The 72089-nt window shown below is 40.0% G+C and overlaps 1 pseudogene; it reads right to left on the bottom strand.

The window, feature by feature from the left end:
- Nucleotides 1–16080: 16080 nt before the first annotated feature.
- On the bottom strand, nt 16081–61577 carry LOC134361673 (target of EGR1 protein 1-like; annotated as a pseudogene).
- Nucleotides 61578–72089: the final 10512 nt, after the last annotated feature.

Below are 72089 nucleotides of genomic sequence, written 5' to 3'. Positions count from 1 at the left end.
TCAAGTTCCTTTTCTTCAAGGATATCTTAAGTATCCTCTGTTCTTTAATTTTATTATCTTTTTTTCTTCAAGGGTGTCTTAACAATTCACAGTTCTTTAATGTTAGCATTTTGGGGTTAATTTTAGAATCAGCTTATCAGGTTCTGGAAAATATTTGGCTGGTATTTTGATTGAGATTGCAATGAATTTACAGAGGCATTTAAAAAAACAGACATCTTTGATATATATCTTCCCAAATGGACCTATAGATCTATTGATCTGTGGTCAATTTCTGTAAATATTCCATGTGTGCTTGAAAAATAATATGCATTCTATTGTTGTTGGGTGCAGACCTCCATATATGAGCATTAAGTAGTTTTATTAGTTGTGTTGTTCAAGTGATCTATATTATTAATAATTTTTGTCTGCTGTGTCTATCAATCACTGAGAGAGATATTTTATCATATCCTGTTATGATTGAAAATTTGTTTATTCCTCTTTGTAGTTTTATCTATTTTTAATTTACATAATTTGAGCATGTTATTAAGAGCATATGAATTAAAAGTGTAGATAAGGAAAATTTTTTTTAATTTGGCAAAGAACTAGAGACTGTCAAATGTGACAATAGATTTGAAAATAAACTAGAAATTCTAGAATTGGGGAAAAAAAGCAAAAACAAAAGTTAAGAATTCAATGTATGGCTTTAATGCCAAATTAGACACAGCTGAAGAATTATGAACTGAAAATTAGGTTAAAACAATCTATCAAGATTAAGCATGAACAGGCAAAAGGATAGAAAATACAAAGAAGTAGGTAAGAGATACAGAATATGCAGAGAGAATATGTAACATGCAATTAATTGCTATTCCCAAAAGAGAAGCAAAAGCAATATGTGAGAATATAAGATTGAGAATTTTCCAGAACTGATTAATTTAAGAAGCCTAGGAGACTGAAGTCATCCAGACCATCTTAATCCAATTTTGAGGCCTGAGGTTTTGTGGTCTACCCAGAGGACAGGAAGCCAAACTGTGGTGCGTGCGAGAGCTGTTTTATTTCTGATTAACTCTTACTTCGCAGGAGAAAATCTTTGAAGCGTCCTGAATTCTTATTGTTTTTCTCTCTAGACCTAGAAAGCTGCCAAAGCACAGCTCAGAAACTCAGATGTTTTATCAGCTAGAGACCAATGAGAAAAAAGAAACCACCCTGCATACAAGGGTACGTCAGAAGTTCATGGAAGGATTCATATTGTCCTTTAATTCTATTTTTCCATGAACTTTTTGAAGTACTCTCATACTTCTAGCAGAGAGGGATTTATTCTATAATTAGAGAATTGATTGTAAAAATGCTGAAAGAACTGAAGAAACAGAAGAAAAACGGAATGTCACCCAGAGATCAGAAAGCCACTTCATCCCCTGGATTAGAGACCACCAACAGACACAAGCCACTGCTCCTGCCACTGCTGTTGAAACTGACCTACTGGTTCTAATAAGAAGCTCAGGCGTTAACCCCATTGACACTGCAGAAACCAACACCAAAGCCATTGGGGCCTACAACAAGTCCCTATCAGAAGTAGAAAAATGACTTTTTCCTCTTTTCACCTGATCAGCCTTAGACTACCAGGGGCAAATCTATATTTACACAAAGTCAGTTTACTGGCCAGTTGCATCAAGGGGAACACCAGAGGAACCATGGAGCATCTCACCAAACAATGGGAAAGACAGAGCTATTACAGCATTTGGGGGAAGGGTAGAATCTAGGTGAGATGTAAGTGAAGCAGTGTTTGGTTAGGCTGTAAGTGAAGCAAGGCTGAGTGTGAAGGGGTCGACATCATGTCTAGACTGCAAAGTGGATCCAGGGTCCTGTTTCCTTAGATACTAAAAAGTTAAGATAGATGCAGAACATTGCATCTGGAAACCACTTATCTGAAACTCTGCATATGGATTGGTTATCAAGGTTGCTTCCCTATATCAAAGTGGCTAAGATCCTTCCAGCAAAAGTAAGATGTTTCATTTTTACTGATATAATTTCAAACCACAAATTATTTTAGGGAAAAATATTTTCTACTGAGTAGTAAGAAAGCAATAGTCATTTAAAGAAGGCATTCTGACATTTCTCAACTGCAGCATGGCCTTAGAGGAATGTTGTTTCACATTAACTTTGCAGATGGCCATATATCTGTCGCTGTTATCCCAGCCTGACGAATGGCAGCACAGACTTTTGCTTTCTCAATCTGGATTAATTTTCATATTCTTATCCCTTTCTGCCACTTGCAGTCTTTCACTAGTGTTTCCCATTGCTCTCACCTAACTGGAAGTCAGCTGGCAAGGGAGTCTGGGAAAAGTGGTTTTCAGGCTTTGTGCACCTGAGATACAAAGCAAAGAGATTGAAATGGAGCTCAGAGCCAAAAGGAAAAACAACCCACCGAATATCTCTCTTCAAGTTCAGTGAATGCCCTCAAGAACAAAGTGGTCTTTGGATGTCAATCTCATCTCTCTAATCTCTCATCTCTACCAAGATCTTAGGTGATCGTTCTAATTACCTTTTTAGTTCTTAGGTACTTTAAATAAAATTATTTGTATATTTTCCAGCTATTTTAGTTGTTTGAATAGAATGGTTATTTCAGTAAAATTACCTAGTTCATCATTACCCACCCCCTCCACTTTCTAATGGATCTTGCACATTTCTCTCCAACTAATCCTCCTAAACTCAGTTCTGGTCATGTCACTTCCCTGGTCAAATATCCCCAATGGCTCTCTGTCTCCAAAGAAGTCCAGTTTCTTTACCTGACATTCAGGGATCTTTATATCCTACTTTTATGTAACTCCTCATTCTTATCTTCCTCTACTCACTTACAGGAATAGGATAAGTCACTTCTTCAAGAGACTGGGGTAAATCCACAACTACAAGATACTGAGGTCAAGTCACAAGAAATAGTTAAGTCTAGAAATCTTTATGCAGTTACTAAGATTGGCATAAAGTACCAAGCCTTCTGCATGTATACTGATATCTGAGGAGACCAAATGTATTATTCCAAATGCTACACTCTGTTACAGGTGACAAAAACCCAACATAAAATAGTTTAAGCCAAAACTGAGAAATACTAACAACAAAATCACAGACAGGAAACATATGAACAGAACTAGCCTAAAGGAAAATTAGGTCCAAGGAAAAGAACACTATTTCTCTCTCTCTCTCTCTCTTTCTCTCTCTCTCTCTCTCTCTCTCTCTCTCTCTCTCTCTCTCTCTCTCTCTCTCTCTCTCTCTCTCTCTCTCTCTCTCTCCTTCTCTTTGCATTTGACTTCCATTGAGCAAGTAGCATCTGTTGCCGATTATCAAGTGTAGAAATCCAAGCACTTCGGCACACTGCATCCTGATATAAGACTCCCCAAGGAAAACACTAGGCAAGCAAGCACTGGACGGAGCAACACTTTATCTACATTAAGAAACGACAGAGCAAGATCAGTTTCAGTAGTTGACATCAGCCTCCCATGGCCAGCAGGTCCCTCCCGACAGCCCATGCAGGACAACTGGCTTGCACACACACCTCTGTGCTGCAGCAGGACCCCATCCCCTCTCCTCAGGGAACAGATACAGCAGTGGAGTTGTCCAGGTGCCACATGACCCACATGCTTAAGCAGAACAAAGGAGTACACATTGAGTTTCAAACAGGGAATGATATCCCCACACAAGGTAAGTCCCGTGCAGGCTGTGAGGATACCATCTCTTTGTAAGGAAGTGCTTCAGGCCCAAGGCTCATGCTTATGCAACCTAGAGTGGGTGGAAAAGTCACGCATAAGACTTCTTTTCCAAACAACTTTATTCCCCAGACCACCTTCCTCAAAGTAGGACGCTTAGGCATGTACAATCCTGGACTCAGATCCTTACAGCAGGAAATGGGGACTGTGTCTCGAGCTCTTTCAAAAACTGCTGGAGAACTGGGATTGATCTTGCTTGGTACAAATGCCCATCCTTGAGTCCCTGTGTCTAGGATTAGGGACCCACCTATTGGCCTAATTTAAATTATATGCCCATCCCTGAGACCATGGAGGTGGGGTATACTATGAATGGCCTAGCCTGCGATATGTATCCTCCCTCTGAGACATAGGTGGTGAAGTGCAACACCTGCCTCCCAAGAACTGAGTGGGATGGGAGAGGGGGCTTAAACAGTCCCCTCCTTCCTGGTCTGAGCAGAAAGAAACAATGCACATCCACTATCAGGCTCTTCCCTGTGGCCCCTGGCTTTCTTTCAGGCTCAGATTTCTAGGAGTTCTGGCCAGTCCAGATGGTATGACAACAGACTCAAACCAGGTCTCTGCAGAGCTCAGCACACATGCATAACTGTCCTGGTTATAGCCAGAACTTTTCCTAAATCTTCCTCATCTACACAAAGTCTATTTAAAGTAGATATTTTTTGACATCCAGGATTTTAAAGCTGAAGCTTTTGGGGGGTGACCCATGATCAAACAGGACAACTTGGTGTTGCTTTCCAAGATCCTTCCCCACCCACCAATTCAAGAGCGGGGCATTTATTACAGACAAACCTACTCAGACTTGTGAGTTCTTCAGTTCTTCATTCATGGAATGCTGATGTCAATCATCTAGCTGAGGGTGTATTAAGTACTAAAGGCTGACATCAGGAATCAGCTACTGAAGTCCAAGGACAGGTACAATATCTAGATTCCATAAAGGCACCACAAAAACAACCACCAGCAAATAGTTGCATTAAGAAGACAATGAAAAAGGAAAGATGATAAAACCACAAATAAGTTCAAGAAATCATCCAGGAATAGTGGTTAGGAGGAAGAAGCTCATAAAAAGTAACAATAAGACAGACTAATAAATTGCATGCAGTATAGTTCTGATATCTATGTTCTAGTCTCAACACCCTGATCAGCTGCAGTGTGCCTCTGGGCAAGTCACTTTCCTTCCTGGCCTCATCCTCCTTGGATTAGTTTGCTAGGGCTATCATAACAAAACACCACAGACTGGGTGGCCTAACAACAAACATTTACTGTTTCACAGTTCTGGAGGCTGGAAGCCCAAGATCAAGGTGTCTGTAGGTTTGGCTTCTTCTGTGGTCTCTCTCCGTGGCTTGCACATGACCATCCTCTTGCTGCCTCTTCACATGGCCATTGCTCTATGCATGTGCACCCCTGGTATCTTTTTGTGTGTCCAATTTCCCTTTCTTATAAAAATACCAGTCAGATTGGCCTCATTATAACCTAATCTTGAAAGGTCTTGTATTAGTCCATTTCTGTTGCTTATAATAGAATACCTGAAACTGGGGAATTTATAAAGAGATGAAATTTATTTCTTATGGTTTGGAGGCTGGGAAGTCCAAAGGCCAGAAAACACATCTGGTGAGGAACTTCTTCCTGGTGGGGTGACTCTACAGCAATGCAGAGTGTCACGTGGTGAATGCACTGAGCAAGAGAGAACTTACCTACTTACTCACTTTCCTTATAAAGCCATCAGAACTATGTCCATGACCACCCATTAAACCATCAGTGGATTAATCCATTCATGAGGGCATAGTCCTCCCAATCTAATCACTTCGTAAAGGCCCCACCTTTCAATTACCATAATAGGATTTCTCACCCTCTTAACACTGTTATAATGGAGGTCAACTTTCCAGTACATGAAACTTTGGGGGACACATTTAACCATAGCAGGACTTTAACTTAATCTTTAAAGGCCTTTTCTCCATATATGAATATAGTCATATTCTGAAGTACTAGGAATTAGGGCTTCAACATATAAATTTGGGGGAGGACACAATTCAGCCCATAACACTTCTCATCTGCTAAATGAGAAGATGATGAAACGAATGGACCCATCAATAAAAACAGAGAACATTTTGCATATAAACTAACGAGGCCTGGATATTCCTTGAATTCCACCCTTGGTCTCCTCAAGTACTAAGTATGTACTTGTACTAAGCCCTCTCAGATTCTCCCTAGGTTCTAACAATGATCCTGTTATTCCAGAAACAGAGGAATCAACTGACAACTGTGATTGTGGGCAAATAAAGAATATAGAGGCCAGAAAAGTCAGTCACAGTGTGAGCCCTGGAATATATAACATGATTCTGAGGTGGTTGTTTTGGAAGCCAGAGACTTTACCTGGCTCAACAGGGGAACACAACACTCCCAGCATCAGGTTCTCATCTCCATTATAAATTTTATCTTTGCAGCAACAGCTTTCAAGAAGTGGGCCCCATGCGTGCTAGTGAGAAATGATACCACCCAGGTTGTGGGCAAGAACATTTTGCCTGTGGATGAACCCTGATGCTGAACTGAATAAGGGTATGTGAGCTCAGGACCAGGGACATTTTTTATTAGATCACACTGTTCAATGTCCTTACATTCAGTGCCACCCAAAATACATTTTTCCGAGCTACACATCATTTCAGTAAAATTGAATCCATATGGTTTTAATTCGTGGACAATTGACTAATGAACAAATTATATGGTGAGAACAAGTTAATGTCCTCAAGCTTTTCAAACCTTGTATTGAGGCTTGTTTCTTCGGTTACTTTTTTCTTAGAAACAGAAAGCTTATTATGCAAAAAAAAAAAAAAAAAAAAAAGAATTAAACATACTAACTCCAACTCCACATGGTCTCAATCTGCTGAGCCCTAGGGGAGTTCAGGGTGTGTGTGGTGAGGGGAATGGTTTGTGTTCTGAGATAGCACATGTTTCTGCCTTTATATGACTAGAATTTGCCATTGCCTTTGACTTGCAGTTCCTACCTCCAGATCCGTGACACCAAAGTTTTCATCCAATGCATTTTATGGTTTATGAAAGGCTTTCTCATCTATCACCTCACAAGATCCTCAGTAAAACCCATAGTGTCATCACTTCTAGCCAGCAATTTTATTCCCATTAAATTGAGGGTTCAGGGTGTGGTAGCCAGACTCTGAGATGACCCCTGATGATTCCTGCTTCCCACATTGTACCAAGACTGGGCTAGGTGGCCAATAGCAATCAGCAGCAGTAATGGTATGTCATCTCCAGGACTAGGTAATAAAAAGACTGTGGCTTCAGTCTTGGGAGTTCACACTCACTCTTCATCTCTCCACTCAATCCATAGGAAGCCAGGTGTCATATTATGAGGCCATTCAGGCAAGCTATGAGAGGCCCATGTGGTGAGGAACAGAAGTCTCCAACCAACAGCCAGCAAGGAACTGAGACCTGCTGAAAACTACGTAGGTGAGCCTGGAAGAAAATCCTTCAGCCCCAGTCAAGGCTTCTGATGACTGCAGCCCTGGCCAACACCTTAACTGCAATTTCATTAGCAACCCTGAGCCAGGACCACTCAGCTAAGCCATTCTTGGATTGCCCAGTCGTGATAACTGTGAAATAACACGTTTGTTGTTTTGAACTGCTAAGTTTCAAGGTAATTTGTTACATAACAATGGATAAATAATACACAGGGCTGCGTGTGTTGCACATGGCATGATACAATAGTGATACCATATGTACCTATCATGTCCAGAGTGGTGACTTATATATTCACTAAGAAATATAAGCAGCTTTTAAACCCAAGGCACACGAAATTTTTAGATGGTGTGAAAGCTTAGAGGAGAAATAAGTAAGTGTTCTGTTTGTAAATACAGAGCACACTGTCACCTTTATAGTGCACTTTCTCATTCTCAGAGCTTTTTGGCAATTATTACCTATTTGATCTCAACAAAATAGTCTCAAACTGGAACCAAACTAACTTTAAGTATCACTTTCTGGGCCATTAATATATCCACTAGCTAGCCCTCAATTACTACCGAGTCTTCTATTTGCCTTCAAGGCTTTCTCCTTCTGAGAAGTAGCATTACAGATACCTTTTCAGTGCCCATCTAAGAGCCTCTAAATCATCTAAGCACCTGTTCATAGACAGCCTTACCTGCTGGAGTTCATGGCCAGCTGTGTCTCTAACAGCACTTCTGAGCCAAGGCATGCTCAATAAACATCTTGGAATCTGAGTAAACGAGGAGCTGCTACACCTTTGGGCACTGCTTTTGTTACTCACTTGGCAAATCCTCTTCTCTGACCAAATGTTTCTATTCACTGCTCCACCAGTCCCAACATCTGGCCTCTGTACTTTTTTATATTCTTGAAATCTAAAAGTATTAATCACTCTTCCCAGTCCATATCCTACCAGAAATCTATCTTCTACTCAAAGTTCACTAGGAAACTGAGATTTTCCTGACCACCGTACCCAACCCCTAATGAATTCTCTTTTCTTTGAAATTCAATGACCCATCTCATGTTTCCTGTATTTTCAGTGGACAAATAGTTATTTTGTCTCCCCAAGACACTAAAACTCCTTGAGAGGAGAAGCCATCACTTATGGAGCAGTCCCCATGTGAGGCACTCTACATGTATGACCCAGTGCATGGATGTCATCCCTCTGCAAGGGAATTTAGAGGGTATTGCTAAGCTCCTGATGAATCAGGAGGCTTGTTGGCATCTGCCTAGGCCCAATTTTACCAATGGATTTTGATAAATGATACAAAGGTCTAGCTCAAGCCCTTAGCCCCTAGATTGGATTTTCCTTAACTGCTCCCATTCCCTTTTAGAAAAATTGCCCTGTCCACCACCCTTGATGGGAGTGGCTGTGAGTACCACATGACCCCTGGCCACCACTGTTTGGGCAAGAGATGGACATCTGACCCCAACTTGACCCTCTCTTCTTAAGGCTGTGGAAGAAAGGAGCCTTAAAAAACCTGAGGAGCTAAAAGGACATAAAGTTTAGTGAGCTTGACATTGTGCCAAGACCATTCAGAATCATGAGGGAGCAGAATATCAAAAATTAAATAGGAGAAACAAGACTGCAGAGAGAAGCAGGGGAATGGGGCAAATGCCCAAATGAAGCAGCACTGAGAACCCTTAAGGGCCTCTGAGACCAGAATGTGTCAGCTCAGTGCCGGACTTTCCCTACTTCACTGTGGCCTGGCAGACCTTCGTTTTCTATCCTGGGATGCCTTCCAGACCTCCAGTGTAGTCCTCCAATAGCCTCCCTTTATATCTAGACTACTCTCATGGGTTTCTGTTCTTTGCACTTAGAAAGGCCTAAGTAAAACTAAGCCCAATAGTTTTAAAGAGTTAAACAGGAGAAGGGTGAGCAATTCAGACTCATAATAACTCTGAAGTATTAAAGTCACCTTTAGGCCATATATAACACCTGTGCTATGATTCTTAGACAGCCTCTGGTAAAACCTCCTCATTTTATAGATAAGGAAAATGATACCCAGAAAGGAGAAGAGACTTACCCCAGGTCAAGCAGCAAATGATAGAACCAAGACTAGGACCCAGGTCTCCTCAGATTGCCCAGGGTTCATCTATTACTTTGCTAGCCTTGAGTCAGCTCTTACATGCTTTCCAATGACTCTATTCCCTGGGGCAGACAAAACAGGTCCATCTCAAGCCAAAATTAAAGAGAAGTCACAGAGATTATCAGTGTCACCTCATCTCCTCCCCCACCAATGGATTTGGGGTATTTTGCTTAGATCTCAGGAAAGCTAAAGGAAAAGATGAGAGAGATGCTGATGCTGCATTTTGTTAAAGAGCTGGGTCAGAGACACAGAAGAGAGAAATGAAATGAGGTTACTAGCTACCCACTTTAAAACACAATTCATATGCATCTTAAGAGAATACCAAGAAGGAATGTTTATCAATTTTCCCATAAAAATATGAGGTCAGTCTGTTAATAAGAGAAAAATATTGCAACTACTTGGAGCAATTATGCTGAGTGGGCTGAACTGCATACAGAATGCTCTTGTTATATATATATCCTCACTATAATATACACACTTAGTAATTTAGTGCTTGAGATCATCAAAATTATTTTGTGTTACAAGGTATTAGATTTGCAGTAATGGAAAAAGCATCTTCACTGGTCCATCTCCTCATGCACTGTAGTATCTTAAATATTATAACATCATTGCAATTAAGTGAAAATGTTCTCAAAGTATTTTTACTAAGATTTAAGTTATTTAAAAGTCTCAAACAAGTGAAGTAAAGGTGAGCAAAGTGTGCCATTAGAAAACAGTAGTTGGCCTAATAGATGGGCCAAAAGGATACTGGAGAAAGAAAAACAGTCCAAAATTAGCTCACAGTCAATGATAAATAGGCCTAAAGACCAACACAGAAGCCCTGGATCACTATTAAGAAAGGACACCCTCCTAATTTTAGCAATAACAACATTTATTGAGCATTTACTCTATGCTAACTGGTGTATTAAGCACTCTATTTGCACTATGTCACATAATCTTTGTAAGAACCCTATTAGGTAGGACATTTTATTTAATCTATAAAATGTCCCCATTTTATAGATTAAAAAATATGGAGCTTAGGGAAGTTAATTAACATTACCAAGGTCTACTGGCTAAGGAAGAGTAGATCTCAGAAATTTAATGCCCCCAAGCCTCTCTCTACCTCTCATTTCTGTTTCATTCTAAACATCAACTTTATTCTTCAGCCTCCTCCATATGTCAGGAAATGGGTGAAAGGGGTTCTGGAGTGACATTCATACAGTTTATGATCCAAGAGAAAAGTCTCTAGTTTGCATATGAAAAATCCCAGGGAAGACTTTGATAGGCCTGGCTTAGGCCACGTGCCTAACCCTGGGCCAATCATTATATTCAAGAAGATTCTATGATAGCCAATACCTAGGGTTACACACCCACACTGTGATCAATAAACAGATGCTATGACTGGCAGCATTACCAGAATTCCATTAATTTTAGTGGATCGGCATCCTATAGGAAGGGGAGGAAAGCTAGGCAGGCAAGAACAGATACCCACTACAGCAGCCTGATAGGACAGCGGAGTGGAGAGGTGTCCAGGCTATGGTCAATCCAGAGGTATTCCAGGAAGAAAATGAAACACGAAGAAAGTCATGAAGATGTCAAATAACACAACATGTAAGGAGATCCTCAAGTATTTTAGTTGCATCTGGAGAATAGGACATGTAGAGCAAATGAGATCAAGACCTGGGTTTGAAGATCACACAGAACTTTGTACCTGACCCTAAGGAGCTGGTGCGTTATTCTGAAAGCAATGGCAAGTCACTGAAGGATTTAAAGCAGGAAAATAATGTGATGAGTCCTGATTGTGAGAAAGATCAGTCTTAGGATAGATATAAAGGAAAGGTTCAGAGTAGAAAAACCAGTGAGGAAACTGACAAAAGCTCAGGCAAGAGAAAATGAGAAAATAAAAAAAAGCAGTGGCAGTGGGACTGGTGATCAAGACACGGAGACGGCCAATGTAAGGAGGCAGGATTTAGAAAGGAAAATCTGAATCTTCCTGGGAATTAGATTGTCCAAGCTGTCCACTGATGCTCAGCTACATTCATGGCTGCCCCAACAGGACTACCCATCACAGCATCAAACCAAAGTGCCCATCTAAACAGACCACAGACTCTGCTGGTATCCCAAAGTAGCAGAAGCGATCCCCACCACCTGCAAGCCTAAACTCTAAGCTGCGTGTTTCTCAATTTATAAAGGATGCTTTAGTCCCATAGCCTTGCAAATGGAATAATGAGTATAGAAACTTTTCCTGTAGGCATCTTTACCAGACAGAATTTAATTGCTAGAACTCTCTAACTGTTACTATGGGCAGCATGGGACATGCAAATAACTGGGCCATTAGGGCAGATAAATCTGGGTTTGCTTCCTGGCCCCGATGCTTCCTATAGTCCCTTGGACACGTTGCTTAGGCTCTCTGGGCTTCAGTTTTCTCAGGAGATATTTCCCTGGCAATAATGTCATTTATCTCTCTGGGATTTTATGAGGACTAAAAATAATGAACACATGACAACAAAGAAAACTTTTACAATGAGGTTAGAAACAAAGCCGTTTGAATTACTAATTTGCTTTGCTCAAGGGGACTAGAAAGAAAAGCCAAAATACTTACATTACTGCTGTCTACTAACAAGTGAATACAGTTAATAATGTCATAAATGGTGAGGTAATTATAACAATGTATCTATTAAAATTGAGATGAATTAATCCCATTTCTATAACATTTTCTAATAAATTACATCTTCTTCTTGAACTTATAATGAATAAATAAAATTTCTTACAAAAAAGGTAAACTTTTACAATAATCATAGCCTTGTGGTTAAGGGTTACATGGAGACAGCAATAAATATTTGTACTTAAATGGCAGACCATGACAGGGAAGTTTATTCTTTTCAGCAAAAAATGTAGTAAGAAATTGAATTTGATAATTCAAAATATGTGTAGATATAATTTTAAAAGGACATTTGTCCCACCTGGCTAAAGTTCTTTCTTGTTTGCTATTTTATGGTAACCAATTTGTTAATATTATTTAACCTCCTTTCCTATATTTAAGACAAAAGGTAATGAATTAGCCTGGTGCTTTGTATTCCTATATTCACTTGGGTTAACAGTTTTCTTTTTCCTCTCCTAGTTTCTTTAAATCTATGGCGATTTGTAGCAATAGTTCAGCCACAATTGTGACCTGGAAAAATTGTGAAGAGAAAAATATGGCAATCCCTTCATTATGTATATGTATACCAAAATATCATGTTATACACTATAAATATATACAATTTTTTTAAAAATAAAAACATGATTTTTAATTTTCCCACATATGTTTAATGCCTAGTACAGCAGCTGGCCTGAAAGGGGATCTCCAGTACAAGCAAAATAGTGCTTGTTTTGTGTCCCTCCCTCCCAAACCCTTCAATAGCCCTGGCAGAGGGAGTCCACCCACTGAAGTGCTTCCTAGTGATCTCTTGGCCATGTTTGCTATTCAACTCTTCCTAATTTATTTTATTTTATTTTATTTTTAATTGTACATATTTGTGGGGTACAGTGTGTTGTTTCAATACATGCAATATATTGTACAATAATTCACTTGGGGTAGATAGCATATTTGTCACCTAAATATTTATCTTTTCTTTGTGCTGACTACAGTAAAGATCCTCTTTTCCAACTGTTTAGAAATACACAATAAATTTTATTAGCTCTAGTCAGCCTAGAACAACAGAACTTATTCTTCCTATCTACCTATAATTTTGTACCCATTAATCTTAACCAGAAAATGGAGGCTTGTTTAGGGCCAATAAAGCCAGTAATCTTTCACGATAAACAATCATACTCATATATCATATATGTGAAATATCTACTTTCCAGCTAAAGGAAAAATAATTTATTACAGTGCCACTCAGCTGGCTTCTCTTTGCTCTAATAGGCTGGCTGAGATTCTTTATAATAGAAGTAAATGCACCTTGCAGAGAACTAGAAGGAAAAAACTTAGCAAAATTAGTACAATAAACCATCCCTATCTGCAAATATACTTTACATAATTCTAATACAGGTGACCTTGGCTTTAAACCAGCTGAACTTGTGATGTCCCCCACTTGTACACTATAGTAGAGACCATACCCCATATTGATAACCACTAATTTCTGCAAACAATGCTTCAGCATTTCGATTGGCAGCCGGATGTGCTTACCAGAATTGGCAATAATTCAGCTAACACCATCTACAGGTGCACTTAGAGTAAGTGAATCTCTTTGAAGCTGCTCTACATATTTTCTTAGAATATTTTCTCTAGTCTTTTAAATATCTTGCTTTTCACTTTATGTAGGGGGAAAAAATAGATGGAATACACGGAATGTCAGATCTACCAAAAAAAAAGTCAAGATAATTCATCTCATTGAAAAAGAAACATGAGAGTTTAACTTTAGAGTAAGAGAAATGAATGTGAATGAGCGAATTTCCAAGTTCACACTGTCACACTCAATGCACAAACACAACTTTGAAGTTCAAGGAAATATCTCTAGAGGCTATGAAGAGCACTGAGCCAATGCAATAAATGGTCCTTTAAAAAAATGAAATGAAGTGATTTATCAGATGAAATCCTTACATTGTATAATGTGTGTGCCAAACCCATACTCCACATCTTTGCCAGTTGGATAGAGCAAGTCACCTTTGAAAGAGCCTTTCTTAGTTAAGGAAGAATTTTAAGAGATCTCCTTTATCTAATAAGTGCTTATTGCTCTAGAAGTGGGTATAACAGATTTTTTATGTTCTATAAAGTCTGGCCCTTGGAGTGTAGAACTGACAGGAGAATAATTTTTCCCAATATCTGACCCCCAGAACTTAAGTTAAGAAAGACAATTGAAGTAGACCAGGGTTGCTGGACCCAAGTTCCAGAGAAGACCCCAAGGACTTTAAAAATAAACTCACCAATAGGATGGTGCTGGTGTCTGGTTCCAACAGAAGACTCTAAGGGTTCTTGCCCAGGCTGGAACTAGAAGCACCTATAGATTTGGCCACCTGGCACCACGCTTCCTGATTTGAAAAAGCAATGGCTGAGCATGCAAATGCAAACAACAACAACAAAAAGGCCCTGGCAATCAAGCATGTGGCACTACAAGCAGAATCTGGGTAAACAAAATCATTATTCCAGGTGCATAAGAACCTATTGAAACATGCAAGACCAGCCTTCAAATATGATATCACAAAGTAGCCACAAAAGCATCAGCTGGGCTGACCTGTTTCTCCAATTATAGCACCTGAATTTTAACTAATTAAAAAATTGGAAACAGAGAGAAGTCCATATAATGGAAACATTAACTGCCTGATAAAAGGACATGCCAAAAATTAAATATTTAATTCAAAATAAATTCAACTAATTGACCAATTAATTCAAAATAAATGTTTCTATACACTAGCAATAAGCAATCTGAAAATGAAATTTAGAATCAAGTACATTAATAATAGCATCAAAAATGACAAAATACTTAGGAATAGATTTAACAAAAGAAGTACAACACATATGCTTTGAAACCACAAAACATTGTTGAAAAAAATTTTTAAAGATCTAAATAAATGGAAAGACATCCCATGATCATCGATTGGAAAACTTAGTATTGTTAAAATGGCAATATTCCCCAAACTGGTCTACAGATTCAATAAAATCCTAATCAAAATCTTTTCTGCCTTTTGAAGAAACTGGCAAGCTAATCCTAAAATTCATATGGAAATGCATGGGACCCATTACAGCCAAAATGATATTGCAAAAGAACAAAGTTGGGAGATTCACTTTTCCTGATTTGAAAACTTACTAATTTTCAGTAGTCAAGATAGTAGTGTGGTATTAGTGTAATGATAGACACATAGATCAGAATAGAATTAAGAGTCCATAAAGGAACCAATACACTTATGGGCAATTGATTTTCAACAAAGATATCAACACCACTTAATGGAGAAAAAATAGTCTTTTCAACAAATGGTGCTAGAAAAACTAAATATCCACATGCAAACAATAAATTTGGAGCACTTCTTTATGCCATATACAAAAAACAACTGAAAATGGATCATAGGCTAAAATTGTAAAACTCATAGAAGAATACATAGGAGTAAATCTTCATGACATTGGATTGAACAGTAGTATCTTGGATATGACACCAAAAGCAAAAGAAACAAAAGTAAAAAAGAAAAATAGTGACAAATTCAATTTTACCAGAATTTAAAATTTTTGTTCTTTGAAGGATGCCATCAAAAAAATGAAAAGATAACCCATAGAATGGGAGAAAATATTTGCAAATCATATTTCTGATAAAGAATCTGGTATCCGGATACACATATGTATTGGTTTTGTAAGCTGTAGCCTTCTCTCTGTATTTGTCAACTTGTAATACACCCAGTTGGTTAAATGGTTTACACATGGACTGATTTTCTTCCCTTCCTGCTGTGGCTGGAGCTTCAGGAACAGTCTGTCCTTGCAGGCTCACAATAAGAAGTAACCTAAAATGAAGCTGGATAAATATTTTCATAACTTGTTTCTGTTGATTATTTTTTTGTAAAACTTTCCCAAGACACTTTCAAATTTAAAAATAAATAAAGTCAGTGTAACAGGTGTTGGACAGCTTTTTTACTTGTACCCTTGTATCTTAGCCTCTGGGGTAAAGGAAAAGGTCCAGGAGCAATGCAATAGGATCTCTGCCCATACCCGCCACCCAAACTCTGCAATAGTTGAGAATATGAGGGTAGAGGCTAGAGGGATGCAAACACTTCTATTCCCTCAGCTTCCCCTCCTGGGCTCTGAGTGCTAAGGAGAAGCTGGGTCAGCTGCTGCCCCAAGGCAGCTTCCTCTACTGGTTGTGGGCTTTGGAGGAGCGAGAGAAATGGCTCTTGGCCACTGTGAGGGGTAAACTTTGCCACTCAGGTGTACCTTGTTGTGATACTCAGGTAACCAGGGTCCACAGTTGCAGGGATGGGCTCCCTAGCTCACTCCCACATAGGCCGTCACATAACCTGTCAAAAAGGCATCAAAACCAGCCTGGAGCAACCCATCTCCAGGCATTTCGTTCAGACTGGCTTGACTTCCCGGCACTTCTGAAGTAGCCACATCAGCTGTTCCAGGCTTTGTTGCCTGAAGCCCTATCTCCAAGTGAGCAAGACATTGCTCAGAAGGAGGCTGGTTCCTCTGCTCAATTTCCTCAGCCTTAAGGCTATTCTCACGGACCAGCTTCTTGGGAGGTCCATCCTCAGCTTCCCCAGAGGTCTGTGTCCCAGCCAGGGCTCAACAAAGCCCTTCACCGTTTTTCCTTATGTCATTGCCGCTTGTCCTCCACCACAGCCTCATCATTGTCAATGATAAGGTCAATATCATGGGATTGAGGATACTATGGTCCTAGAGAGCACCAGCCATAGGCCGTGAAGTCATCACAGACGCTGGGGGGATGAGAGCAGTGGGCAGCAGGGGCATGTAGCTGCAGCAGTCAGTATGGGCTCTCATGCTAGAAGGATATAACCACAGAACTCCAAGGTAAGGTGTGGGCTGCCAACTGCCTGCTGCTTTTCATTCTCTAGCTCACACTTCCAGAAAGGCATATTCTAAGTAGGAAGCCATGAAGCCAGCATAAAATTCAGCAGCATATTTAGTGACATAAATGCCTGCTGGGAACAACTCACACAGGTCAAAGGTGCAGGCTCCCAGGCTCAGCAGGTGTGCATAGAAGTTCTGGTGCAGGAACACCAATTGTATAAGGCCACTGTGTAGCAGCAGCCCAGGAAGCTCAGATTAGCTCCAGGAACAGTGTCCGTGCTGACCAGCTCTGGCTCTCAACACCCTTGTCATGGTCCTTATGGAAGGGGATGCCCCAGGCATACTGCCAGTTGAAGTTGAAGCCATGCCGTACCAGGAACTGCACAGATTTTGGTTCTGTGACATACCCCTCCATGCACAGCAAGCTGAGATTGAACACTTGGGCCAGGTAGTAGTGCTTACCCTTGTCTGGCTGCTGTTTGAAGCAGGCAAGGCCCAGGGAGAGGAGAGAACGGGTCCTGGCAGTGTGACACGCAGCCTTATAACATTCCTCGATGCACCTTGGGCTTGGGTTCAGAGGTGACTATATCTGGGAGTTAGCCTCATGAAGGACCCAAACCACCCAGGACTGTGGCCCCCACTCCAGAGTTGAAGTCTGCCCCTCCTGCTGGGGCTGAGACTAAAGAGAACAGGGCTTATACTTACTAGCTCACCGAACACTTCCTGTCCTTAAGCCCACTCTGTTCTGTGTCCACAGAAAGCTAGCTGCTCTCTGGCCAGCAGGAGGGATGGTCACATCTCCTTGAAGGTGTCACTTTGTACATTGACCATGAGAACTTGGCCTACTAGCTCCTCCCCAGATTTTGTGCCTTTGCTGACACCACCAGGACTGGTAGTCTCCCTGTGGGTGGTTCAAGTGGAAGGAGCTAGTCCTCAGAAGCTTGGGGGTTTGTCTCTACAACTATGAGCCAGAGGCCTTCTCCATCCCCAGAGCACACAGGCTTTAAAGGCAGCCCCTGGGAAGCTGCTCACCATCAGAGGCCACTGGAGCTGAAGCTGCACCATTGTAAAGTCAACAATTAAAAGACAACTTGGTTTTTAAAGGGACAAAGGATCTTACTAGACATTTCTCCAAAGAAGTTACACAAATGGGCAATAAACATGTGAGAAGGTGCTCAACATCATTAGCCATTTATGGAAATGTAAATCAAAACCACAATGAGATACCATTTCACACCCACTAGGATGGCTATTTTAAAAAGATGGGTAATAACAAGTGTTGGAAAAAATGTAGAAAAATTGGAACTCTCATACATTGCTGGTGGAAATGTAAGATGGTGCAGACACCCTGGAAAACAGTCTGGCAATTCCTTAAAAGGTTAAACATAAAGTTACCATATGACACAGCAATTTCACTTTTAGGTATTTACCCAAAAGAATGAAAACATATGTTGACACAAATTTATAGATGTATTACTCACAGTAACAAAAAAGTGGAAATAACACAAATGTCCATCAACAGATGAATGGTTAAACAAAATGTGGCATATCCATACAATGGAATATATTATTCAGCCACAAAAATCATAAGGTACAACTACATGCTATGTGAGCTTTGAAAACATTATACTAAATGAAAGAACTCAGTATAATAGTCTATATGAGAGGACATTAAAATGTTCATGGAAAATGCAATTAAAAGATAAAAATAAACATAAAAACTTTATTTCTCAACATAAACTTCACCAAGTTCAATACACTTTTGTAAGTGATGCCAGTCATTTAGTCCATCCCTAAAGAACTGAGGATCCTGAGAATTTAACCATGTCAATGCAGTTTTTTTACATTGTTGACTGGAGAAAAGTGGGTGCCCTTTAAAGATATTTTAAGATTAGGAAACAAAAAGAAGTCAAAAGGAGCCAAATCAGAACTGCAAGGTGGATGGATACCTAATGATTTCCTATAGAAATTCTCAGAAAATTGCCCTTGTTTAATGAGAGGAATAAGCAGGAGCACTGTCATGGTAGAAAAGGACTCTCTGGTGAAGCTTTCCTGGACATTTTTCTGCTAAAGCCTTGGCTAACTTTCTGAAAACACTCGCATAACAAGCAGATGTTATCATTCTTTGGCCCTTCCAGAAAGTCAACAAGCAAAATGCCTTGAGCATCTCAAAAAACTGTGGCCATGACCTTTGCTCTTGACTGGCCCACTTTTGCTTTGACTGGACCATTTCCACCTCTTGGTAGCCATGGCTTTGATTATCCTTTGTACTCAGGATCATACTGGTAAAGCAATGTTTCATCTGTTACAATTCTTCAAAGAAATGTTGGAGTGAGCAGGACTGAAGCCATGTTGGGACCTAAAACTGTGTGTGCTTTAGAAAAAATAGGGAAGCAACACAGTTTTATTTTGTTTGTTTTGCTTTTCCTTAGCAGGCGTTTCTCGGAGTTCCCTCTTTTCCTGTGGTTATTTGATATTTTGAACCTTGGTTATGGGGCAAGATGACATTACTTACATAAATGTAAAGTTGTTTTCCAGTCAGCCTGGAGTTGCAAACTTGCCACAAGACATGTACTATTCAGACACTGAGAAATCAAGGTAGACATCTATAAACTATGCCAATTCTACCCTGAAGCAAATCAAAATCCTGCAGGACCCTAAGATAACATCAAGGACCAGAACAAAAGCCAAAGGGAACCTTGGAGAGAATTTGCACCTGGCCCCTTCCACATCCCCCTCCCTCCTGCTTTTCATTTCACATATTCCACTCCCTCAATCTCCTCTTTAAATACCCCTCAGTAAATCTGAGTCTTTGAGACAGATTAGTTTCCCGTCTCCTTCAGGTTACCCGTCCTGAATAAAACTGGTTTCCCTTATCATCAACGTTTGACTTTTGAGTCTTTTGTTTGCTTGGGCAGCAGACAGCTGGACTTGGGTTGGGTAACCAGATTTTGGTGAGCCTAAGCCAGGAGCTGAAAGCCCTTGGGTAACAAGATTTTGACAATCTTCAGCCAGGAGCTAAATGCCCTGGGTGCTGTAATACATTTTGGCAAGCCAAGCCAGGATTTTTGTATGGGGCAGGCAGCCGGACCAGGGGGTTCAGTAACAAAAATGCTTCAGGATCTTGACCCCCTTGTTTAAAATTTCCATAGAAGTTCTGCTCTTGTCTGCAGTTGATCAACAGTTTTGTTACCCATTGTGTGGAAAGTTTGCTCATCTTTAATTTTTCAGTTAGAATTGTGTAGGCTGAACCCATTGAGATGTCTATGGTGTTGGCTGTTGTTTCTGCTGCTAATCACCGGTCCTCTTCAATTAAGACACAAACAAGATTAATTTTTTCCTCAAAAACTGATGTGGGTGGTCTGCCAGTGAAGGTTTCATCTTCACCGTCATCTTGTCCCTTCTTAAACTAAGTTCTCTATTTGTAAACTGCTGATTTCTGTGGGGCATTGTCCTCATAAACTTTTCATAAAACATCAATGATTTCACCATTCTTCCACCAGGCTTCATCATCAATTTGTTTTTGCTTCAATTTTATCAGAATTCATGTTGCTCTAATAAGAGCTCTTTTCAAATTGACATCTTATTCTTCTTAATGCCTCAAACTAGATCCTGTACAGAGGTGTTATAACAAGTTTGTACAAGTTGATTTTGGTACAAAAAAGATATTGCAATTTATGCAGAGTTTTTTCATAATACCCACTTTCCATGAACTTTTTGAGGAACTTTATATATTGTATGATTCTACTTATGTGAAAAGTCTGGAAAAGGTAAATCCATAGAAACAGAAAGTATATTGGTGGTTGCCGAGGGCCGGGTGGGGTTGGGGGGTGGGGAATGGAGAGTGACTGCTAATGCCAAAGTGTATTTTGGCATGAAAAAGTTCTAGATATAGATTGTTGCGATAATTGCACAACTCTGTGAGTATACTATAAACTCCTAAATTGTATATTTTAAAGGAGTAAGTTTTATGGTATATAAATTATATCTCAGTAATGATGTTTACAGAAGAAATATACAAGTACATATCTTATTCTCACTAAAGAAATTGAGATATTTTTTTTCTGTATGGATGATATAAATTTTAAAGAATCCAATTACCTTATATATTTCTCATAAAAAGATTCACCATGCAAAGACAACATATTGTAATGGTTAAGAGCATGAGCTCTGGAGTCAGACACCCTAGAACCAAATATCAGCTGTGCTTTTTACAGATGTGTGAGTCTATATCTCAGTTTCCTTATCTGCAAAATGGAGGTAATAGTAAAACCTACCTCACTGAATTGTTGGAAATACAATTATTAAATGAAAAGTGTTTAACATAGTACCTGACATGAAATTAAGTGAAAAATGGATGTTTGATATTCAGAAAAAAATTTTAAGTGTACATATTTTCTTGTCTAGGAAATATTCTCTCTACAGCCTCCAAGAAATTGATCAAGTTGTTTGCATAGAAAAGAGAATCTAGGGCCTGGGTGAAGGATGTAGGAGAGAGATATTTTATACTGTTATCTTTTTTTTTCTTTTTTGAATTTTGAATCATGTAACTGTATTAAGTATGCAATAAAAATAAAATAAAATTTAATTAGAGGCACTGAGATGTGATGGTTAGTAACATGGAATCTGGAACTAGACTGCCTTGTTTGAATTACAACTTTGCCATTTATGACCTTGGGCAAGATTTTTAACCTCTCTGTGCCTTAGTTGTCTTATCAGTAATATGGGGATACCACTATGGCATTTTGCAAGAATTGAATGAAGTAACACAACCTGGTACATAGCAGTGCTATATAAATGTTAGCTATTATAATAATTATTGGAATTCCAGAAAAATTGTGAGCACTGACACAGCCATGGAAGAATTATCTGAAAAGTTATATTAAAATATCAAAAAGACATACAATAATTTGAGAAAGATGTTTCATGCTGACTAAAAAGAAGTATTTCAGAGGTAAATGGCTTAGAGAGGATACATGTCCAAGGAAGAAAAATTAATAACTATGAAGAAATAAATTTAATAATTTAGTTGAAATTAAAGAAAATAGAAAGAAAAAGAAAGGAGTGGGAAAAATGTTGCTAGGAAGAGTCCTATTTTTTACTATTTAAGAATTTCAGAAGTTTTAATTAACATTAAAATAAGAAATGAAAAATGTTGAGAAAGGCAACTCTATTTTTTTTAATTGAAATATAGTTTATTATATATCTGTAGGGTACAGATGTGAGTATCAATACATGTGTACAAAATGTGGTGATCAAATCAGGATAATTAGCACACTCATGTTTACAAAACGTAATCAATCTTTGTGACCCTTTACTAATTTCTCACTAACTCCCCTCCCCTTCCGCCTTTCCCACCTCTAATAATCACAGTTCTGTTCTCTTTTTTTTGAAAGTTCATCATTATTGTGATTGCTTCTTTCTTTCTTTCCTTTCTTTTTCTTTCTTTATTTCCTTTATCTCTCTTTTTCCTTTCTTTCTTTCATTCTTTCTTTCTTTTCTCCTTCCTTCCTTCCCTCCCTCCCTCCCTCCCTCCCTCCCTCCCTCCCTCTTTCTTTCTTTCTTTCTTTCTTTCTTTCTTCCTTCCTTCCTTCCTTCCTTCCTTCCTTCCTTCCTTTCTTTCTTTCTTTCTTTCTTTCTTTCTTTCTTCTCCCACTTATAAGTAAGGACATGGTACTCCTCTTTCTATGCCTGGCTTATTTCATTTAACATAATTTTATCTAAGCTCATCCATTCACTGCAAATGGCAGAATTTCATTCCTTTTTATGGCAGAGTAGTATTCCATTGAGTATATAAACCAAATTTTCCTTAACCAGTCATCTGTCAATGGACATTTAGGTTGATTCCAACTCTTGGCCATTATAAATAGAGCTGCAATAAACGTGGGAGTACAGGTGTCCCTTTGACATTATGATTTCCATTCCTCTGAGTATACATCCAGCAGTGGGATTGCTGGATTATATGGCAGTTCTATCTGTAATTGTTTGAGGAATGTCCATACTGTTTTCCATAAGAGCTGCACTAATTTACAGTTCCATTGACAGTGTAGGAGAGCTCCCCCTTTTCCACATCTTGGCCAGCATTTGTTATCCTCTCTCTTTTTCATAATAACCATTCTAAGTCTAACGGGGGTGAGATGATATTTCAACGTGGTTTTGACTTGCATTTCCCTGATGATTATTGATGAACACTTGCTAGAGAATGAAGAATTTCCACGTAGCTAGAAGATATTTCTGATGAAAAGAGATATCTTTTGTTCGAATTTCACTGGACAGTTATTTGAAGACTAACATTCTTCCTATATAAGATCTTTGGGGGGAAATATAAAATATTTGTTGTATATGTTACACATATTGTATCTACATATGCTCCTTCTGTGGCTCATCCCCCACCTTCCTTCAAAATATATTATTTAGTTGTTCTTATTTTTAAGCATTTAAAAATGATACCATTCTGTAAGTATTATTGTATGACATTTTTTATCATTCAATATTATTTTTCAAAGAATCATTTATAATGATATGTGAATATAAAGTTCATTTATTTTTCCTTGATGAATAATATTTCACTTAAAAGATATTCCTCAATTGTCTTCATGTTGATGGGCATTTTGATTGTTTCAGTATTTTGCTCTTACCAATAACACTTCAGTGAATGTTATTGCATATGCCGTAGGCTGCGTGTTTAGAGTATTTCTTCATGACACCTACGAGTGAAATTGCTCAGTTGTAGAGTAATGAAATGTCCAACTTTACAAGAGAATAAAAATTTGTTTTCCAAAGTCATTGTGCCAACTTACACTCTCCTATAAGGAGTACACGAGAATTCTCACCATCCCCATTCTCACCTACACTTGGTATTGGTGAACTTGATTTTTGATTTATTGTGTGTATTTAATTTGCATTCTCCTGATGATTAATTGTGTATCTTTTTTTATATCTATTTGCCATTTATGTTTCCTTTTCTTTAAAATGGCTGTGATGTTTTGCCCATGAAGTGGATTATTTTTCAGTTATTTTTTTTTTCTGATATGTAATCCTTTGTAAATTATATGCATGGCTCTGCATGGCTTATCTTTTCATATTTTTTGATGGAGGCTTTTAATTTCTTAATTTTAATACAATACTAATTTATCATTCTTTTTCTTTTTAAGAATTCTTTCTCTACTCAAAGCTTTCAATAAAGTCGTAAAATTTTGCCTTTCACATGTTGCTTATTAATTCATTTGGGAATTGATTTGTATATATGAGATAGACAGCTAAATTCATTTTTCCCCTATATGGAACATCAACTTTCCCAGTACCATTTCTTGACTACTCAATATTTCCTCAGTGATGTGCAACACTACCTGTGTCAAATATAGAATTTCCCAATATGCTTGGGGCTGCTTCTGAACTCTCATTTCTCTTTCATTGGCCATATTATCTATCACATTAACAATTCTGCACTACAGCTTTATAATAAAGCTTAGTATGAAAGGAAAGTCTCCCCACCCCTCCACCTTATTGTTGTTCAGGACTATCTTGGTGATTCATGGTCTTGGCTATTCCATACAACTTGTTTTTTGTTTTTTTTTTTTTTTTTTTTTTGTCTTTTTGTGACCGGGAAGGGGATCGCAACCCTTGGCTTGATGTCTCCCGCACCACGCTCAGCCAGTGAGTGCACCGGCCATCCCTATACAGGATCCGAACCTGCGGCGGGAGCGTCGCTGAGCTCCCAGCCCCGCACCCTCCCGAGTGCGCCAAGGGCTCCGCCCCCTCCATACAACTTCTAACAAATAGTATTGGTCTTGTAGTAGGCTAGCTTATGCTACAGTGACAAACAACACATATAACCCACATAACCCACACATCTCAGTGGTTTAAAACAAACCCAAAAAAAAGCACATTTCTTGCTCATGCTGCATAATCCTTTGTGCCAGCTCTTTTCAGTAACACCCTGTTCTAGGAATCAGGCTAACAGAATAGCTGTATAAAGCTCACTGCTTCCCTCCACATCAGAGAGAGAGAGCCTGGAGGATGGTGCACTGTCAATGCAATGCTCTAACAGGAAATGACATGTGCACTTCCAAACACAGCTCATTAGCCAGAACTGGTCACGTGGCCCAAACAAACTCCAAGGAAGTCAGGAAGTACAATCTGCTATGTGTCTGGAAGGTGGTCAAAAACATTTGTTGAACTAATGATGACCACATGCACCAGTACCTCAAAGTCCTGCACCTTGGTACCCTTCCAACAAGCTTATGGAACAGTATAGAGAGAACCAGGGGTGGAGGCTCAATAGCCTGAATTTAGAATCTGAAGAATCCTACTCCATCATTTCCCCAGGGTCTATTTTGTCATTCACTTTGTGGAATTTTAGATTTAAATCATGACCTGAGTTAAATAAACTTTTGGCAAATGCTGCGGAAATATGATATTATAAGTCACTTCTTTGAGAATGGAATCTGTGAAATCAGAAAATGATGCTTATATTAAAAGAAAATTATGAAGCAGTTCAATTGAATCTAAAATTCTTTTGTTCCAGATACTATGTTGTAAACTCCTTTCTCTTTGCTGTCTAAACAGAAAGCCTACCTGCTGACTAATGCCATGGAGGAAGATGGTTCAAGTAGGATTGCATTTGACTATTTCTAACGTTTGTCACAAATTGAAAACCTCTTTGTTGTGTTTCCTGATATTAAAAGTAAAGAGAGATGAGGACTCTCTTGCTCTTAAATTCTTTTAGTACACATCCAGCTTATACTATCACAAAACATGAAATATTTTAGATACCTTTGAAAAGTCACAGAACATGACTAGCAATTGCACATAATTGCACCTAGTGTTAATAACTTCATAGTTTCAGGTAAGATGGAATTGACAGATCTCACTCCATTGAATTTATTTTTCCACTTAGAGTTAATTTGGTTGTTACACAAATTCTAAAGATGGTTAATGCAACTTGGTAGTATTGGAGACAGATTTAACTGCAATCTCCCCACAGCAGTTGTTTACAACAAGTGTGATTTTTAAAAAGTGCTTCTGTCTATTTCTACATCCAAATACAATGCAAAGTCTCATTCTCCCATAAATGCATATAACTAATCTTCACCATAGAGTCCATAGCTACTAAGCAATAAGCTATGAGTCTCTTGACTCCCACCTGTCCATAAGAAGAAAAAGAGCTAACACTCAATTCAGAACATCTGGTGGAAATACGTAAAATCACAGACAAAATTATAAACATACTGCAGGGAAAAAGAGTAAGGCCTCTGAGTCAGGCCGCCTGGGTTTAAGCTTCCTTTCCTTCACTTCTTAGCTGTGTGAACTGGGCAATTACAATGTAGAGACTAAAAGCTTGGGTTCTGGAATTAGGTTTGCAGACTCTGCCTCTTCCTGGCTATAACTCTTTGGGAAGTTTACTTAACTTAAGCCTCTTTAAGTTAAGCCTCTTTTTCTTTATCTGCAAAATGAAAAAAAAAAACAGTGTAGTTACTTTACACTGTTATTGTAAGTATTACATTATGCTTCCAACATTCTTAGCACAGTGCCAGACACATACTAAGTATTCAATAAATGAAAGCTATCACTGTGTTAGTAATGTTGATATTATGATACAAATTTATATATATTTACTACAGGGAAATTTATATTGTGTTTGTCATTATAGACAACCACAAGTTTACTGATGATGGATATAGATTTGTCTTCACTTTCCAAAGATCACATTTTTTTTCCTACTGGTTCAGCTGGACAACATAGACTTTACTGGAAAAATGGACATAAGATCCGAGGAATGGAATCAGCCTCAGTTGATGGATATAGACAAACATGGTGATCTGGAGGTACAGTCCTCATGGGAAAGGCTTTACATACACAAAGCTGAAAACCTACAGGGCAAACAAACCCATTACCTGGCCACTGGTTGCATTATCTGCCCTAGGAGGTGCTTCTATGCCAGAAAGCAGGACCTCAGGAACACAGCCCAGTTCCCAGGACACAAGAGTCCTTGATTGCTCTGTACAAAGATGTGTGGCCATAGCACAGCAGAAAGTAAATTTGGATAATCCATGCAGCCCTCCAAGTTCAAAGGGAGGGTTCCACTGTGGGCAGAGGGAAGAATCTTGCCCAAGTTCCTATAGCAAGTTGGCAGCAGCCTCGTCCCCAATAGATAAACACCACCACAGTCAATAGAAATTTCCAGACTTTCGATTTCCCTGGGACATGGGTGTCCTGAGATAGAAGCTAAGGACATCTAAGAAACTTATTTTTTATTAGGCATTATTGAACCTTAAATACTGGCTCTTTCCTCCCAGGACTGAGAATTTGTGGGGAACGACCATGACGGTGCTAAAGTGAAGGAGACAGTAACAAAATTAGCATCTTCCAGGCCAAGGGTTGTGGAGACGGGTCCTTCCCATGGAGGACTCAGAGATGAGTGTGCTCCAGGACACTCACACCCCCCAGCCCAGCTCTGTCTATGGCTTGGCCTGGAGAACCATGCTTATTGGTAACAGGTCACAATTCTTCATTTCTTTCTCGCTCACCTTCTAAAGTACCTCTGGCCTTCTTCCCCACTCTAGCTGGCGCTCATTTGTTCTGATGACAGAATTCCCTTCCACTCGCAGGGCCTAGCCTGGCTCGGTTAGCCACAACTCCCCCACTTCCTGCCCAGATGCCATTTTATGAATAACCCCATTCATACCATGCATGGGAGAAATTGGTTGATCCTTAAGCACTGATTAATGCAACCTCCAACGCTAGTTACTTTTCGATGAAGCAACTTGGTTTCTCCCAACAGACCAGCCCATGAATTCTGAGGGGTGTGTTGTGGCGGGCTTAAACAACAAAGAAGTTCAAGAATTTCTTGTTTAATTACCTATTTGGTAAAACTACTTGTGCAACCAACCCCTTTCCTTTCTTCTTATAATCTGATTGATTTGTTGGATCTTTTTTTTTTTTTCTCTTACTAGGAAAATTCAGAATATAATCAATTAAGAAGGTTTTATCTGGTTTCTATTTCAGGAGAAAAGGTAAATCTTGTAGTCTAGATGGGCATGGGCCTATGACTGTAGTTAATTCCTAAAGCAATCCCAGCTCCTGAAAATGTGGGAAACTCCCTACTTCTATCTGTAAGTGACTAATGGGCCACAGGAATGGTCACAAATTCAGGAAGACTACATACCATGAAGGGAATGCATCAGATTGTTGTGTACTAAAACCCTCAAGAATTAGAACCAAGACCTGTCTTCATTCAAGATACCAATTTCCCAGCAATTGTCAGACACTGTGTTAGTTGCTGTTGAGAAACAACAAAAAAATTGTCACATTGCCCTTGTCACCAATGGGCTCACAGTCTATGGTAGAGAAGAAATACATGTACAAAGAACTCTGATTCAAGGTAGGATGACATCAATGCCTTAAAAGTACAAAATAAAAAGAGCCATGAGTTAAAAAGGAAGGAGAAAAGCAAACACAAATGGGGAGACCAAGGATGATGTCATGAGGAAGGTAGACTTGAGCAAGACCGGAGAGTATGAGCAGGAATTAAGCAACAGAAAGGCCTGTACCCTGATCTAATTATCTTCACTAGGTGACTCGTGAGGAGACATGGTGTTACACATCTACTGTTTATCCATCTCTTGTCTCCCCACCCCTGCAGAATGTGAGCTCCATGAACACAGAGACTAAGTGTGTATTATTCATGTCCCAGCACCAAGAGCAGTGCCAGCTGCATAGAAAGCACATAATGACTACTTGTTGGATAAATGATAAATGATTAAAGGGTCCACATATTCCAGGTAGAAGGGATAAAGCAAGCATAGGAATACTGAGATTAAAAAAAGCACATTTATTGCCCATCTATTCTGTGTCAGGAATCATACTCATATAAGTGCTTTCAATGTATTCACATTTGCTCTATGTGCCTAAAGCAGGGGTCAAGAAAACTTTTTCTGTAAAGGGCATGATAGTAAGTATTCTAGGCTTTGCAGGTCACACTGTTTCTGTAGCAACTACTCCACTTTGCTGCTGTAGCATGAAAGCAGCCATAGACAATTTATAAAGAAATGAGTATGGCTGTGTTTCAATAAAACTTTATTTACCAAAACAGGCACCAGGTCAAATTCAGCCTGCAGGCTGTAATTTGCTAATCCCTGGCCTTTATAAATCAAAGGCAAAGAAATTATTGCACTATATATTATTGATGAGTTCACATAAATATGTGAGTAAAGAGAGAAAAAATATATTATCAATATGTTATGAACTGAATGTTTGTATCCCCTAAAAATTTATATCTTGAAGCCTAGCCCCCAAGGCGATGGTATTAGGAGCTGGGCCTTTGGGAGGTGATTAGGTCACAAGGGTGGACCCCTTATGGAATTAGTGCCCCTATAAGAAGAGGCCAGAGAGCTAGCTCACTCTCTTTCTGTCATGTAAGGATGCACCAAGAAGTCAGCAGTCTGCAGCCTAGAAGAGGACCCTCACCAGAACCTGCCCATGCTGCCACCCTGATTTCAGACTTCCAGGTTCCAGACTGTGAGAAATAAATGTCTGTTGTTTATAAGCTGCCTAGTCTACAGTACTTTGCTAAAGCAGCCTGAACTAAGATGCAATATGTGCATCACTGATTGATTACCTGACTGTACACATTTTAGTCCTGGGTCATCCTTAAAGAACAAAGTTTTTATTAAGTCATATTAATCTTCCTAGGCCTAGCTCAAAAACTCAACTTAGTTCTCCCTGGAGCATTTTGAACAGTTACCAAATATGATGAGCAAATTCCTAAACACGTGGCAGAGACACTAGAACAGATGTCCTCAGGAGAACTTCCTTTCATAATTCAAATTTAAATTTTATTTGAAATATCTGTATGACTAAGCACCCCATATTGTCAAGTGAAAATATATACATATGAGTATGGGATAAAATATTTTTACATCTTTTGTGGGGATTTCACAGAGAAATCCCCACTCTTAGTATACCATAGTCACACTGAAATGAAGATAGCAACAGAAAATACTGACGAGGATATGCCACACCCAGAATTTAGCTACATAGAAGGTGGCTGGCCGTGTACTCAAACAAGTTACAAGGAAAGTCGATGCAGGCACAGCTAGGGCTCACATCGTTAGACAGAAACTCAGGCTGTCGAGAAGTGAAGTCCAAGGAAATCATCTAAGCGTAAAGGACCAAGTGAGTCCCAAAGGTGTAGATGGGTCAGGGATAAAATCTGGAAAACTCGACCAAGACTGGAAGATTTGGATATCTCAATATTGGCTCAGGGAAGTCAGAGAAGGCAGCTGAGGGAGGACAGGTGCTAAGCTGATTATTGCCCTCCAGGATAGCTGTCAGGTGGAAACTTGTGAGCCCTTCCTTCTCACAGCTTTCTCTTCACTTGGGTTTCCTTGTTTTGTGCTCAATGAATGTTGGTGAAGGTGACTTTAAAAAGTCACTTTTAGATTCTTCGTCCAATGTCTGTTTAAATATGTCAAAGATATCAAGTTAAATCAAAGGTATGCTTCCTACCACCTTTTTCATTCTCCGTTTCTACACGTCCTGTGAATGAGATTGACGCTAATGAGTTAGTAAATGGGAGTTGTGTGGCAGACCCATCTCCACATGTGCCCGAGCGTACAGATGTGCTCCCTTCCCAGCCTTCCTGTCAGCCATGTGACAGTTCCAGCCAGGGGATGGGAAGGAAGTAATGTGCTGCTGCTTCCAGCCCTGGCCCACTAACACTTCCCAAATATGGTCCTCCATATTTTCCCTCCTTCCGGCTGGCTGGAAGGGGGAAAAAAAATAGGAAAAATTGAGATTTATGTGTATAGTAGATCACCCTTACCCTGAGTTTCACTTTCTGCTGTTTCAATTACCTGCAGTTTACCAAAAAATATTACGGTATTTTGAGAGAGAACTCATTCACATACCAGCATATTGTTATAATCGTTGTTATTATTACAGTATATTACAGTACATTATTATAATTGTTCTATTTTATTATTAGCTATTGTTGTTAATCTCTTGCTGTGCCTAATTTATAAATTAAACTTTACCAAGGTATGAATGAATAGAAAAAAACATAGTAGGTATAGGGTTCAGTATTATCTATGATTTCAGGCATCCACTGGGATCTTGGAATGTATCCCTTGTGGGTAAGGAGGACTACTGTATAAGATGGTAAAAGCACATGATTGAAGGAACCTGTGTTTCTGCGTCATTGTGTGGAAGGAAGCCAGCCATCGAGAACAAGCATCATTGTTCTGTGATGTGAGTTTTAAGCCTCTGAGATTGGAGTTATATCTACTTTAGCAGTTAGCATTATCTTAACTAATGTGAGGTAAAAGAGCACATTTTGATAATGGAAAACTTTTGCAAACATCTCCTGACCTCACAGAGCCCAAGCACTGTAAAACTCAGTGTGAAAAAATGAAGAAGAATTAAATAAAATTAAATTAAAATAATATTTTCCTCATTGAAGCAAAATTCAGTCACATCTCCTATGCATAAGGAAAAGAAACGAGTATACAAAATAATCCTAGGGAACTGGGATAGGACTGAAAGATTTAAACTGGTGTTAATTCCTATGGACCATTGAGAAAATGGTAAAAATAAGGACTTCAAAAAATGGCCACACAATGGAATGCATCTGAGGATACTAGCAGACACCAAAGAACATTTGTTTCTGTTTTCTTTCCTTTTGCTTTAAAAATTTCTATCATGTTTTCTTTCTCTGTTCTCTCTGTTGTCTGAGCAATCATAGAGCTCAATGGTACCTTCCATCTAACACTTGATCATATATGTGCTCTTATTTATTTCATGCATGTAACTCCAACTAAATTGTGGTTCCATTAGGGCAGGGACCAAGTCTTTAACACTTTTCTTTTTGCCCCTCGGAGGCTCAGAATTGAGTCTATCACACTTTTCAGCTCAAGATTCATAAGCATCATTGCTCTGGGGCAAGGCCCCTGTTTTGTTTTGCTTTGCTTTGTTTTCTTTTGTTTTGTTTTGTTGTTTTCCTGCTTTACCCTCCATCCCAATCTTGATTTCCCTTGTCCCAACATAAGCACCCACTTTAGTCTAGATAATGCATATAATTCTATTCCATCTTTCATACTTACATTTAGATGTGCATTCAACCTTGAAAAATCGTGACATTATTTTGTGTGTGCATATTATACGCATAAATGGTATTTTGCTATCAATCTCCTTCTCACCTTACTTTTTTCATTTAGTCTTTCATTTTGAGATCTATCCATGTTGCCACATGTAAATCTAGCTCATTCCTTCTGACTCATTCATAGCGTTCTCTAGCATGATAATTGACTTTGAATCCACCAGCATGTTATATAAGTAAGCATAACGAAAGAACTTGATGAAAAAGTTTCTAGTTGGCAACCAATTGTCTGGATTAGTCTGGGATTTATTGAATTTAACTATTTAGTTAATGACCTAGAGTCGGAATTGGCAATGTGTTCATTTCACTCACAAATGATAATAGTTTGGGAAGCAAAGAGAATAGTAGGATGACATTTCACTCCTACCCCTCCCAGTCTGCTGTCTCTGTCATAATGACCTCTGTCTTCATCTGATTGTAAATTTCTGAGAAATTAACTGCAGTATCTTCCTGTTTTGCATAGCTGCTAGAAAACTGTGGCATGATTGGGCAACACTTGTGAAGAGAAGCTACTCACTGATGTTTTCATTCAGATATCAAGAATACTATCTTTATCTTCCCTCTACCCTACAGACTTTACACCTTCCTCCTTCATTCAAAAGACCTATGGTTATGATCTCCTGAAACATAAAGCCCTGGTTCAGTGTTTCTTGAGGTGTAGTCCACAGAGTCACTTGCACATGAGAATGCCTAAGGCATTTGCTAAGAATGAAGGTCCCAGAACCCTTCCCACCTGAATCAGAGTCTCTGATTGGGGGTAGAACCCAAACATCACATTTTTTTTTTCTGTTTCTTTTTTTGTGTGACCAGTAAGGGGATCACAACCCTAGGCTTGGTGTCGCCCGCACCATGCTCAGCCAGTGAGCGCACCAGCCATCCCTATATAGGATCCGAACCTGCAGCGGGAGCGTTGCTGCTCTCCCAGCGCTGCACTCTCCTGAGTGAGCCACGGGGTCGGCCGCAAACATCACATTTTTTAAAATCTCCTTTTGTGATCACTATGGATATCAGAGCTTTAACCCGACTGTCAAACCAACCCCATCCTTGGTTTACTAATGTGAAAATTAACAATATTTAGTGCATCCAGATAGTAATAGACTTCATGGTTTCAGAATGCTGTAATAGACAGTACTCACCTGGCTTTACCCCCCTGGGCACCTGATCAGGGAATGTACAGCAAGAAGAATCCATCTAGTCCAAGCATTTATATAAAACAATATCCAAAGAGGGTTGTTTTACTCAGGACTTTATGTAGATAACATATTACTTCAAGACATTAGTGCAAGTTCTATAATCTATACAGAAAATCTTACTCTATTTTCTCTACATACTTATAGGTAACTGAGTTCTGAACACAGTCTTTTAATAGAGGAAATACTGATCACCTTTAAAATTAAAAGGCCAAAGTCATCCAATCTACACTATTCTCCTGGGAGACAAATGCTCTCTCTGCTGCTAGAATTTTGCACGTTCATCTTTGTGCACATTTTGACAAACACTTTGCTTAAGAAAGTTAGAAACCTGCCCATGCCTGAATCTGCTCTTCTTACAATTGGAGGGGTTCTTCTAAGATCACTCTTACAGGCAGAGCTCCTTCCTATTGAAATCACAACAGAAGTGGGATCCCTCGTTGCTCAGAAAATGAAAGCCCTGCTGCTACTTCTTGTGCACAATTCTAGTGATAATGAGGCTCACACTGGCTGATACACAGAAAAAGCAGGGGATATGCTGCTCTGCCTCCTGCTCTAGGGCCATCTTTGGCAGGGCAGTGGTGAGGAAAGGCAACATTATCAATGAGGGCCAAGATACAGGTGAAGCCCTGGCACCCTGGTGTGGACTGGGTCACAAAACACAGGCCAGGCATCTACTTGCCCCTGGCTCCCCACAGAGCACCTGGACACCTGAGAACCTAATGGCTCACAGTTCGATGAAATAGTCTTGGACTAGTGCATTATTTTTTAGATGATAGTCATTTCAAACAAAAGATTACAATCACCATTTCTAATTATCAACAGATTATTTGGAAATTATTAGAATGATTTGATGAACAATTTGTACCTCATTTTAAATCACTCAATAAGCAATATTATAATATATATTTATACATGTACTGTACATAACATAATATCATGTTACTTTTTATTATTAAATATTTTGAATATCACCTTTAAGTGCACATGTATGTGCATTTGTGCATACACAAGTGTGTTTGGATGGTAGAATGTGATGAAGACTGGTGTTTAATTTCTTTAGGCTCACTTTTGTGTAAGGGAAACCTGACTTTAGATCATAGAACCAAGTTCATATTTTGGTTTAGAGAGATTTTCAGCCTGATCCTAATTAAATAGATTGGCTGGGCTTCTAATCACTTTTTTTAATCCAAAGGTGGAAAAGAGACTGCATCTTACTTCAGCTTGTAACTCTTCAGAAAGCATCTGTCCGTTCATCAAAACCCCACGTAGTCTTTAGTCTTTTGAGCATCGTAACAAATGTTTGAAGACACCCAAAGACTTACATAAGACCCCAATTAACAAGAGAATGTAAATCAAATATCTTGACCATTAAGAGCCTCAACTGTTAAACTTAGACATCATTCATCACTCAACAACCCTCCAACACACACCTTCACTCTATTGTAATCAAACTCTTCTACTCACTGACTCCAAAATGTGCTTCATGTTGTGTGCTTTCTTGCCTCTTTCCATTTTCATGCCATATCAGTTTCTCTGCTGTTTTCCAAAGTAGGTTACCTTCCCCATTCCTTTCAGCTTTTCCAAATCCTGTGCATTCTTCAGGATCCAAAAACTTTTACAACTGTATATCATATATGGTCTTCCTCCATGCCCAGACTTTAACAACCCCACTCCATCTGTTTATGGAGTATACATTGACCACTCATTTTACATTTATCATACAATGCTGTGATGTATTTCTCCTGCATTTCATTGTTGTTGTTATTGTTGTTTTGCCTGCTCTATTGCTCTTAGCTTTTCAGTGCATTTTGTCTTCTATTCCTATGTAGATTGTAAGCTCCTGAAGACAAGGCTGTGCTTCATTGTTTTTGGAGTTAACAGCAGCCCTGGGTTCACAGAAGCATCCCATCAAAGTCCCCTTGTTGGATTTCTCTTGAAAGGCTTCCTTGCAGCTTCATGCACTCCCTTTCCCAGCAGTCTTTCGGGCCTTAATAAATTTCCTGCCTTTGCCACTCAATCCCTTCACATAGTGCTCAGCATCCTCTCACAGTAATCATCTTTCTTCTCATTCGTGACTTCTTTAGTAGAAAAGATGTGAATTACACCACTTAAAAATAAATTTAATATACCCTTTTCAGGTAGGCAAAGATAGTTACTCTTGGTTAAAATATATTTTGAAAATTGTTACCTAGGGTCAAAGACTCTGGATTGTAAACTCTGCTAGGTACAGTGAGTATTTTGAAGATAAAAAGCAAGAGTGATTCCTTTTTAGACTACATCTCATAGGCAAGATTCAATCTGTAGCAAAGGCACCTTAACTTTAAAAACAGCAGTTTAGCAAATCATTCCCAGAAATGCTCAGACTCAGCGGTGCAGTGCAGGAATTCATGACAGCTTGAATTTGCATTGGGGCACATAAATAGCTTTTTCTGGAAAGCAAGTTTCTCACTTGGACTTCTCTTAATGCAGAGATACTCAGGAACAGAATAGTTGGAAAGCAGTGGTTCTCTATGTCTGACCCACTGGGGATTGATACAGGAAAGGGAAAGATTGCTTCATTAAAGTCTAGGTCCTTGGTATGATTTTACAGAATATTATGCCCCTCCCAACTGTGATGGTAAGAAACTAGCATAAGTCAAAATTTTTTCCATTCAATCTTATTTTCATCATCTCTGTAGTGAATACACCAGTATTGTCCCTGTCTCATAGGGGCCTTGATTAATCCAAGAAAAGGCAAATATCATCAACACCTCCTGGGGAATAAGTCAATATACAGTTCCTGAACTCAGTAGCCTTAGAAATCACACTAGTTTGAAACATTTTCCCTTGAATTACAATGTGTGTTTCCTTGAAAGTTTATCTCTCAGGAAAACTTTCTTAATGCCAATGTAAATTCTGTTCCAAGCCCTGAATCCTGGTGCAATTCAGATGTCATAAAAGTAGGTAAAAGGAAAGCTGAGTGAATAAAAGACACCAGCTCTCCGTGGAAGAAAACACAGTTTTATTTTTTTCTAACTCTGAGACATCTGAGATTCAGTTCTTATAATCTCTAAGATATGCAGCCTAGAGATTTTCAAGAATTGAAAATAAAACCTTCAAACAAAAAGAAAGCACATGTTAAAACCTTCACCATTGACTCGAGGGCCTGTGGGTATAGCACCATTTGATCTGTTGTCTATCGCTATGTAACAAACCACCTCAAAACTCAGTGGCTTAAAAATAACAGTCATCTTATTTGCTTATAGGTCTATGGATCAATAGTTGAACTGGGTTCAGCTGGGTGGTTCTTCTGCTGGTCTCACCTGAGATCACTCATGTGGCTACAGTTATCTGGTGGCAAAGCTGCCTCTTTGCCCCACAAATATGTATACTCAATTATATTTCAATAGAATAAATAAATATACAAATAAAAGTCACCAAAAAAAAGACCCCCTACCAAAATTTTAATAAATAAATAAAAAGTAGTAGAAATGCCATAGCACCTTAATAAAAATCCCATAAGGACAGGAAAAAGAGGCTACAGGAGGGGCAATATTTCAAGACATAATCAAGAACTTGCCCAGTAATTAAAAATGATTATAGAACATACTTAAAGATATTATAGAATACTTACCAAGGACAGATAATAATTTTTTTTTGGACCGGTAAAGAAATCGCAACCCCTGGCACAGTGTGGTCTGCATGACACTCAGTGAGTGAGCACACCAGCCATCCTATACAAGATCCGAACCCGCAGCCTCAGCACTACCAGCGCCACACTCTCCCGAGTGAGCCACAGGGCCAGCCCGATAATAATATTTTTAATATAAATAAACAAACCCACACCCAGGTTTATCATAATTTAGGAACATCAAAAAGAACAAAATCTAAAAGTTTACAGCGGGAAAAATCAAAATAAGAATCAAATAAACATCAGTCTTCTCAACAGAACACTGTCAGTCAAAGGAAAGTAAGGAATAACTTTTACTGCTAAAACGTACAATAACAAACGAAATTCTGAAAACTATACAAACACATGGGAATTAAACAGCATTCTACTTAATAACATATGGGTCCAAGAAGAAGTCAAGCAGGAAATCAAAAAATTTATTGAAACTAATGAAAATAATGATACATCATACCAAAACCTTTGGGATACTGCAAAAGCAGTATTAAGGGGGAAATTTATTGCATTAAATGTTCACCTCAGAAGAATGGAAAGATGGCAAGTGAACAACCTAACACTTCACCTTAAAGAACTAGAAAAACAAGAACAATCCAAACCTAAAGTTAGCAGACGGAAAGAAATCATTAAGATCAGAGCAGAACTGAATGAAATTGAAACCAAAAAAACAATTCAAAAGATCAATGAATCAAAAAGTTGGTTTTTTGAAAAGATAAATAAAATTGACAAACCGTTAGCATGGCTAACAAAAAAAAGAAGAAAGAAGACTCAAATAACAAAAATTAGAAATGAAAAAGGCGATATTACAACTGATTCATCTGAAATACAAGGAATCATATGAGACTACTATAAACAACTATACGCCAATAAATTTGAAAATCTGGAGGAAATGGATAAATTTCTGGACACGCACAAGCTCCCAAAACTGAACCATGAAGAAATAGAAAATTTGAACAGACCAATAACAATAAAGGAGATTGAAGCTGTTATCAGAAGGCTCCCAACAAAGAAAAGCCCAGGACCAGATGGATTCACAGCAGAATTTTACCAAACATTCAAAGAGGAATTGACACCGATTCTTTACAAACTATTCCAAAAGATTGAAACAGATGCAAATCTCCCAAACTCATTCTATGAAGCAAACATCATCCTGGTACCAAAACCAGGTAAAGATATAACCAAAAAAGAAAACTACAGGCCGATATCCTTGATGAATATAGATGCAAAAACCTCACTAAAATACTAGCAAACAGAATACAGCAACACATATGTAAAATTATTCACCACGATCAAGTGGGATTCATCCCAGGGATGCAAGGTTGGTTCAACATACACAAATCAATAAATGTGATACACCATATTAATAAAGTCAAACACAAGGACCATATGATCATCTCTATAGATGCTGAAAAAGCATTTGATAAAGTTCAGCACTCATTCATGACAAAGACCTTCTATAAGTTAGGTACAGAGGGAAAGTATCTCAACATAATTAAAGCCATATATGACAAAACCAGTGCCAATATCATCCTGAATGGGGAAAAGCTGAAAGCCTTTCCTTTAAGAACAGGAACTAGACAAGGATGCCCACTCTCACCACTCCTATTCAACATAGTGTTGGAAGTATTAGCCAGAGCAATCAGAGAAGAGAAGGAAATAAAGGGCATCCAGATTAGAAAAGATGAAGTCAAACTGTCCCTGTTTGCAGATGACATGATCCTATATATCGAACAGCCTAAAGCCTCTAAAAAAGAACTCTTGGAATTGAAAAATGATTTCAGCACAGTAGCAGGATACAAAATCAACACCCCAAAATGAGTAGCATTTCTTTTCTCCAATAGTGAACATGCAGAACGAGAAATCAAGAAAGCCTGCCCATTTACAATAGCCACCAAAAGAATAAAATACTTAGGAATTGAGTTAACCAAGGAGGTGAAAAATCTCTATAATGAGAACTACAAACCACTGCTGAGAGAAATTAGAGAGGATACAAGAAGATGGAAAGATATCCCATGCTCTTGGATTGGAAGAATCAACATAGTGAAAATGTCCATACTACCCAAAGTGATATACAAATTCAATGCAATCCCCATCAAAATTCCAAAGACATTTTTCTCAGAAATGAAAAAAACTATCCAGACATTTATATGGAATAATAAAAGATCACACATAGCCAAAGCAATGCTGAGCAAAAAAAATAAAGCTGGAGGCATAACACTACCTGACTTTAAGCTATACTACAAAGCTACAATAACCAAAACAGTATGGTACTGGCATAAAAACAGACACACTGATCAATGGAATAGAATAGAGAATCCAGAAATCAACCCACACACTTACTGCCATCTGATCTTTGACAAAGGCACCAAGCCTATTCACTGGCGAAGAGACTGCCTCTTCAGCAAATGGTGCTGGGATAACTGGATATCCATATGCAGGAGAATGAAACTAGATCCAAACCTCTCACCATATACTAAAATCAACTCAAAACGGATTAAGGATTTAAATATACACCCTGAAACAATAAAACTTCTTAAAGAAAACATAGGAGAAACATTCAGGAAATAGGACTGGGCACAGACTTCATGAATATGACCCCAAAAGCACGGGCAACCAAAGGAAAAATAAACAAATGGGATTATATCAAACTAAAAAGCTTCTGCACAGCAAAAGAAACAATTAACAGAGTTAAAGACAACCAACAGAGTGGGAGAAAATATTTGCAAAATATACATCTGACAAAGGATTAATATCCAGAATATATAAGGAACTCAAACAACTTTACAAGAAAAAAGCAAGCAACCCAATTAAAAAATGGGCAAAAAAGCTAAGTAGGCATTTCTCTGAGGAAGATATACAAATGGCCAACAGACATATGAAAAAATGCTCAACCTCACTCAGCATCCGGGAAATGCCAATCAAAACCACACTGAGATACCATCTAACCCCAGTCAGGATGGTTAAAATCCAAAAGACTCTGAACGATAAATGCTGGTGAGGTTGTGGAGAAAAAGGAACTCTTATACATTGTTGGTGGGACTGCAAAATGGTGCAGCCTCTATGGAAGATGGGATGGAGGTTCCTCAAACAATTGCAGATAGATCTACCATACGACCCAGCTATCCCACTGTAGGGAATATACCCAGAGGAATGGAAATCATCAAGTCGAAGGTATACCTGTTCCCCAATGTTCATTGCAGCACTCTTTACAATAGCCAAGAGTTGGAACCAGCCCAAATGTCCACCATCAGATGAGTGGATACGGAAAATGTGGTACATCTACACAATGGAATACTACTCAGCTATAAAAACGAATAGAATACTGCCATTTGCAACAACATGGATGGACCTTGAGAGAATTATATTAAGTGAAACAAGTCAGGCACAGAAAGAAAAATACCACATGTTCTCACTTATTGGTGGGAGCTAAAAATTAATATATAATTCACACACACACACACACACACACACACACACACACACACAAAAGAAAAAAACGGGGGGAGGAAGAAGATATAACAACCACAATTACTTGAAGTTGATATGACAAGCAAACAGAAAGGACATTGTTGGGGGGGAGGAGGGTGGGAGGTTTTGGTGATGGGCAACAATAATCAGCCACAATGTATATCGACATAATAAAATTAAAATAAATAAATAAATAAATAAATAAAATAAATTTTAAAAAAATAATAAAATAAAATAAAAATAAAACGTACATTTTAAATGCTCTCACACAAAAAGCTAAGTATGTGAGGTGATATATATGTTAATGAGTTTGATGTAATCATTCAACAACATAAACATATCAAAACATCACAGTGTACCCCATAAATATATATAATTATTACTTGTCAATTAAAAATAAAATTAAGTAAAAGAGCATATGTAAAGTTTTTTTTTAAAGAATACCTTTTATGTTTTCATTTTTATGTGGGAAGTGAAATAAAGATATTTTCAGTCATACCAGGACCTAAAAGTATGCCTGTAAGCAAAAAAATTAATCTGAAAGGAAGCAATGAGATATATAAACAAATACGTTTAAATAAAGGAAATATCTAAGTAAATAAATACAAATATATATACAATGATAACCATCCAAAAATAAAATTCCAAATAGTACAAGCGATCTGGAGCAGGAGAAGAGAACAGAAGGGCAAAAAATTTAGTAAAGTTCTTATTGTGTCTGGCGTGAAGGCACTGTTAGTGATAAGCCTAAAACACTGATAGCAGAAAAATGGGTGTATGGCTCTTAGCGATTAGCGATAACTCTCAGAAACTACGAAATATATATTTTTTTTCTCAAAATATATATATATATTTTAGAAAAAAGAAAAAACTAACAAAAATTTTTCTTCTTTCCAATAGGTGACAGCAAAATAGAAAAACAAGTAAGCATAGAAAAAAGAAAAGACAAACTCAAGCTCACAAATGTCATAAATGTCTTAATACATTACTTAATTATAATAAATAAAATAATTAACTCAATAATTAAAATAAGATTTTAGAACTGATTTTTTAAAAGAATGTATCATTGTTTACAGAAGACAAAAAAAATGGGGCACATAGATGTTGAAAATGAAAAGATTTTAAAAAAAATACTCCAGGCAAATATGAAACAAACAAAAAAACAAAACACTTAACTGGCAGTATTTACAATAAGCATACTGTAGTGGATTGAATTATGTCCCCCCAAAACTCCCTGAAGCTTGAATTGTGTCCCCCAAGTATTATGTATTAGGAACTTGTCCCCCACTGTGACTGTGGGAAATACACAGAGGGTGGGAAATCCTATTATGGTAATTGAAAGGTAGGGCCTTGAAGAGGTGATTGGATTGTAGGACCATGCCGTAGTGAATGGATTAAAAATGGTGGTCCGAGCATGGTTCTGAGGGCTTTAAGAAAAGAGGAGAAACTGTATTGCTCTCTCTCTTGCTCTCTCTGCTTCCACCATCTAGCAATGTGAGACCCTTGGGTCACTGTCACCACCACCAGAAGGACTTTGGATTTCCCAGCCTCAGAAACTGTAAGCAATAAATTTCATTTTTCTTTATAAATTACCCACTTCCACATATTTTGTTATAGCAACACAAAATGGACGAATAATATACTAAAATAACTCAAGCAAGTTTTCTAATGGTAAAAGAAAAAGTATTATAAGATATCATAATCAATAATAAATAAGTACCAATAATATAATTTTATAACACATTGTGCAGCAATGGATAGAATTACAGAAGAAAATAGCTAAATCTATAAATACATTATAGTTGATGATTTTAACACACCTATGCCCAAAAATGATAGATCAAGCAGACAAAAAACAAACATAACTAGATATTTGAACAATATTCTTACAAAAATACAGAATATGATCCTTCTAGAGCACCTGTAAGATTTTTTTAAACCAAAAATTATTAAATAACAAAGGAAATGTCAAATAATTGCAAATAATCATCATAAGACAGACTATATTCTCATATTGTTTTACAAAAAAAAATTGAAAAAAGTAACAAAAACATAGCTGGATTATTTGATATGTATGGAAACAAAAACAATTATTTTTAGATAAGCCATTAGATAAAAAGTAATATTGTAAAGGGTTGTGAACTACCTAGGCATGAATGACAGTGAAATAAATGTTTGATAAACAGTAATGAAGTAAATCTAAGACAAAATAAGATTCGACATAGTAAAAACAGAGGGGGGGAAACATTTAAAGAAGACCAAAAAATAATGCTTAATTAAAGTAAGATTTTGTGTCTGTGTGTAAGAAAAGTCTAATAACACTGACAAATTTCTGGAAAGACTAATAAAAGGTACAAACGACCAAACAATAAGAAAAAGGAGGTTGTGACTACAGATATAGAAATAATAAAAATTTACTCATTGAAATATCTTTGCTACAACTCCTAGATTACCTGTTATAAGCTGAAGAAGGACTAAAACTCAGGACACCAGTTCTTTCAAAACTCCATTAATAATGTCTTAGGTGGTAATTAAAACCAACAAAACTAAATACAGTGGGGTATTGTATGAGATCAGACATTCTCGTTTGCGGCCACTGAATTTTAGTGAGGAAGGATATAAGGATTGGGGAAAGGCTTATGCCAAATTTTAAAAAAAAAAACATTTTCCTAATATAGTATTCTCTATTAAAAAGGAAGAACTTGTTTTGAAACTACAAAGTTTCACAAACATATTCTGGTTAGTGAAGATAGAGACTAATGAAATATTCAATGATTCTCAACCAAAGCTATGTCCTGCTACGGTGAATACATCCAAAAACCAGAACAAGAAGATAACGAAATTTCTATCCTTTTCAATAGATTGTTTAGACATTATAGAAAGACTAATATCACTAATGTGCATTCTTTTTAGTGTTTCAATCCCCAGTGCCCAATTTGCCAACAGCAACAACCAATACTGCCTCCAATATGGTACCATGATCCGGGTGGCCAAGAGCCCTATCTGATGGTAGGTTGGGTACATCAGAGCTCTGCGATTAAAAACAGGAATTCTCACAGGAATAGATACTTCTGGATGCGTGTATGCTTTGCCGCTCACCACACTTCTCCCAACACCACCATCCTGGACTTACTGAATGCCTATTCATGTTCAATATATCCCACAACATTGTTTCTAACCAAGGAACTAATTTACAGTAGACATCAGGATTTACTGGTCTTATTATATTTCTCATCTTTAGGAATGACTGCCCTTTTAAAACAGCAGATTAGCCTGTTGAAGAAACAATTAGACCACCGTCTTGTAGACAATTGCTTGCAAGGATGAGGTGCTGTCCAAAAGTATGTGGAATGTTCTTGACCAGCAATTAATATATGGTGCTCTCTCTCGTAGTAGGAAGATTTAGGTTTAGGAAACAGAAAATGAACTTGGGAGGGCGTCTGTCTTTATTCTCCTATAGCTTTGACCTATGTTGACTTAGTAGTAATAGCCCCCATAGGGAAAAATACTGCCACCGTGGGACATGGCAAATGGTTCCACTGAACAGGAAACTGGTGTTCCTTCAGTGACTGAGACCTTTTTGCTTTTTCTCCTGTTTTGAATTATAGGGGCCTACTTCTGGGAGGCATATTTGGCTTTGAAAAGTCAAAATAGTGACCAAAGGAAAGTAAACAGGCCAGTTCCTGCTTAGGACAAAAGGGTACTCTACAGTTAGGGAGGAAAGAGAAAGAAAAGTCCAGATCCTACTAGGATTTTCAACATGGCTCAACAGAGGGGATAAGAAAATAGAGATTCAAAGCAGAAGCCAGTCCTGAAATAAGGGGTGGGCACTAAACCTGCACTTTCCCTCTACAGGGAGAGTACAGTTGCTTTTCCCATGATACAGATCAGCAAATCTGTGCTTAGAAAAGTTAAGTAACTTGCCCAAGGTCATACAGATTCAAAGCAGCAGATGCGTTTTACTCCAGAACCCAACATTATAAGGAATAAGACATATTGTCTCTGACTCTACATCCCTTTAGAAAAATAAATAAACAAATACATATCCCAAAGAGAGGTGATATGTAAGTCACTAAATGCTCCAGGGTGAATCTGTGCAGCTGCCACCTTCCTCTATTGGGAGTGGAGGGTGAGGAACAGGATATGTTCAAGGTAACACGGTTGCTCATTGACCGTGGGGTACCCACTGGAAAGTCCTGGTACTTCAGAAGTTTTCCAGGGCCAGCCTTGGTTTTCAGGGCAAGCCTGAATTAAAAGCGCAGCTCCCAGAAAAGCAGACAGTGAGTTTCTCCCAGGAAACTGACATCAACTTGTCCTATGCACCTTCCTTCTCGTGTGCCACTTTCTTCTTGTAACTGCTGTACGGGAACAACATGGTGAACATGAGTGAGGGCTGTACAGAAGGCGTGGTTCTCAAATCAGCTATGAAATATTTCGGGTAGGCGTGCTAAGGGAGGGGAGATCAGGGGACCGAGGAACACAATTTTGCGGTAAGCCCCGGAACACAAACCAGACAGATATGGCAAGCCCATCCTTAGCCCATGGAGGGGAAGAAAGAGAAATGATTCATTTGGAAACCTGCTCCAACTTGCCATATTTAAGTCTACAAACCAGGAAACTGGCTCAAGGCACTTCCTTCATTTTCTAAATGCATGACCTTAACTGGCTTAGCCTCCCCAAGGTATCTGTGCATTGTGCCCATCTCATTGGACCGAACTGTTACCTGCCTTTCCTCTCTGCACTTCTGGTTTCTGCCTATCTGTTACCTCTGGTCACTATGTATTAGCTGGCATATTTCATCTTCAGCATCTGGATTCTGAACCCCTTTGCTTTAACCTGTGGTGACTGGCCATCCCTAAACTATTACTCGGTCTTCACAGGCAAATCTACCTGACCGTGGAGTTCATCATTACACCTGAGCCCTACAGGAAATTGCCAGAGTAGCGTATTTATAGTAGCCAATGCCACCCACCCAGCTTATCAATGTGGGTCAAGCCAGGCAAGACCCCTACTCATAAAACAGCTCCTCTCAATGAAGCAAGATAACGAATGCTCCTTATGCAGTTACTAGTATGTAACAGTTGCAAAACAAATTATGGCTCCCTTTTCCTTTATCTGTTAGCATTTAACTCTTTAAAAAATTATTTAGAATACAGTAATATTTTTACTGTCTAAAACGAAATACCTTTATGATTTGGTCTTACGAAGCCCCAGGATTGGGACTACACAGGTGCAGATTTTTCTGTGTATCTGAAAGACAAACTCAGAAAACGGTAGCATGATGAACTGTAAGTCACTCTGTAGCCAGACCTTTGACACTAGAAATTGGCATGCTTTGGCTTAAACCTAGGAAGTTAAATACGTCGAAGTCATGGTTAGCACATAGAAGAGAAAAATGCTTGGAAACTCCTTGATGAGTTAGGCCCATTTGGGGTGGGTATGAAAGACCCAGACAAATCACATTTTGAGATATATTCATTAAGAATTTAATCATTTAGCAATTAAAAAGGGGTACACCTATACTTAACATGAAGAAATCTTCAAAGCATAGGGGTGAGTGAAAAGGAAAGTTACAGAATTGATAATGTAGTGAACATCTGTTGTCATTTTGTCTGCTCAGCAATCACAACAAAAACCTCCTATTGGGTGACTTCCCTACTGCAGTGGTATAGCTGGGATGCAAGTCTCTACCTCCTGCTGTGGAAGCTGAGAGGAGCAGCTTCCCCATCCCTGGCATTAGGAAATGAACCAGATATGACCAAAATGAACTTCCTGTCTGAGACTTTGAATCCCACAGGAGCAGTGTAAAGATGCAGGGACAGTCTAGGTCATCACCTGGTTCCACCTCTCATCTGGACTACTGCCACAACTTGTTAACTGATCTCCCCTTCCAGTCACACCCCTACTCCGTCAAATCTCTTCTCAGAATAGCCAGAGTAATCTGTCAACAAGGCACATCCAACTGCTACCTGACACAGACCCCGGCACTGGCTCACCAAAACACACACAATGCAATTCAAGCTCTCTAACACACCTACTGCCCGCATGATCCACTCTCTGTCTGACACCCCAACCCCACTGCCTACCGCTATCCCTGACCCCCCCCATTAGAACCCCTTGAACCCTGTGGAGCTGCTCACTCCCACCCATCCTGCCCTCTCACTTTTCCAGGCCTTTTTGCCTGGCTAGCTCTTTCTGTTCTGTTCTCAGCTCACCCCCGTGTTCTCTCCCCTAGGAAACTTTCCATAACCACCCCTAGTGCCTCCCAGTGCCCACATCGGTTTAGATGCTTCTTTCTTCCACAGTCCACTCTGCATGCTTCTGTTTCAGCATTAACCACAGTTACATTATGTGCAATATTTGTGGCTCCATCCAGGGCAAGCAATTTGAGGACAGAAAACATGTCTTATTCATCCTGGCATGTAATAAGGAGTGTTTGTACAAGTGAATGCCAAGCAAAGGGGTTGGGAATTTTTTCCTTACTATCTCTGTAGTGAGCTTGTTCTCCCATCCCCCACGATGATTATTTTATTCCTTCTTCACACCTCTCTTAATCCTGATGGATTTCCCCAGCTCTCTACTTTCAGAGACTCTCATCTCTTACTTCATAAGGAAACCGGAAGTCCTACACCTGCTCACCACTAGGTCCCCTCGCCTTTCTACATCTCCACCCATGTTCTGCCTTCTTCCTCCCTCTCCCTGTGACCACCTTCTGGGGAACTGATAACATCAACATTGCCCCTCAGTTCTTCAAGGACCTCCATCCTATTTTCTCTCCACACCAACAGGCTCTACTCTCCCATCTTAAAATAAAAACAAAGAAACCGTAAAGAAGAACCGAAGAACTTCCTTGACTCAGTGATGGCTCTGCTTCTCTACTTGCCTTGACAGCCCAGCCACACAAAAGAATTTTCTACATACCCTGTCTTCAGTTCCTCATTTTCCCTTTATTCTTCAGCTTACCCCAACCTAGCACCTATTGCCGGCACCCCACGAAACCTGCTGTTATCAGGCACATCAACAATCACACGACTGACAGAACCTCACTAGCCCTCTCAGCAGCATTGCACACAGTGGTGTCCCGTGACCCCACACCTCCCTTCCTGGCTTCTCTCCACTTTTCTGGCTCTTCTGTCTGTTTTGCCACCTCTCCTCCTCTATGTGAATGTTATTGGAGTTAGTCGGGGCTGAGACCTGGGCCATCTTCACTCCTCCCTCATCATTTTTTCCTTTGGCAATTGCAGACATCCCATAGCCCTCTACCTAGAGGGCCAAAGACTCTCACATACATATCTCCAGCCAAGACCTCTCTTCTGGGCTTCAGATAGGAATATTCAATTGCATATCTGCTATCTCCACTTGGATGTCTCATGAGCATTTCACACTTAATGTTTCCAAAAGTGACCTCTTGGTTCTCTCAGCCCCAAGCCCACAATCAACTCCTCTGTCAGCCTTTTTCATCAAATAGCCCTTTCATCCACACAGCGGCTCATGCCAGAAAACTGGGAGTCATCCTTGGCCCCTTCCTTTCCCTCGGTGCTTGTATCCAACCAATGACCAAATCCTGTAGATAAAACTTCCAATAAAAACCTTGAACCCATCCACTGGCACTGCCACCACCCTAGTGTGATGACTCTCAACTCTCCCTGGATTACTAAAAATTCTCCTATCTGGCTTCCTTTCTTCTGCACACTCAAGGATGATTTTTAAATAATAAATAATGAATTTTAACATTTCCCTGCTTAAAACACATTAATGACTTTCTATTGCACTTGGGATCAAATTCGAAACCTTAACAAGACTCACAAGATGTTGCATGATCTGGCTCCTGCTTAAGTCTCCAGCAAAACTCATGCCATCCATGTCTTTACTCACAGTGTCCCAGCCACATGGCTTTTTTCCCTTTTCTGAAAATTACTAAGTACATTCCTGCCACTGGGTCTTCACGTGTTAATCCTATATCTCTCCAGCCTTCCCTAGTGTCCACTCATCCTTCAGGATCAGTCCTAAATGCCCCCTCACCAAAGAAGACTTTCCTCCTCTCCCAAATGAAATATAATCTTATTTCTTTCATTTAAATTCCATAATTACTTATTTAGTCATGTGATTACTTGTCTAATGACTGTAAGCTTCATGACAGCAGGAGCTACTTTTATATTATTCAGAGCTAAGTCCTAATGCCTAACCCAGTTCTTAGAATGTAGCTGTTGAATGAATGGCCACATGAGTTAGAGACAATAGAAAGCTACTAGATGTTTTTGTACAAGAGGCTGCCTATGTGAAGTCATTATTTAAGAAGTTAAATCTTGTCAGTGAGCAGAGAATAAATTTGAACGGGAGGAGACTGGAAGTTAGTGATCTGTTAATTTGAGTTGGGGATACTTGCAGTGAGTATAGAGAAGAAAATTTGGATGTTATATTTTAAGAAAAAAAATAATCAACTGTGTGTTTGCCTGAAAAGAGGAATATTAAAGAATAATATAGTCAACCAACTATTACTTAAGGAACTGTCATGCATGCTTCCTAGGTGTCAGGCACTGTGCTAGCTGCTAGCAGTACAGAGATAAGGATACTCTGACCAGCAATGGAAAGCTATCTGGGTAGCTTTCCATTGGAGGTAATGGAATCTCATGCCAGCAGCTGGGGTCACCATAAAAAGGAATGAAATACTGATAAATGCTACAACATGAATGAGCCAGATGCAGAAAGCCACAAACTATGTGATTCTATTTATTTGAAATAGTCACAGTAGGGAAATCCTTAAAAGCAGAAAGAAGATCCATGGTTGTTGGGGGCTAAGAGAAGAGAGTAATGTGTATGGGCTTTCTTTTACAGAGATGAAAATGTTCCAGAATTAGTGATGATGTTTGCACACTCTGTGAATATACTAAATATCACTGAATTGTACATGTTAAACAGATGAGTTGTAGGGTATGTGAATTATATATGTCTCAACAAAGATTCTTTTAAAAGAGAGAGAATACACCAAATTTGCCCCCAAAAGATCCAGTGAAGATATTACATAAGTGCAAAGCAAAATATGGTAAGTGTTTGAGAGAGGGAACCACTGAGTCTCCCCAAGATGTTATGACCGAGGGCTTCATTGGGGTCATCCAGATTGAATCAGGTCATGTGACCTGATTAGATTGGCATTCAAGCCCGACCCAGGGATGAAATTGTGGGGAGAAAATTATTGTGGGGACAATAAAAGGGATGCAAGATGTTAAAGAATTTTCTTTTCACTCCCTTTATTTTCCCCCTGGTCACTCAACAAATCTAGGAACAACCTTCCCTTAAATAGATAGATGTCTCCCTGCACATGCACATTCCAGTGAAATATCAACTCATGAAAAAGACACACAGCCTGATGCACTGCCTTCAACCTCTATTTTCACTCTGATGTGAAGAATGACATACACATTAGGGGAGGTGTGTAGACCACAGAAATGCCAACACCAAACAGACAGTAACAAGTCTTCACCTCAAATCAGTCCCTGCTTGATATAAATTTTGTATGGCCTTTCCTCTTTATTATAAACATGTTTATGTCATTCTAGCCTTTTTCCATTCAAGAATTTTATTTTAATATAATCATAATGTGTGTGCAACTTAAAATTCTGTACTTCCACATAACATTATAGCATGAGTACTTAACATGCTATTACCTACTTTCTTAAGCAATTGAATGTGTTTATTATGTTTCATCAAATATATACTCAACGGTTATTTTAATTAATCCCTCATGGTAAGACATTTAAGTTGCTCCCAATCTTTTTCTATTATGAAAATGTGGCAATAAACATATTTGCACATGAAACAGTTTCCATACTTAGCTTTATTTCGCTAAGATAAATCCCCCAAAGTGCAATTTCTATTCCATTACTTTCATTTTCTTTTAGTCCCTTAGCAAAGGCATATTATTTTGCTTATATTGAGTTGAGTTCTTGATCAAAACTTATAACTGCCTGCTCCTCAAAGTGTAAATGCAAAAATTAAAACAGCTGGGCAATATTTACACTTTTTTGATACATTTAATACAACTAAGTGATATAGAGGAAAAGCATCCCTTTGTACTTATACCGCACCTACTCTGTGCCAAGCACTGAGCCAAGTGTTTCAAAAATATTAACACACCTGACCTTTTTGACAACTGTAAGAAGTAGTCACCATCATTCTTTTTGTTTTAGCGATGAGGACACCAGGCCAAGGCTGCACGGGCAGGAAGTGGTAGAGCCAGGATCATGGACACTGGTGCTCTGGCTACAGAATCTGGGTTCTTAACCGCTACGCTGGACCCAAGTTTGGAGTCAGATCTAGGTTCAGGTTCTAGCTCCATCACTCTCTGACCTATAGGCAGGTAAGTAAACTGCTCCAACTAGTTTTATCGTCTCTCTATTAAACATAAGCACACATGCTTTTATGTAAATGCATACATGTTAATTATATCATGCATTTTTAGCGCAGTCTTTTTTTCTCCTTTTTTGCTTAGCTTCATCCATCCCCACTTCACCCCATAAGCACTCGCAGCCCCCTCCACCCCAAAGGCACCAATGTCTTCCATGTTAACAACCTAGTACCCATCATTTATGGTTTTTTCCATGCTCACATAATCATACACATGTGTCTCTACCACAACACACAGTCCCACTTTGTATGGATGATTATTGTTTACACTGAAAGATCATATGTGTTTCAGTCAGGACCCAATCAGGAAAACAGAAACCACTCTCAGGTAATTCAGACAGAGAGGATTTAATATAAGTTACTGGTTACACTGGTGACAGGAAAGATAAGAAGCCAAACGCAGACTGGTGAGGCAGCCCAGAGATTCACAAGAGCAGGGAATTGCTACCAGCCCTGAGCTGGAAGTGCAAAGGAAGGAGGTAATGTTATCTCATGCCAGCAGCTGGGGTCACCTGGTGGAAACTGGCAGCATGGCGAAGCTGCCCAGTGGGGCCAGAGCCATGGAGAGACATTGCTGGCAAAGACGCTGCCTATGGTGGATACTCTGGTTTCTCTATTCCTTCTACCCACAATAATCCACCAATGACTCCCATTTGCTGTCGATGGGGAGACAACTGACATGGGAGCCTGGAAAACTGAATCTTTGGGGGTCAGCTACCCTACAGTGCAGAGGAGAGCAGGGGATATGTGAGGAACGGATCAGAGAGCAAACATATGGATAGCCAGCATGATATCATGCACTCTTTCCTACACCTGCTTTTCTCAGCCAATATCACCTTGGGGAAATCCTTCCAAATCAACAAGTATACCTCTAAGATGTTATTTTATGGCTGCTTAATTATTTATGTAACTATTCTGTTACTATTGAGTATTCATGTGCTCATACTCTTACATGAAAATAATATTGCCTTTCCTGCCTAACTCCTATAGTGATTGTGAGCATTGAGTAAGTCAATGGATATGAAGCTACTTTATAAACTAGAAACCTGAGTAGCAGAATGTAAGTATTATGTGAATTATTATATCACTGTAAGATGGTATTCATGCTAAATGCTAAAAACCTGGTGAAGACACAGTCAGCCTGGAAGTTACGATCAAACCACAATGGACTGATATTCTGGGTACCAGAGAAGTGCCCCAAGACTGGCACTTTCTCCCTCTGGGAAAGCAAGTCTTGAAACCTCCCTGTCTTCTCATCTGCCCTGCTTTCTGAAGTGCTGTTTCTCACTTAGAATAAGCAATAACCAATACTGAATTTATGCTTTACAGCAGCACTGTCCAGTAGGAATTTCTGTGATGACAGAAATGTTCTATGTCTGCATAGTACAGAACATGGTAGCCACTAGCTGCATGTGGCTATGATTACTCGAAAGTGATTAGTATGACCAAAGAACTGGATTTTCAACCTTATTTCATTTTAGTTAACTTAAATTTAAATTTCCACATGCATTTGACAGTGCAGCTTCAGAACCTCACAATCATTTTTTCATGAGAGTAGTACTTTTTACCCAAAGTGACATGTGAGGATCAACTCCAGTTCAGAATTTACTGAATCACAACCTCTGGTGCTTGAACTAGTACAGTCTGCTAAGTTCCTAAATTCTCTCTTAGAAGAGATAGAGAGAAGGCACCTGCACTGTCTTACCTTGGAAAATTAATACATTAGGCCACCTACTGATTAATGGATATTAAATTTTTTGGACTGATTTATTGACTCTTATGGTCACCTATCTGAGAACAAGAATCTACAGCAATAGGGAAAAAAAAGGAAAGAGCAGAGGAGCAGTAGGTTTTGATAGAGCAGAAGGCAGCCAAGAAAGTCCCAAGAATTTGGCAACTCCCACTGGGGGCTTTGTGATTGGCGTCCCTGAGCAGCCCAGGGTGAGCATGAAAGCTCTAGAGAGAGGCAAACTGTCAACTACTTCTACTTAAAATGTTTCCTAGGGTCACCTTGGCAGTTCAGGGGGCAGAGCCAGGGGATCTGGAACTCAACAGGCCCATAGTGTGATAAGGGAAGGTGGACCATGCCAAGAGGTATTCGTGGCTAATTAGGCAGCCAGCTGCTCTAATTGCACAATAGGATGGATAACAGAGCTGCGGAAAGACAGATGATGAGGTAAAGCACTTATTAAATATAAACACTAAGTTGGAGGTGAGGTGTTAATTTTCAAGGCAATACACAATCGTCAAGTCCTGTCACATAATTCCATTTCACATTAAACTTGTTATGGGCAATAATGGAATAATGTCAGTGACTCACCTCTGTTCCTCAACAGCAGGGAAATTGATGGTGAGCTAAAACGTTTCCAGCCCTGAAGTTATACATGACTTGAGGGGATAAAACTGGAATGGAAAAGATATGAAAAATTCAGAATGAATGCCTATAATGCTATCTCGGGTCCAATTGTTCGATGTTGCTAAGAAAGTATTAGCATACTCTGCTCTGCTCTGGGTTCTGCCAGCAGCAAAAGGGAAAACATTCTGCTGCTCATTATGACACCTTTAATAAGTACAAGTGTGGCTCGGTGGAGTCTTACACATGCAACCTTCCTCTAATCCCTTTGGAGAAAGGGTACAACCTAATAAACAAATTAGCATTGACAGGAGTTAAAGTTGAAACCTTGCATTTCCAAGACGAACCAAGGAATCTCCAGCTGTCAGGTTAGGGCTTCCTGACTCACCTCTTTTATTGTATCATAAACCTCATTCTTCTGCCTCCCAAACTGAAAACGTTGGATGTGTTTACAATACCTCTAAGATGAGCCCATACTCCTCAGCCTGACACCAACACCTTTACAAAACAGCCCCAACCTCACCTTCCTTACCAAACACTGAATTCTTCCCCTTCATCAGCCTTCACAGACTGATAGATGGAAAAACATTCTGACAATGTGACCAACTGCAAGTTAACTTTCATTAACTGCTTCCTTATCTGTAAAATGCACCTAGAATCAGGACATGCAGGAATTATCATGAACATTAAGCAAAGCACCCAGCATGCTGCCTAGCTTCAAAATATGCAGGTTCTCTTCACCTTCCCACCCTTGCCCAGCAGCTGGACTTGTCTTCTCATTATTTCTGAAACACACTTACTAAATTCCTACTTCCCTTCGTCTCTTCCCTGCACCCTTCTATTTCCATCGCTTTGATGCTGCTGCTAGAATCGACACAATCTCCATCTCCCAGTTCTCCACTTAGCAAATCCTACATTTTTTAAGCTACAGGTCCACCTGTCCTTTCCAAAGTAAAGCCAGACTCCATTTCTGTGTTAAGAGGAAGGCTTTAGGCAATCTTAAATATTCTCTCCAAATCTAACATTGCACGATGCAAAATATACTTAAAAGTTTGCCAAGAGAGAACTGTACATGCATCAGGCCAGTCCTGAACTCTTTACCTCCTCCTATTCCAGTAATCAAAATGAATGCATGCTGAGATATGTTAAGGCTCCTCAGAGATATTTGCATTTTAGCATTCTCTAACATAGGGGTTGTCAAACTTTTTCTCTAAAGGATCAGGTAGTAAATATTTCAGTCTTAATGGGCCATACAATCTCTGTTGCCACTTCTCAACTCTGCCATTATAGCAAAATGCAGCCATAGACAATATGTAAATCAATGCATGTGGCTGTGTTCCAATAAAACTTTATTTACAGGCACTGAAATCGGAATTTCATGTAATTTTCATGACATAAAATATTATTCATCTTTTGCTTTTTAAAAAACTATTTAAAAGCATAAACACCATACAAGCTCTTAGGACCTAAAACAAGTTGTGGTCCAAATTTGGCCTGTAGTTTGCCAACCCTTGACTTAACCAACAACAGTGGGCACCTGGCTATAATCTCTAGGCACCATCACAGGTTGTTAGCTCCTACTTTTCTAGAACTTTCTTTTTCCTAAGTAATTAAGCCTGGTCAGTGAGGTCCCACCAATGATAAGAGTTGGAGTTACTGTTGCTTTTGTAGGTTTACTTGCATCTTAATTTCTTCCAGTTCTTTAGAGAGCTTGTAGAATTTGTGGAATTACTTTTTGGTTTTCCCCTCCAGAATGGCCCTTTGGGGCAGGGAGGTGAGAACTGATTTTCGCTACATTACCTCTCTGCTGAACTAAGGGGGGAGTGGTGAGGCAGGCTGGCTTAGCAGGGGGTACCCACACATAATCCATAATTAGAAGGGCATGAATAGCATGATTTATAGTATCCAAGGTGAAAGGGAGAAACACAGGGCTCAAGACCAAGGACTGAAATGACAGAGACACCCCCACCTCTATCACCAGCCAGATATAAGAGCTGGACTATTAAATAGAAGCTCTAAGGGTCATTCTGACATGACAAAAGTTTTTCCAACCTGATGGCTTTTCTTCCTGGAGCTGTGGTGTAATAAGCCAGGTCAACTCTGGAATATTCTATAATGAAGAATTATTCCTATAACTAAGAATTCTGCCCCTATTGGAAAACAAGTTTATCTTCATCTGTGTGGGGCAGAGGTCTCTGGTATCTATCAAATAGTTGAGTTAGGACTAATATGAGGCAGGGCGATTTACCAACTAGAGCCTATTAAATATTTTAAGGTTGCAACTAGATATTCCCTGGGTATTCATGGGGCGAGATTGTCTGGAGTTGGCTTCACTTTTTACTGCTTCCTCTTCAAATCGCTTAGGCTTTCTTTCATTGTCTCCTAAAGTAGGAGCCAAAGCTAGAACAAGATTAGGTCCTTGTCAGTAAATGAAAGAAGGGAATTTTTTTTTTAAAGGAAGCTTTTGGAGAGATTAGAGAATCTGTCAAATTTGCCAAAAGTCCCCAAGCAAAATTAATTATAGCAGTCCCCAACATGTGCTCTGTACCACTGAGCACCTTGTGTCACAATTGTTGTAAATAGAATAACTTAGCCCTTATCCAACAGGTCACCTGGGGGAAGGGGACACCTCAGGGGACATGGTGTCATGAAGGAATAGGCCAGGTTCAAGAAGGCCCCTCTGTGCTCTCCTCACCCAGTCAAGCCCTGTCTGAAGCACAGTGATGGATTCTGGCACTTGAATGAGAGCAAGGGCTTGGGTCTAGCAAGAGTGTCACGTGAGAGTGTCTAACCTATTGAGGAGAACACTGAAGGAGGCAAATGCTGATTCAAACATTCTTTATATCTGTGATGTGAAAGAGAGACTAGGGGCCTAGAATGTGAGAGAGGGAAAGGCCATATAGTCTAACTGGGGCCCAGGAGGGGTGTCTCCAGCTGTCTGGACTCCCAGCTGAGTTCCACTGCAAGCTCCACTCTGGTTTCTCCCACTGAGCTTCTGGACCCCTCCCAGGGCTTTGTAGTGGGGAGGGAGGCAGGGCGATTCTCTTGGCTGAACTTCACAGCCCAGTCATCCATTTTAGGCTGATCCAGCAACTTGCCTTCCCAGGGCCAGCTTGGGTGTTCCCCTCTGCCATTCTCTTTGCTACGGACAGGAACAATGCTGAACACTATGGAACACTTTTGTATTTAACCCACAAATTCCCCCTCTGGGCAGTGCCAGGAAGTCAGGCAAGATGATGATGATTGCATAACTTAGTATTAACCATCAACGCTGCACCACACACTGAAATCAGATGATCTCTTTCTTATTGAAGTTTTTCTTCTCGAACAAGAAATAAGAATGTTTACAGCATTCATCCACAAGAAGTTACAGCTAGTGATTTAAAAAAAAGTAGAATTTGCTATAGGAATCAAGGAAGAAGCAAGGCCAAAAGGCACTTGGTTTGGGGAGGCAGAACAGTGCTGTATGAAGCATAGTGAACTTCAAGCTGGGATAAAATCCTGGCCCCTTTGTTAGCAGTGTGCCTTGCCCCTGTAAGCCTGCTAGGTGGGGAACAATGCCTGTACCTCAGGCTGGTAGAACCAAAAGAGGCAATGTGGATACAGTACCCAGAACATTGCTCATGGAAGGATTCACTGGACATCAGTAGCATATAAATACAAAGCAGGTGGGCACAGCTAGGGAACACCAGACACTCAGTGGGTAGGAAAGGAATCTAGTGCTGCTGGCTCCTCTCTTCCACCTCAGCATCAGCTACATCAGGAGTTGATCACTTTTGCCAAATGGCTGCCTCCTCCTTCATGGCTCTTCCGACACAAGAGTGGGGCTGATTAGAAAGGGGACACCAGCAAAGTGGACAGGGTACCAGTGAATGAGCCAGCTGGGTTAACAGGCTTAATGCTGTACAGGTTAAATGCAAATTATTCACATGGCAGGGTGAATTCTTCAAGTCACAGGATCCACCCAACTACATAGTGGAAGTCTGCTCTGCTGGGGAGAAATCAAAGTTCTGACCCATGCCCCAAGTTGCAGAGGAAGAAGTGATGTTTCTGGCTTCTCAACACTTCACGGGAAGGAAGGCTTGGCCATGTGGATACAGCCCCTGGGTGTTCAGACACCAGAGACAACAGGAGGGGAATGAGAGGAAACTGGACACCAAGAAAGAAGGCTTGGAAAGGACCCAAGGAAACATGGCCCAATTTGTCATCCTGCTAAGGGCCCCAGTGACTATTCTTTGCAGCACAGCACTGATGTTCACCACGGTTTACACGTTGACTTTGAACCCCAATGTGCCCTGCAGAGGTTGTAGTGTGGTCAGTGCTGGATTGGGAAGTTCATGCAATTTCAAACAGGAAGACCAGGTTTTGACCACTGTTTCCACCTCTTGCTGGTTTTGAGAACCTAGGAAAGTCATGATCTCTCCTTCACACCACAGTCTTCATTTATAAAATGAGGGCTAGACCAGGTAAACGCAAAGCTATCTTCAGGAGCTGGTTCTCAGAGTCTCTGGGGAGGGCCTGTGACTAGAGAGGAAAGCTTCCCTCCCACACAGAGTCTGCTGTGTTCCTTGTTGATATTTCTCTGGGGGAAGGACAACAATCTTTTCCAAAATTCTCACTTAGTCAAGAGGATGATGACGTACCTGAGTCTTTATGGCTAGGGAACTCAGATTGTGACTTCAGTCCACAGAGACCTGATACTGTAACCATCTCTTCAGACCATCAGCCAGTGAAGAGTGTGTCTTCTTCAGCTGCTTTGGAGTCGTGAGTGAGGGAGGTGGCCAACCCGACTGTCTTGCAGCTCTCAGTGCATCTGAGTCCCTGTGTTTCTCCAACGTGTGCCCACTCCATACTCGCCAATTTCCACGCCTTTCAACATGCACTCTTGGTTCCTGGATTGTTTTATGTCCCAGCTGGTGCTCTTTTCTCTCACAAGCTGCCTCAGAACACACCACTCTGCTGTCTGTCTACCCACATCCCCCAAAGCTACATTCTTTCCCCCAACAGTGCCATGCCACCCAGTTCAGAGAGGCTGTCATCTCACTGTCACTGCAAGCAAAAAAGATCAAGCCAACTCTAGTTCCCTTCCTCTCTTTTTCATTGCACACACACCAGGGGATGGGTTCACACAGCCCCTGTTTCTGCCTTCCCTCTGTCTTTTGACATTTCTTTTTATCTGGATTTTTCTTCAAAATGAATTCAGTTTGTTTGTAAAACCAGGGTGAGAGACTGGATGTCTCCATCCCATATAAATGGTAAGGCAGTGAATGAACTCATCACAAATTTAGGATGCCTACTGCTATAGTTTGAAATGCCCTCCAAAATTCACATTGAAACTTAATCCCTAATGTGACATTAGTGAGAGCTGGAGCCTTTAAGAGGTGATTGGACCATGAGGACTATGCCCTCATAAATGGATTAATCCATTCATGGATTAAAGGGTTAGTGGAATAATGGGTTATCAGAGGAGCAGGCTAGTGGCTTTATAATGAGAAGAAAAGAGCATGTTAGCACTCTCTTGTCCCTGTCATCATGTGATTCCATGAGCCACTCTCTGCAGAAAGTCCCCACTAGGAAGAAGACCCTCAGCAGATGTACTCCCTTGACTTTGGGCTTCCCAGCCTCCAAAACTGTAACAAATTTCTTTTCTTTATAAATTACCCAGTTTCAGGCATTCTGTGATAACGCTAGAAAATGAATACACCTACTATGTGTCAGGCATTGGGCTTGTTGGGATGAATGCAACAAGTACAGTCCAAAGAGTATTAAAAACTAAACCATTGACCAAAAAGACATCTAGAAACTGTTCCTTTGACAGAATTAGCCAATTCATTCAAGCTAATGATCTTCTCAAAAGAGTCTGTAAATAATTCAATTCTGCTGCTGCCTGAATTGCAAAGATGCAACTCCCTAACATTTCAACCAATGTTCCCTGCCCTGTCCATCACTCTACAAGAGGTGTGTCATATGATGTCCGCCTGTGACATTATGGAAGGAGCCTGGGTAGGAGTTAGGAGCCCTAGAACGTAGCCCCAGATCTGCCATATAACTATCTTGTAAATTCTCTGGGGCACTTGATCTGAAGTAATTTCCCTCTCAGTGTCCCTATCAGACCTAGGGAGCCCATTGTTTCCAGTGTCACCTCCAGCTCTAAAATGTTATTATCCCATTATCTGCTGCACGTAATCCATTAAGGAAAGAAAGAAAAGCATAGTTCAAGACCACAAGGCAGAAAAAAATGACATGGGAAATGACTCTCGTATATAGGGCCAAGACATCACGGTATTTAGAGTGACCAGGTGACCGAGGCTCCCTATGAAGAGGGGTTGGGATGCAGACATGGAGCAATTACATCATCAGAGAAGTCTTGCCTGTGCAGCTTGGGTTGATGTCAGGAATGACATCATCCTGTCCCATGAAAAGCCTAATGAGAATGTGGTTTTTTCAAGCACAGCAGAGCTGATCATTAAAGGTGTGTGTGGCTGTGTGCACATGCTTGCACACTGCTCCCTGCCTGCATTCGAGCACAGGCGTCCACCTCACATCCAAGCCTAGACCATTCATCCTTTTAAGAATCTTATCTGTGCTTTCTAATTGTCCTCCAGTCTCAACTTCCTTTATTTCTTTTCCCCCTTTCCTTCCTTTCTCCTTCCCTCCCTCTTTTATTTCCTCCCTTCCTCCCTTTCTGGGTGTCTTTCATAAGCACAATATTTTTAAAAATTTAAACAGCACAGAATAGTATAAAGTGAAAAGTCTCTCTCTCTTTCCTCCCCCAGACACCTAATTCTCTAGATACCATCCCCAGACACAATTACTAGTATCATTTTCTTGCCTAAACTTCCAAAGATATTATATGCACAGACCTGCATGTATCATTTATAGAACCCTTTTATACAAAGGTTCTGCCTCTTCATTTTTCTAAGTTTTGTTCATTCTCGCTACAAGTGTGTCTCATTTTATACAGTGTACACGCACCCAGAAAATTGGATAAATGAAATTTTTTTAGTTATGTAAAAAGAAAAAAAATGCACTAGGGAACAAAACAATTGAAAATTGAAAAGAAAATCCTTGTATTAGTAAAAGATTTTTCTTCACACCCCTACTATTTAATCAGTTGTGTGTGTACTTTAGTATTGGGGATGTCCTTAAAGTTGAGCACTCCTATATTTTAATTGTTCTCATGGTCTAAAAAAAACATTATGACTTTTTGGACTTTTTTAAAATAATTTTTAGTTTTCCATAATAAGCCAAAGAGAGCCCATCAGTATTCAAATCCCACCAGGACAGTGGTGGCCCAGTGCATCACAAGTGACCTAAATGAGGGCTCAAGTTTAAACTGCATTACATTACTGTCAGCAAGATGTTCGGAAGTGGGGAGCAGAGAACGACCAGATGCTGAGCACTGCCTTAGGCCTTGTGAGAGATTCAGGAAGGTCGGGGGCTTACACCTTAGGTAAAGACAAATCTTGAATCAAGTTGAAGGAAATCATAAAACAGATGGGAATTACATGCTGAAGTTAGTCATCATTGTGCCAGATTTCAAGTGCGGTAAGAATTTTGAGGAGGTCGGTGGGACCAGAAGAGCTGACAGTAACTGGGAGTTGAGCAGACCTTAAAGGATGGGACCAAGGGAGAGGAGAGTACTGGTGTGTTAGTTTCCTAGGGCTGTTATAACAAAGCTCTACAAATTAGTTGGCTTAAAATAGAAATTTATTCTCTTACAGTTCTGGGAGCTCAAGTCTAGTTCTGGAGGCTCAAGTCCAAATTCAAGGGTAATGCTCCCTCTGAAACTGATAGGGAAGAATCCTTCCTTGCCTCTTCCTTGCTTGTGATGTTTGCCAGCAATCCTTCACATTCCTTGGCTTGTGGGTGCATCACTCCAGTCTCTGCCTGTGTCACCATATGGTTGTTTTCTCACTGTGGATCTCTGTATCTTCATATGGCATTTTCTCTTATAAAGATGCAGTTACGTTGCATTAAGGGCCTGCCTACTCCAGTATGACCTTACCTTAGCTGAACTAATTGCACCTGCAATGACCCTATTTCCATATAAGGTCACATCCTTATATGCAGGTACAGGCACTTAGGACTTCAACACATCTTGTCGGGGAGCATAGTTCAATCCATAACAATTGTCAAGGATTTTCCACATGGTTCTATTTCCAGTCTGCCCCACCTCCTGCCATCACCTGGGGCAACATCAGTGTCCACAGAGGGTCAATCTCTTCTTCTCCAAGGACCTTCACTTCTCCTCAGCAAGCCATTCACACAGCCTTGCTGTGGAACATCTTAGCACCCAGGACTTTTTACTCCTGTAAAATAGCAAACTCTGCAATGCCCTTGTCTGAGCCTGGTGTCCCGCCCTTCTCATTTGCCTGCTCTCTACCTCCTTCCTCTAATCTGCTACCCACCTCCTGGATCCACAGTCCTTTCCAACCACAGTGGACCCCACTAATCTACCTGTGCCCTCAGCGATACTGTCAATGTCCCTGCTGTCTTGACAGCCCTTGTGCCTACCTTGCACAAGGGCTGCCTCTTTCAACCATGGATCCATAATGCAGGAGAAAACTAGAAAAAAGGCCTATGTACTTCTTTAGAAAAAAAAAAACTGTAATTTCAATCTTTGCTGTGTCTTTGCATGTGAATTCTCATTCCCATTTGATTGCTTTTCCCATTTCCCAGGTCAACTTCCCAAACTCTCTCCACCCCTCCCCCATCCAAATCTTGTCCCCATTTCCTTCCCTCCCTCTAGAAGTAAAACTGTCCTCTATTGCATGGAATAAATAGAGGCCGTCAAATGTAAACTCTTTAACTTCCTCCTGCTATTGCTCAAAATGTATACCTACTTTCCTCCCATGTCCATTTCTCTTCTGTAGTTCCACAGCATTTTTCATAAGAAGGGAACTAATATTTATTGAACCCCTCCCAAGTTCCAGGCAATATGCGAGGTGTTTTCATATACTCTCTCATTTATATTTCTACTATGACACCTACGTTGTTCTATTTTTGCGTGTTTAGCCTTCCTTCTGACCCTTCAAGTACAGGCTTCTTGGAAAAATCTTGTGAACATCTTTACTCATCATGCATTGTTTTATGCAATCCTCTAAAACCTTATTAATTAAGTAAAGAACTGCTATTAATCTCTAACTTACAGATAGAAAACAGAAGCTCACAGGGGTTAAACCACTTGACCAACCCTACATTGGCTGGAAGTAGGATGCTCCTATGCCCTTCTCCAGGCACCTCCCTCCTCTTTGACCAGGAGCTGCTCTCAGAGTCTAGAGTAAGGAACATCTAAGAACTATTCAAGTTCAGTAAAACATCCTTTCATTCATTTGTTCAACAGATATTTAAAGAGTGTCCTGTGCATGTCAACCTCTGTGCTAGAAGCTGTGAAAACAAATATGACCAAAACATACCTGCCCCCCCCTTTTCTCTCCCTGTGAACCTTGCAGGCTAAGGACCTTCTCCAGGAAGGAACATAAAGACAAAAGGTGGCCATTCCTAGCCCCAAGCACAACCTGTCTACAGCCCACCCATGGGATACATTCCCTTCTTCAGGGGCACCTATGGTAAAGGAGTGGGGCAGGTTGGACTGCCATTTTCCTTTCTTATCCTTGAAGGAAAATGGGAAACAGGGCTACTTCCCATCACTGGATTTATGTATCACAGCTAGAGTTCAAAACTGCTTCCGAGGCCCCTGACTGAGGAGGCAGACTCCCACACAAGTCCCGAGTGCAGCCACTCACCTGTCCCCACTGCCCAGGCATATGAAATGTGTGCTTATCTTCCAAAGGGCTTCTGCTGGTACAGTATTTCTCAATCTCAGCACTGCTGTTTGGATTGAATAATTCTTTGCTGTGGGGGATTGTCCTGTGCATTGTAGGATGTTTAGCAGCATCCCTGGCCTCTACCCACTAGATGCCAGTAACAACATCACCCCCTCCCTCCAGTTATGACAACCAAAAATATCTCCAGACATTGCCAAATTTTCACTTGAGAGTTGGGGGCACAAAAATCAGCCCAGACAAGAACCATTTGCTCTAGTGCATTGAAAATTGCTTGGAAGACCTACAAGGTACCGACTGGGGACCCACATTACCTGAGTGCCAAAGAAAAGCCACTTTTAGGAGGAGATTCCTGTGCAGCCAGGAATCTCTCTCAGCAGATGGCTACAGAGGTTACCACTGCATCCAGGATCCACAGGCTCAGCTCAGATCCAACATGACCAACTTCAACTGGAAATGCTTAACTTGCCTGGGACATTGCAGCAGGGCCCATAACAGAATAATTACAGGCTAATCCTCCTGAGGTCTCTGATTTGAATGCCTCAAACATATGCCTTACTCCCCCATCATTTCCTGCCAGCTGTCTTATATGCCATCACTTCCTGAAATACTCGTGTGAGGTTATTGTCTCTTTTTCTCATGCTCTCTTCCTGTGCCCCAGGACAGCACAGTAAATAATGGACATTTTATCTTGAGTTAGCTGACAAATCTTTTGACCTCAAGGTCTTCTGGAAATTAGACACAATTTAGACAGTTTTGACTAGAAATTTTCTAAGTCTCCAGATCTTCTCAATCGTGGCTTTGCAGCCACATTTTCTACATGCCAGGGTAAAAACCAACTAGTATACAGGTGCTACATGAGAGTACTTCTATCCTTCTGTCCTGACCCCCATCCCCAAGAGCATCCTCCATGAGCACAAGGACTCTCTGCATTGAGGAAGAAAATAAGGGCTAGTGCTATGAAGCAGAAGAGGACAGAAGAAGGGAAGATGGGGACCCCTGCCAATTGGATTGTTCCCACATGCTTGGGGTGAGGGCTGGTGGACACTATGATCTGCTAAAATTGTTTCTTAAGGAGAAATCATGCAATTGGTATTTACCAAGAGTTCACTTTGTGCCAGACCTAGAAGGGTTGATTTGCATCCTTGTAGGCCTTGTTCTATGGTAGAAACAGTCCCCCTGGCTCCCCAGTGAGGATTGGAGCATGTGCCATTGGAAGTGTGTCACCAAGAAATGGGGTCATATATCCTGTTCAAATCAGTTCAGTCCCAACCAATTATGATACATGGATTGAAGCTGAGACAAATGGGGTGCAGGGAGGACAAGGAAACCCTCATCTCATTGGCTGTACCCAGAGCCTCTGATTGAATGAACAGCAGAGAAATTCCGGAAAACACCTGGGCCTTCAGTCTTCTCTTCAGCAGATCCAGAAGCCCAGGCTGAGGGCACACACTTGTGCCAACCCTGCCCTGGAACCCAAACCATCGAGGAAGCTGGAGCCCACCCCTGATGGGTCTTCTGGACAAGGAAGTTTACCCTTCTGAGTTAACAACCCATTTTCTGTGATAGATTCTCTGCTCCTGAGTGGCTACAGATGCCCAGAAAATGGCTTGACCACTGGCATAGCCACATTCCAGTATTTCTAAAAGTGTTATTGTCTTAGTCCATTCAGGCTGCTATAACAGAATACCATAGACTGGGTGGCTTATAAACAAAGGAATATTGTATCTCATATATCTGGAGGCTGGGAAGTCCAAGATCAAGGTGCCAGCAGATTCAGTGTCTGGTAAAGATCTACTTCCTGGTTCACAGACTGCTGCCTTTTCCCTGCATCCTCATGTGGTGGAAGGGGTGAGGGAGCTCTCTGGGTTCTCTTTTATAAGGGCACTAATTCCACCACTGGTCTAATTAGACTAATCTGAAGTTTCTTTTATGAGGCTTCCAACTTCATGGCTCAATCACCTCCCAAAGGCCCCACCTCCTAATATCATCACATTGGGTTTTGAGTTTCAACATATGAATTTTGGAAGGAACACAAACATTCAGTCTATAATAATGGTACTTGTAATGGTTTGAATGATGGTGTTCCCTCCAAAATTCATGTTAAAACTTAATCTCTAATGCAACAGTGTGAAGAGGTATGGCCTTTGAGAGGTGATTAAGTCATGGGGGCTTTGCCATAATGAATGGGATTAGTGCCCTTTCAAAAGGGCTCTAGGTTGAAGGACGCCCTCCCTCACCCTTCCATCCCTTCCACCATGTGAGGACACAACATTCCTCCTCTCCGGAGGATGCAGCAACAAAGCACCACCTCAGAAGCAGAGAGCAGCCCTCACCAGACACCAGTCCTCCCAGCACCTTGGACTTCCCAATTCCAGAACTGTGAGAAATGAATTTCTACTGTTCATAAATTATCCAGTTTATGGTATTTTGTTATAGCAGCACAAATGGATTAAGACAGTACTTCAACCACCTGCATCAAAATTACCTTTGGAGTATATTAAAAATGCACATTAAAAATGCAACCCCACTCCAGACCTGATAAATCAGAATCCCAAAGGGAGAGAGACCAGGTATCTGATTTTTTAATCACACTCAGGCGATTCGTAGGCACGCTAATGAGGGAATCACTGGCAAAGTGAAAAGAACACAGACTTGGAAGTCAAATTGACCTAGGTTCAAACCCCAGCCCTGCTACTTCTAGGCTGTGTGGCCCTAGGCATGTTATTTAACCTCTTCTTCATCTTTAAAATGGGGAATAATAAAAACCTACTTAATAGGGTTTGGTATAAGAATCAACATGATAATGTGTTTTTTAAAAAATGGCTCAATACATTGTATATGCTTACATAGTAAGTGCTCTATAATAGTAGGCTGCTATTATTTTCACCAGAGTTTTGTAGAATTTAGCCAAATGATCAAACCTACCATAGATCCTCAGACCAGCTGAATCTTTCTGGAACCCTCCAGCAGCATCCCTGCTGCAGATTACAACAGCTAAAAATGGGAGGTCCGCGTTATCAGGATCATTGTAACCTTCCAGTGGAATCTCCAAGGCAGGCTCTTCCCAGCCCAAAACACCTAACAGAACTATTTTCCCATCAGAGCTCTGGGAATGAAAGGCAGCAGATTGCTAGAAGAAATATCCTGCTAACCCATCCACTCCTTTTTAAACCCTTAAGCACCAGGACTTCTAAAGGCCCAGGTCTCAGCAGCACATACACATCACACAGAACCGGCCTCTCCCACACAACCACTGCGCCAGGGCTGACAGGCACAGTGTGATAAGCAAGCTATTTTCTGTGTCTGCACAAGAAATGCTTCATATTCCAGAACTCATATAAATCGAAGAGGCTGCTAAACAGCAATGTCGGAGAGTTCTGCATAAGAGCATTATGCATTTCTCAAGGAAATTATTTTTAAAAGCTTTTCTGCCGACAGTTTCTTCAAAGAGAGACAATTGTTCCTTTGAAAGTTCCTATTTTCTAACATAGATAAGCAGCTTAGGCCTGCTTAGGGGGTGACTAAGTGCTCCTTATTTCTACCCCGGATTATTGCAAACACTCGGCCTCTCAGAGAAATCAAGTCCCCAGCTTGAGCGTTAGGCAGGAGGTCTCCTGATCCCCAGCTTCTGAGATGTAGAACAAGACTCTATTTTTAAAGGGAGAGGTTTCTCCAGTTAGGTATTTTGGGGACTAACCCTCCTTATCTCATAGCCCTCTTGCTCATCACGGTCCTAATCCATCCAGGGGCCCACAAGTGTTTAGGTCCAGTAAGAAGTCATCTCCCCTAAGATTTTAAAGACAAGTGAAAACTCACTGAGATGTCTCAGGCAGGAATGGTTACACAAGGGACTTCATGTGCGTTTTTCGTTTTTGTTTCTTAATTCAGGTGGTGGGTACATAGGTATCCATTATTTTATTCTGTATAATTTTTTATAAATCTGAAATATTTCATTGCAAACAATGTATCCAAATACATAATGAATATGCCCAGGAAGATGTCTCAAGAGTCCTTAGTCAAGCTGAGTACCACCCAGCCTGTGCCATGTATTCCTTCCGCTCTCTCTCCTTGGGTCATGCTAGCACATGGTTGCTATGATCCTCTACCAGACAACACCATCTGAGAGCAGCGACCTTTGAATTTCCAGAATATTGCACAGGCTAGATACTTGGTAAGTGCTATTAACTGAAAATTTTGTTCCTTAAATTGCAGCCTCTCCTCCACCCATACCTGTTTCTTTCCCTTTCCCCTGCATGATGGCAAGTCCATTTTCGTGCACTTACACTTCTATGGCAGTTTGATAGAATCTTGAGTCTTACAATATGGATCTCATAAGTTATATGCACACATGCTCATATTTAATTAAACCAGCTTGACATGAGTTTGAAGCATAACTAGTTTTCCACAGCTCATTTTGTTCTCATGCCCCTTGAGTCATTACTCTGGTTTTTCCTCTAGCTTAGACCCTTGAGTTATTTTCTTTCTTTCAGGGTCACCCTATCTTCATCTTTCTTTTCAAAAAGTACTCAAACTCTGATCAAAGAAATTTCCTGCCTTGTCTTTCTCCTGTTCGAGGCTCACAGCACTCCCCCCACTTCCCTGAGCAAGCCAGTCCCATCCATCAATTCCTGAATTCCTCTCAGCTCTCTTTCTCTCTCCTCCACTCTTCCCAGCCTGAAGACCCTTGGAAAGCCTAGATCCTTCATAGTTTCATTCCCCAGGCTCACCATCCAGGTTTCCCCACTCCAATCCCTGCCTACTCCTGTGTCTTCTCTCATCCAGAACCACAGGCTCGCCTCCGAGACTTCACCTCCTGGTCATTATTTCTCCTTCATTGCTTCATCCACCTGGGAGTGTGAATGAGCTGAACCAGGATTCTGCAGACAAGAGCCACCTCTGCACATGGAGCCACACTGTCCCTACTGGGCTCCTCAAACCCAGGTGCAGCCAATGAAAATCTGTAAGGACAATGTTCTTTCTCTCTGACTTTTGTTGTGTTTAAAATATGGGGAGAGAGGAGGCATGGAGGTCTTGCTGGAACCCCACAATGCTATCAACTTCCACCATTCAACCTGTACACAATGAGGGTAAGGACAGGTTGGATTATAGCTCATCAGAACCAACTACAGTTCCTCTCTGATCCACAGCCCTTGTTGTAGAGTCTGGTTTTCTCTCCAGAACAATTTCTTCCTTTATAGTCAAATTTCTCTAGGGGACACCTTTTTTCCTTCCTGCCATCTTGCTTGCCAATCATCCCTACCTCCCCAAACCCTATTCGTCTCCCACATCCAAGAGAAGGGTCTACGTGTATCTTCAGCCCAACTGTGAACAGAATTTATGTTGTTTTGGTCAATGTTGTTGTTGTCATTGTTGTTGACAGAAGGCTATTTAGTGAATGTAAACACCTCTAATTAGCTCTCAGGTCCCAAGACTCCAGCCAAAGTAGAGCTGTCCTCCAAATCTGAAGTCATCTAAGTAAATAGGTTTTCTGCTACACTGAGGATTAAAAACAACTTCAGAATATAATATCCTTAATCACTTAACTCTCAGGTGACCCTAGATTGGATTGTATTCTTTGAGAACCAGGAATCAGAGCAAACAATATTTCTGGAGATAAATTCACTGGTATCTTTGTCCAATGCAGCTACAGTGTCTCACGTTTGATCATTTTCATTCCAAGGAGAGAACACAATCTCAGTCAGGGCTTAACTCAATAGCTTTGTGTCCTCCTCCTCCAAGGTGCTCGGGAAGAGCAAGTGCATGTCTCAAGGCCAGATGCCCATTACTAATACTGACTCCATGTGGGAAGACATCCACCCCTACACGTAATAATCATGACTTTTTTCTCTAAGAATTTTGTCGCTGTAAACTGATCTTTTGTTAAGGGTCACTTATCCCAAGCTCACCCCAAGATGAAGACTTACTAAGAAAGTGCTCCCAGAAAAAAACAGTAAGAAAGTAGACTAGAACATTTATCTACTAAACATAGATGACTTCAAATGTAGTAAGAGAAAAATATGTCTCAGAGCCTTGCTATTCTAAGTATGGCCTTTGACCAAAAACACTGGCAACACTAACAAAATTGTTAGAAATGCAGAATCTTAAGTTCCTCTCTAGACCTGCTGAATCAGAATCTGCATTTTGAAAAGATTTCCAGGCAATTAGAATGCATATTAAATTTTGAGAAGCATTCCCTTATAGAAAGCTAGATACAGATACAGTCAGTCTAAAAACTACGAGAGGTACTAATGTCTATGGTCAGGAAGAGCCATTAATCAATTCATAAGTCCAAGTTTTGTTTAAACTTATGTCGTGAATAATAACCTGTTAAAATTTGGTTTCTCCTGGTAAATGATGAACTCGGAGAGGCCAGGGTCTGTGATATGTGAGATAGTTACATAAAATCTCCAATCTCATGGCTAAGTACATAGTTGGGGTTCAGTAAATATTTGTACTTGAGCCTCATTTCATAGTAGGAATATAAAAACAATGAAAATTAATATTTTTAAAATTAAGCTAAATGTATTCTTTTGATGTAAGCATTTATCACAGTAAACTTCCCTCAGTACTGCTTTTGCAGTATCACATAGGTTTGGTGTGATGTGCCTTTATTATCATTATTTTCAAGAGTGTTTTTGATTTCCTGTTTTATTTCTTCTTGGACCCATAGGTCATTCAGGAGCACGTTAATTTCCATATATTTGTATAGTTTCCAAAGTTGTTTGTTATTGATTCCTAGTTTTAATTCATTGCAGTCTGAGAAGATACTTGAAATGATTTCAGTTTCTTTTTTAAATTGTTGAGACTTGGTTTGTTACCTAACATGTGGTCTATCCTGGAGAATGTTCCATATGCTGATGAGAAGAATATATATTCTGTAGTTATTGGGTGAAATGATCTATAGATATCTGTCAAGTCCAGTTGGTCTTAAGTGTAGTTTAAATCGTGTGTTTCACTGTAGATTTGTTGCCAACTTGGAATTCTCTACCCAGCTAAATTATCAATCAGATACAAAGGAAAAATAAAGACATTTAAAAACATGAAATGTCCCAAAAACTTAACCTACCATGTGCTCTTTCTCAAGATGTTACTAGTCAGTAACACTAGACTACCAAATAGTAAACAAGAGAACAGTAAATGCAGCACAGAAAAAAGTAAAGAGAATTCCCAGGAAGACAGTAGAGAGATGTCACAGAATGACTGCTGTGGACCAGACAGGGAGGGCAACAAGAGTGTTTCAGAGCAGAGTGGCTCAAGAGATTGACAGCACAAGCATGCCCACTGCCATTGTACCATCTTATTAACCTAAGAACAGAATGCCTGAGTAAGCCTGATCCAGATTCTAATGTGTACCTATCTTGTCTTAACCATGTGCGGATGAAGTCCTTGCTCTCTCCACTATACCTATTGCCTGGATCAGCTTAGGACACTCATTTTATTCCACAGAAGTGTTCTGCTTTGGCCTAGCCCTGAGAGCTTAAGATAGGCCATGGTGATCCTTGAAGCAGAAAATATACAATAGCCTACTTCTCATGTCTATAATCCTGCTGGAGATGTAGTACCTGGCCCACACCACAGCCTTGCCAAATACCCGCACTAAGGTGGGCACTAGGTTTCCAGGAATCTCTCATGACTTTACTCATTGACTGTTCCAAAAGAAGAACCTTAGGTTTCTCAGGGAACCTGGGACTCATTCAGTTTATCTTCTACAGAGTGCCTTCATCTATTGCCTGTTCCTTGCACAGCTGTGTTTGTTCTCGCTACTAAGTGTTTCAGAACTAAATATTGTATATTTTAATAATTCTTTACTAGGTGGTAAAATTATAAATAAAAGCAAGGGAATGACTAAAACAAAAGTCAAGACAGTGGTTACTTCCGGGGGGAATAGGAGAGAAGATGTAATGATGGAGAAGAATTTCTAAAATAGTATATTTCTTAACTTGAGTGCTGGATTATTCTTTAAACTGTATGTATGCATTATACATTTTATAGTGTGTTCTGTAAGTTTGGAACATTGCATAAGAAAGAAAAATTTTAAGAAAAGAAATGGATTTAAGAATTTTTAAATAGGTTATAACAATAAGTGGGATCAGATGGAGGCAGGGAGAGTTCAAGGATGAAGTCTGTGCAAGGGTAGAAACAGTGGTTCCATTCACTGAAATGGGATACAACAATAACAGCAGATCTGAAATAAAGAAAAGGAGATTATACACATTAAGATGGAAACTCTGTAGAAGTTCAAAGAGGAAATATGTAGTAGGCAATAGAAATATGTGGGCTTGGAACTCAAGAACAGAGCCTAGGCTGAAAAAGTAGATCTGGCAGTGTGAGGATACAGTTGGCAGTTAAAGCTATGACACTGGATGGGATTGCTTAAGAAGCATGCCAAATAAGAAACCCTAGAGAACATCAAGATTTAGGATCTAATTGGAGAGAGACTTTGAGACAAAAAAAAACCAGAATAAAGCAGGTCCTGGAGTCTCTTCATAAAGATGTGATATTTCCAAAAGTCTTGAGAAGTTCAACCAGAAGCAAATAAGTACCAGGTGCAGGACCAAATGGGAAGGTAAGATTCAGGGGTAAGATGAGCAAATGTCAAGAAGAGAAAACCTAGAGGAGGTGTCCAAGGACACAGACTGGGTTGAGGAGATCAATAAAAACAAGGGAAAAGCCAGCATTGACTTGATATTAAAACCAGACAAAGGAAGAAATTACAAGGAAAATGAAACTACAAGCCAATGTCACTGATAAACATAGAAATAAAAATCCCTAATAAAACACAGCAAATTTTAAAATATATATAAATATAATATATACCATCTTATTATACCGTGGCTATATTCTCCAGAGAAACAGAATCAATGGATACACATAAGAGGAGATTTGTTGTGGGAACTGGCCCATGAAATATGCAATTTTGGAGACCAAAAAGTCCCATAACATGCCATCTGCAAGCTGGAGAACCACGAAAGCCAGTGGTGCAATTCAGTTTGAATCCAAAGGCCCAAGAACTGGGGGAGCCAATGGTGTAACTTCCAGTCCAAGACCAAAGGCCGGAGAACCAGGGTTGTCAGGAGAACCTTGTATAAATCCTGGAGTTCAAAGTTCAACGTCCAAGGGGAGGAGAAGATGGAGATCCCAGCTCAAGAAGGAGAGGATTTGCCCTTTTTCGGCCTTTCTCTTCTGCTTGGGTCTCTAAGGAACTGGATGATGCCCACTCACATTGGCGATGGCAGATCTTCATTCAGTCTATCGATTCAAATGCTAATCTCTTC

This window comes from Cynocephalus volans, chromosome 13 (assembly GCF_027409185.1).
Source record: "Cynocephalus volans isolate mCynVol1 chromosome 13, mCynVol1.pri, whole genome shotgun sequence".
Taxonomy (NCBI): domain Eukaryota; kingdom Metazoa; phylum Chordata; class Mammalia; order Dermoptera; family Cynocephalidae; genus Cynocephalus; species Cynocephalus volans.
Note: the sequence above shows the minus strand (reverse complement) of the source record. Positions and strands in the feature narration are given on the sequence as shown.